General features: G+C 47.9%; 2 protein-coding genes and 1 long non-coding RNA gene across 7 annotated transcripts in view; 1 reads left to right on the top strand and 2 right to left on the bottom strand.

The window, feature by feature from the left end:
* Positions 1–28,148: 28,148 nt before the first annotated feature.
* LOC128853445 (uncharacterized) lies at positions 28,149–34,920 on the top strand. Its single transcript, XR_008451982.1, has 5 exons — positions 28,149–28,239; positions 29,957–30,163; positions 33,734–33,834; positions 34,137–34,229; positions 34,438–34,920. It is a non-coding gene; the product is annotated as an uncharacterized LOC128853445 (long non-coding RNA).
* A 548-nt stretch (positions 34,921–35,468) lies between these two features.
* On the bottom strand, positions 35,469–55,122 carry NDRG4 (NDRG family member 4). Of its 5 annotated transcripts, none has more exons than XM_054078803.1 (17): positions 54,969–55,122; positions 51,163–51,254; positions 50,601–50,645; positions 43,897–44,002; positions 42,495–42,615; positions 42,164–42,226; positions 41,905–41,965; positions 41,505–41,591; positions 41,354–41,410; positions 40,902–41,005; positions 40,435–40,491; positions 40,290–40,341; positions 39,560–39,607; positions 39,290–39,325; positions 39,043–39,094; positions 38,376–38,414; positions 35,469–37,860 (listed from the first exon to the last, which is right to left on the bottom strand). In XM_054078803.1, exons 1-17 carry the CDS (start codon positions 55,003–55,005, stop codon positions 37,706–37,708), a joined length of 1,212 nt encoding a protein of 403 aa, XP_053934778.1. In that variant the 5' UTR covers positions 55,006–55,122; the 3' UTR covers positions 35,469–37,705. The 5 variants fall into 5 exon arrangements, with proteins under 5 accessions (XP_053934778.1, XP_053934780.1, XP_053934779.1 ...); XM_054078805.1 differs by lacking the exon at positions 54,969–55,122 and adding an exon at positions 52,931–52,987; XM_054078804.1 differs by lacking the exon at positions 38,376–38,414.
* Positions 55,123–70,445: 15,323 nt separating this feature from the next.
* The window catches only part of GINS3 (GINS complex subunit 3), a 6,816-nt gene continuing 6,035 nt past the window's right edge, over positions 70,446–71,226 (bottom strand). The window contains exon 3 of the mRNA XM_009561037.2: positions 70,446–71,226. This exon is cut by the window's right edge and continues 2,246 nt beyond it. The gene's annotated coding sequence lies outside the window, so the exon portion shown is untranslated.

Raw genomic sequence — 71,226 nt, forward strand, 5'->3', positions numbered from 1 at the left:
CTTCCCTTGGTGAGATCTCTTCCTCCTCTTGGAAAGACATTGATGGAGGACTCAAAGGGAATGCTGAAAACCAGAATGGCAAAAATGAGACCTTTTTCTTCTTTCCCTGTATGTTGTCCTTGAAACCATGTCTAAACAAACCCTACCCTGAATCTATATCAGGAAAAATACAAGTTAGGTAATGCTTTGGAAAGTGTGTAAGGAACTCTTGTTTTGGAGCTCTCTGTGGGTATCACAGCAGGATCAGATGCTGTGTCTCTGTGTGATAACATAGTGCCAGTGTCCAAAGAGTATTTTTGCCCAGAATCAAGCTGCCAAGAATTCTGAAAGAGAACACCCTTCCAAATGTTGCAGTGTTTTGTCATTAATTCATGCAAATCTGCACAAATAATGAGCTCTGTCCCCTTTCTGAAGGCCTTGGATCAAGAGTTTTTTGACAAAAATAAGTTACCTGATGCACAAACAAGAAATAGACAAATGCTCACTTGCAAAAGGTGTCAGTTAAACACAGTTTAAAATAAACAATTAGTCTTTCAGGAACAGATAGCAGCAACAGGAAGAGTTGTTGCCCCTCCCATATGTTGGATAGTCATATTCAAGGAGTAGTGGTCAATGGCTCAAAGTCCAGAAGGAGACCCGTGACAAGTGGTGTCCTTCAGGGGTCTGTAACCCAGGTTCGACAAGGCCAAGTGTAAGGTCCTGCACCTGGGTTGGGGCAATCCCCATTTTCAGTACACAATGGGGGATGATGCGATTGAGAGCCACCCTGCAGAGAAGGACTTGGGGCTGCTGGTCAATGAGAAGCTCAACATGAGCCGGTAATGTGCGCTCACAGCCCAGAAGGCCAACCGTATCCTGGGCTGCATCAAAAGAAGCGTGGCCAGCAGGGTGAGGGAAGTGATTCTGCCCCTCTGTTCCTCTCTTGTGAGACCTCATCTGGAATACTGTGTCCAGTTCTGGAATTCTCAGTGTAAGAAGGATATGGAGCTTGTTCAGCATGGGAAAGAGAAGGCTTAGAGGAGATCTTATAGTGACCTTCCAGTACCTGAATGGGCTACAGGAAAGCTGGAGAGGGACTATTCATAAAGGCTTGTGGTGATAGGACCAGGGGGAACAGGTATAAACTGGAGAGGGGCAGATTTAGGCTAGACATTAGGAAGAATTTCTTCAGTATGAGAGTGGTGAAGCACTGGCACAGGTTGCCCAGGGAGGTTGTGGCTGCCCCATCCCTGGAGGTGTTCAAGGCCAGGTTGAATGGGGCCTTGGGCAGCCTGAGCCAGTGGGAGGTGTGCCTGCCCATGGCAGGGGGTTGGAACAAGATAATCTTCAAGGTCCCTTCCAACCCTAACTATTCTATGATTCTATACACATGAAAGTGAAATATTCTAAATACTGTAAGTAAATGGGAAACTGTGCTACTCAGCAAATAGAGAATGAGTAACTTGATACGTAGAGGAATGGACAAGGATCTCAGAAGGTGGCTTCTAATCATCCATGAACGCTTTATAACCTGCATAATGCAAGGACTATCAGTATCGACCTTAATAGCTGCACTTCAAAGCATGCACACTCACTGCTGTTCCACAATGCCAAAACCCATCTGTGTGTTCCTCACTGATAGTAAAGATGAATGTCAATTAGTCACCCTCTGCACACAATCTGATCAATGCAGGACTCTAGCCGGCAACTGCCTGTGAAGAGTGATCTGCTCATACTGGGCCAGTCTGTGGGACTGAAACCTTTTTTTTTTTAATATGCAAATAACCACTATAAATTAATATAAGTATTACCATATAAGAAATCACTTTGAACCCAAGTTATGGCATTTTAGAAAGGCCAAATTTGAATATTATGCATAATCAGGTTGGCTAATTAATTAGTTAATACTGATATAAAGGAAAAGTGGGATGAACCTGTTTTCCATTGATACTAAGACCCTTTTGTATCAGTTGTTTGGCTGAGAATTGTTGTTCAAAGTTGTTAAAATGCACTCCAAATGTGTCTCTGTGTTTTCATACAGCTGCTATTCATCAGCAAGTTAAACAAATGTAAAAATATCTGTGAATACTGATTCAGGTTTGCGAATTAATTTCTGAGCTATGTTTATACCTCTTTTGTTTTTCCTTTCCGTGAATACAAAAGAAATGGGCCTAATAAATACAAAAGTCAAGATGCCCTTGGAAAGTGCTTGCATACTCAAGCAGTCGTGGCGATGCAGTTGTAAATTTGCTTGTTCCAATCTGGTGGGAAAAGAGTGCTACATATGTGCTTAAATGTGTGCACAGGTCTCCTTGCATATTTGGCTGCATGAATTTTAAGGATGTGCTTTCAAAACCACATGGAAATTTTTTCTTTAAATCTCTCTTTTGTGAACATAGCATTTGGAAACTGGCTCTAAAGCTGAGCAAAATCTATTTTAGAGCTCTCTTGAGCTGTGTGGTAGAATAACAAATTAGTTAATAGAAATATTCATAGTTAATGAGGAATTTTTTTAAAAGTTTAAGGAATTACTAAATATCACTTAGATTTGTCAGTCTTTGGTTATTTCCAATTGTGAAGTGCACAGAGTGAGATAAATGCTGATTTATTTTTGGAATTATAATATGTAACAATTCAAGATGAGATTAGGGTCAATTTACACTAAGTCTGCTTTGAAACTATTATATAACAGAGCCAGAGTAGGTCACTATGTCCTGCTCTGCATACAAAATGCTCCCAGACTCAGTGTCTATAAATAAAGATCAACCTAAACCAGACAAGCAGCTTGAGTCTAATATTGAGAAGTTCATTTTGTGCTACCTTCTGCAAGTAATTATACTGGAGTCCAAGTGAGAAAGGAACACACTATCATCTGGTGTATGCCACGCACACAGAGCGAAAAAGATGATCTTTTTGCATTAATGTCAGCATTAATATATAACCACTCATAGTGCTTCGTAAACTCCAGGACTAAAATATGAGCCAGAGGAGTGGGCGATGTTTGGTTTTTATTTATCCATCCACTTACCTATCATATTTTGTGTTGCAGGGTAAGAAGACAAAATATCATGGCACGGTTTATTTGTGAGATGCTGTTGCCCTAGTTACCAGCCTCATATCAGGGTTAAGGGTGATAGTGTGGGCTCATTCCTTAATCTCAGCTCAGGTTGCTCACAAGGGAAAAGGCTTTAATGTTATCTGAGCCTGTCGTTGGCTTGGGGAGTTAGGCCTTTAACAATGCACTGGGGAATATTTCTTCTTTGCGGCTGTCATAGCTTGTCTGGGGAATGGGAAGGGGAATCGCATGGTGGGGGAGGGCAAAGCTCGCTACGGTGAAGCTTATTAAATTATGGAGGAGGGGATTATTGGTGGGAGCAGGGCTGTGGGCTCAGGCAGCCGTTAGAGGAACCTTTTGTGTTCCAGCCTGGCAGAAGACAGGTTTTTGTTACAATCCCCATCTACACAGCTCAGATAGGATTGTTTCATGGAGTGCGCCGTATGGCCAAGAAGGGTTTCACTGCAGTTTGAGTAACAGAAGAAGGCACAGAGTGTGGCTGTGGAATGGCAAGTGTACACAAAGATACTCTCCCTCCTCTGACATGCTGAAGGAAAGGATCAGTTCATGGAGCCAGTCCTACTCCTAGTTCCAGCAGTCAGGAATGGTTCAGGCTAAAATTGTCGTCCTGCGTAGGAACCTGCTCTGCTGGAATTAACTCTTGAATTAACTCCTTTTTCCATGTAAAGTCTGTGCAAGACACAGATTTGCTTCTTGCCTGCCACCCAAAATCTTTGATAATCCAGGACATCAAAATGTGTTGATGAGACTGAGCATCTGGTCGTGGCCTGTAATGATGTGTCTCTCCATCTGTGTCACTGGAAGTCTGACCTCGGTGACTTTCTCATGGCACACGTATAGCCCTGATTTGATCATCTTCATCCCAAAATACGCTTGGAAATGTTGCTTTCTTTAAAGCGCTTGGCAAGGGGGAACAGGCGTTGTAGTGATAGCCGTGTGACTGAGCCAGAGTCAGGCTGTTGGAGCTTGTATTTGGGTACCTCCTTTATCTTTGGAAGTTTGGATTTGCATCTCACTTTCCCGAAGTATTATAGTTATTAAACTATACCACGTTGGAGGGAAAGATATTGGAATTTAATTGAGAAAGGAAATGCTAGGCCAAAATTTACGGGCAAAAGGCCTTACCAGGGAAAGTCATTAGAAGAGTTAGAGATCATTATTGCCCTGCTGGGCTTTGCAGGTCTTTCCTGTGGTGTAAGGGAGCTGTTGTATTCTCACAGGTGAAGTCATTTAGTGCTCATGGAGCAATAACCGCCATCTATAGCCAAACATATGGGAGATACAGGCCTTTAGGTGGGGCATGTATTACTGAAATGATCCACTGTCATTTCCTCAGCTCAGGAAAGTGCCTTATTAATTTCTTCTTGAGACATTAATTTTCTTTACCCACTGTTGCTTGTCTTCAGTCATCCATTATAAAGAGGGACAGTCTGGGATATTTGCATGCTATCGTGACAGGTATTTCATACTTTTTACTGTTCTGTAAAGATAGTGCCATGAACAAATCGCTTGAAGATAAGACCCTCTGTGCTTGATAACAGTTAGCCAGAGACCTATAAATCATTGATACAGTTGCTTTTTATAGTGTCTTTTCCATATGCTAGTTAAAACTGTTTGCAGGGAACAGGTTGCAGACTGTGAGCTGCATGTGTAAGGAGGCAAACCCACTGGCTGCAGTCTTTATTCTCTGTGTTTACTTTCCTTCAGCTCTCTTCCTTAACGTATTCTTTGAGTTTACCTATCAAGATAAGTTTTCCTCTAACTGCCAGCCAGGCAAAATTAACCTGGAGTCTGATAATTAACTTGTGTTCTGCTTCATCCATCGGCAACCACAACAGCCAGTAGTGAGGAGAGAAATGGAGTTATTGCCGGCTGCTTTTGCAAATGATGCTTGAGGCAAAAATGGAGCAGAGTGGATGTTGCACAGCTGTATTCGCTCCAGCTGCCCAGGCCTCCCTTTGACAGCCCACTTTTATAGATTAAGGACCTGATTTTCAGGGGGTATAAATCATCATAGCTGTATTGATTTCAATAGAGGATCTTTCTCTGTCTTCCCCATATGTTCGTATGAGAGTTTACACGCTTTTCCTTCTGTTTCTGTTCTTTCCCTGCAAGAGACAAAATGCACGAGGTTCCTTCTGTGCTGGAGTTGTGAGCTGGAGCAGGGTCAGCACACAAAAACTTTGCATGTACATACGAACTACAGTAGCCTTATATGAGATCCAATATGCGGTAAATTAGCTGTGCACATTAACAGCAACTGGGCACGTAATAGCACATACATTTCTTAAGATATACTTTGAAAATCAATACTTAATGCCTGCCTGGCAAAGACAGAGAAGCAGCGGGGTCCAGGTTGGCAGAGCTGAAGGAGCTGAGCAGCCGCAGAGGGTATGGAGATGAGAGTTGGTGTTCAGGAGCAGGCGGGAGCATTTGGCCCAGTCTGATTTACTTTGCATACTCCTAAATACACTTTTCAGATGATTTATAATTGTTGCAGATGGTGTCTAGGCTAATCCCTGATGAGAACTCTCTTAAGCTCTGGGCAGATTTGAATCTGCAGCCCCATATCGTGTGAGGAATGTTGAGGCATCTCTCTAACGTGCTACAGAAATACAAATGATAGTGGTTGCAGATGGACAGAGCTGAATCAATGTAAATGTGTAACATTTTAATAATATCAAAGAATGAATTGTTTCTTATTTTAATTATTAAAAGGAAATAAAATAATACTAATCAATAATTATACCACTAAACACTGTTTTCTTATCTAAGTGGTGCTAAGAAACCATCAGAAAATGGGATAGACAACACAAGGTAGACAACACAATGCTACAGAGCCAGGAGTTGTCAAAACGTAATATATTAAACGAGGCAGGTGGTATCAAAAGCACCACCTCTCTAAGTCCACAGTAAAAGTTGGCCACTGAGTGAGTAACTCTAGTAATGGGAGGATATCTCTGTATTTGGACTCAGTACAGGTTCCTAGCAGGATAACGTACTGTTTACTGCAGAAAAAAAATCTGTGGTTTTCCTCCAAAAGTAGGTAGTCACAACCCACCAACTGTAAATATTCCCCCTGGACACTCTTAAACAGGAGGAATCAGACAGATGAAATTCAGCCCACTTCAAGCTTTAATGAATGTCTGAGCGATAGTAAGCCACTAATTGACTTGTACTCTAGGTCAATGAAGAAGTGAAATCTGCAGTTAATGTCTGCTTCTCTGTGTCTCGCTGGAAGCCTGCATCAGGCCAGGACACTCAGCGGAGGCTGTGATATTGCTGAGCATCCAGCAAAAATAAACAGTTTCATGCATTTTAATGATTGCATTGCTGTGGACACACAAATGACATCTGGCAAATGGTGCACAAGCAGTTACATGGATGGCACATTTAGTTTTCTATACCAAATAACACACGGAGAAAAGATCTGTACAGATCAATATTTTTCCTGATGGGACTAATTGTAAGTTTAACCTAAGGTCTTGTTAATATATGTAAAATGGTGGTTTGGATTTGCTGTTACCAAAGGTGTAAATTGCTAACTCGATGTACAGGGGATATTTCTTCCAACCGTAACAACACTAGAAATAATTATGGCTTCTTTCAAGAAGCTTAGTACTCATTCCGTAAAAGACATCAGCTACACTAGTTATCTGGGTCATACATTGATCCTACTAAGGTCAGTGGTCTATATATCATACAATAGTCTACATTCAGAGCCATGTCAAGATAACTTGACATTCTTTTTTCCATTTGGAATATTTTTCTTTCACTACTGCCTTTCTGCTGTCCTTTAGCTTTTAGGCTCCCGTTATCACCTTTCTTTCCATCTTCTTTCTGTGTAGGAGAAACAGAGGACATAGACACATTATATGTGACGTTTGTTCTGTCCTTTACTTACCTCTGGCTCAGATTGTTCTTCTGAGACCTTGGCTTCAGGGAGTGAGGGTGACAAGAGAATTTCCTAAGGCTGCACTGAGTACAGGCTTTGGACTGAACTAGAATAGAGCAGGTGATTTGGAGTCAAGTACACGTGAAAGATTGATCACAGTTTTAATTGTAGTAATTCTGAGAAAAATGTCTAAAGAATTCTGGTTTCTTAAAGGTCACCAAGGAGCAGAAGTTCTCACTCAAACATTCTCATCTATCTTGTGCTGTGGTAAATCCAGAGTGATTTTAGTGGTGGAAGATAGGTTTATTCTGGAGCATCTGCTGCCAGATTCTGGCTGATCAAATAATGTTTGGGTGTTGTCTGCATAAACAAAGAGTCTTTGAAAGCTGCACATCTGGGACACACCTGCTTTTGCCAAGTTGGCTAAATCTCTTTCCTAGGGATTTCATACTGGCATTTCAGCTGACAGTTTGTCTCTATTTCAGTCACTCAGTTTTCTGCCTTGTGTATGAGAAGATTGGATTCAGTCATTTCAGTTCACCTCCTTTTCTCATCTCTGGAAATCTGTTCCCAAGCTAATTGTTCCTGCATGCAGAGGGTCGTGAGGCTGTTTCCATATTGTCCCTACCACCTTTCTCTGCTGTGTGACACTTCCAGGCAAGATCATCTTTGTTCTTTTTCTGTATCCACGGAGCAGAAGGGTCTTGACTCAAGGAGGGAACACCTGGTTTGTGCCTGACGGACAGGACACGCTTACTGGTCAGTGCTGGAGTTTCGTGGTACTGATTCTTATTCATTCAGATCTATGTTTAAATGAGAGTGTCCAAGTGATTTTGTAAGCATGCCAACTGCATACAGCAGCAAATGACTAGATGCATGGTTTTGACCAAACGTCAAGCTGTGAATGCCCAGCTTATAAATTTTAAATATTTGCAACTCACAGCTCCCAAATAACTACAGATCAAGAACTATATGTAGGAGGAATTTGGCAAATGATTTTAAACAATGAATACAGCCAAGATGATCAGGATCTACTTGCAGACAACACTTGCAGACAAGTGTAACTATTATGAATTATTCAGCCAATTCTATTTAGAATTATACATTTTTTTAACTATAATTAATGATCTTTAAGAGTAAGTATGAGACACAGTAACAAAGGTCTACTCTGTGCTACTTTTGAAAGATTAAAATGAACCGCAGACAGTTTGGGAACCACAGACCTTGTTTTAGAATTGTCGCCTGCTCTGTTTACTGACAGTGACTTTTGCTGCTTGTTTACTGCATTTTACTTGGTTACAGCATAAGGTACACATGATTATTTTCTCCATATCATGCTAAGCTGACATCTGTCAAGTTTAAAAGTCGTAATAGGTGCTATTAGCCATTGAGATGATCCCAAGGCATGATGACTGGTATGACAACTAACCTGCATAGTTGTTTTTTAAGGGCGTAATAATTCCTGAAGAGAATTTTGGGTGGGCTCTACCTGCTTGGAAGGGGGATGATTTACATGCCTTAAAGGCTAGCAGAAGCCAGGGAGAAGTGTACAGTTGGTGGTCATGGAAACAGTTATCAGAATAATATCAATTAACCAAGCAAAATACATTATTTGTGTCCTTGTTTGTTTGTGTTAACACAGTGTTAAGTATAAGCCATCAGCTATTTGTGTCAGCAACATTTCTCTTGGGTTTATATAGCGGCCATCTCAAGCTGTATGAAGCTGAAATTGCCTTGCAAGTCTTTGTTTCTCCAAGTTCCTTTTCATTTTTTAAAAGTAGTTCAAAATAAAAATCCTTGGGTGCATGAGATGCTTTTTAAAATCTAATTTGAGGAAAAAACATGCATTTAAAAGCCTTTTTTTCAAACCATTAAGGCTTGAGGCAGCTCCTAATGAAGTCAGAGACCACATTTTCTTTGAGTTTAATGCGAAGATGATCAGCAAGGCACCGGCTTGCCTGTAGTGGGTTGGCCAACTGCAAGGAAGGAGGAGGTCCCAGCAGTTACATATGAAATACAGTGCCTTTCCACAGTCTTTAGCAGTCTGGTCAGCCAGCCCCATCATGCCTGGCTTTGCGTAATGCACATCCCATATACAAACTCTCTAATCACACAGGTGATTATGCTGCCAGCGGTTCCTTCACTTTGCTGTCATCTGCAGATTAATAAGGCTGCACAGGAAGATAACTTGTTACTTATTGTTAGTGCTTGAAGGGTAAAATATTGGTCCCTTGGAGAGAACCAGACACCCAGAGGTATTTAAACACATTTTCTTCGTGAAAACCAATAGCACAACACCAAAGATGTCACCCAGTTGGCTGTGCCGGCGCAGCCTATGGTACTGGTGCTCTGGTTCTGGTTTGCATTTACAGTGCCAAATGGTTCGAGCTTACTTTACAGAGGCAGCAAGGATAGTGGACAAGCAAGTGCTGGAAAAAGTCCTGTACTCCGAGCTCCATCTTGGTGGAGCAGAAGGTGATGTTTGCGTGTTCACTCCCTAGGCCAGAGGCTGTGGCTTTTCCTGATGGAGTGAGCCATGCACGGAGGTTGCTAGTTAATGGATAATAATGGCTTTATTTTTCAGGTCTGTGTTAAAGGAATTTGTTGAAAAGAATTTATTGGGTGTACTGACAATTATCTGTGCTATTTTTACGTTATTTTCCTGTGTGATTTCTTTTCATTTTCTCACATTCTGCTCTGTGGCCAAACCTGTAAATAGCCAAAGCCAAATGCCCTAAAAGATCCAGAAAGGAAAATCTGAACTAAATGCCCAAATTGATGTAGCATGAAAAAAATATATCTGTTAATGAGAGCTTCCAGTCAAGTTACAAGAATAGAAATGAAGTTGACAACTCAGTCAATGTCTGAGAAAAGCATAAAAGGAAGGGAAATGTATCCACCAGTATGGATGGTGTAGAAAGAGAAGTTGTGAACATTTACCTTAAAACAGTGATAGTTGATTTAATATTTCAGCTGCATGGATGGAAAAATGCCCTGCAATAGGATGTATTTTTCTTGCTAGAACTATAGTGGCTCTCCCACTCCATCATCAAAACATTGTTAAATCACTCATGTAGTCTAGGAGTAAGAATAAGGGTTTAAAAAAGATTTTAACTGCATTTATCCATCATGTGGTCTTTGTGCATTTCTTCATTGTATGTGTAAAGCATCAGCCAACAATAATTCACAGCAATTATTTCCAGTGACAGGCCAGGGTAAATTCTCCCAGGCAGAGGATGACTATGTGAAAATAATTATACACGAATATCCATCTGGGATCTTTTGAGCCACTAGAAAGGGTGGTATGTAAGCAGTTCTGTAACAGAAGTGATAACACACGCACATGCATACGAAGACAGTAGAAAAGTTTTTAGACCTCCAACTGGGGTAAATTGCAGATGCAGAGTTAAACCAGGAATATTCTTGCCCACAAAACTGCAAGTTTGAAATTTGCTTGGGCTTTAAACATCTCGGAGAAAAATACCAAAGCTGGTTCAAATACTTGGGCTTTGAAGTCCTGTAGGCACTCTTCAAAACTGTAATTCTGGTTCATACGATGAGTGTCTTCGGGATCGTACAGCACTGAACTACCATTAGCGTGTAAAATTCAGCAACAAATGGATGTGCTTTTCAGCTCAGTTAAAATTTCCAGTGCTGCTAAATAAAGATGAATTAAAAGATAATCAATGCCTACAGACCAAGGAAACAAGGGAAGAACTAAGGGCCTAATGGGGTAGTGGTGTCATGGTGCAAGGTTTAGTTAGGTCTGGAAATCTGGTCTAAGAGAGTCCCAGGGAGATAAAAGACACAAGCTAAGTGTGATGTCTGCGAATGATCGTATCTGCGGTATGTATTGCTCATGTTTAGCCATTCTGCACTGAACAGTAACTTGCCTTGTTGAGCTTTTCTGTGGTAACATAAAGGGTAGCTAGCTATGTTGGGATCTGGTTTTGAACTCAGTTTATACTATGAGTAAATTAGTTTTATACTGTAGTCAAGGGAACTCTCCATCTTCAAGCACTACGTGTAATGAATAATATATAACGAGACTGTTCACTAAGACTTCTTGTGTGCTATAATATTAACAATTTCCCACGTGGGATTCATATTCGTGTCTCTTTATACTGAAGGGTAGCGTAAGTAGATGACGTCTATTGTGCAGCAAACACACTTACTCTGATGTAGTATTTGTTAAAATTATTTCCAGAGCGTATGGAATACAGGCATAAAATACCTCCTAATCTCCTAAGATTATTAATGAAAGAAAAAAGTGTTATTCATTACCCACAAGGAGAATTTAAAAATAAGCTCCAGATTTATTAATAATTGACAGATTCCATACGGGCAGTCCATAGAATTCTGTATGCAGAGGCTGACAGTGTGAGTAAAGGCTGGCTGTGGTGTATGTGCTCTGTTTGGAGAATATGGTGCAAGAAGCTTTGAGCTGTAGACAGGTCCTGAAATATCATGTAGCACATTACCAGGCACTAGCAGCTGTGATCTCTATTTATTGGGCAAATTTTCAAATCTCAGTATGTCAAAGTATTCATTTCTGATCAAAATAATGTAGCGCTCAGCCGCTGAGTTTAATATGCAGAAGTGAGTGTTTCTACAGCAGACAGCCGAACCCCCAGCTCATTGATTAAGTGGGTGTGCAAGTGGGCAAGGTTGATTTGATGCGTGGTTCATTGTTGAATGAGCAGTGGAGTCTTGGCTGGTTAAGTTCACATCTGGACCCTCCTGGAGTTGAATCAAGTAGATTCTGTTCTCTGGATATCCAGCTCTGCTCGAGGACTGAGCTGTCCTGGGAACCAAGCAGGGTGCCTGGGTGAGCAACCCTCACAAATCAGTTGATGCAGGGGGTGGGGGAAGGTGAAACGAGTTTTCTCAGTTCATAGTGAGGCAATATGGTATCCAATCACCTCTCACTTCTTAACACACTCAGCTCCTTTTCAATTTATTGCCACTTAGTGGGGCCTTAGAAGGAAAGCTTGCACTTGCATAGTGTGACCTATGCATGGTGTACCAACATAGATCTCTACAGGCCGACATGGTTTCAAATAATAGAAATTTGAGAAGTTATAGTGCACAAGCATAACTGGAAAAATGGTTACTTTGCAATGTATTATGTTGGGTTTCTTATTTTATAATTGTAGAGTCAGGTTTTATGCCTTTTCTGTTACTTGAAGCACGTTCCTCCGTCCTTCAGGTCACAGCACATAAGCATTCATTTCTTTATCTGAATTTAGGATGATTGCAAAGTGTCCTGGACTTCTTAAGAAAATCTTTTGGAGATTTATTGTTGGATGGAATACAGCTCGTGAATGACTACCAGATGATGTTGATGTCTTGTTTATGTTGATATCTTGATTGCTGTAGTTCTGGAGATCATTATGACTTTATAAAGCCTCCTACCTCTTGTAAATTTGCTCCTGTAGATACTTTACCCTGACCACATTTGCTAAAAGTGGTGTTGCTTTCAGTGCTGACACGTAGGAATAGACTACATGCAGTGTGTGCAGGTGCGTGTGTATTCGCATTGTCCCCACTCTAAGTGTGTCCCACAGATAAAGATTCCTGTTAACTGACACTTTGCTGTGCTTCACAGAAACATTATTTGAACACATCATGAAGCTCAACTGCTGAAAAAGCACGCACAAACCTGATACGCCTTTGTCTTACAGCAGCTTCCACGTATGCCTGACTTCCATTAGAAACTCTCAGTGAAAGACTTTGCAAGAATGCAATGTGAAGAAAGGGGGTGAGGGTTCCATTGGATTCCATTTCTATGGGACGGAGGCTATAGGTAATCAAGATGTATATGCAACATTATTTCTACAACTTATATTGGCAGAGGTGTTTTGTGCTGTTGATGTGTATGTTCACGAGACTTTCACCCGTGAAAGTGAGAAAGTTGCACTCTTCGTCTCACCTTGTTCAAATGCTGATAGATGGAAATTTCCTGTTGTTGATGTGACAGAGGGGAGCACTTTTCCATTAATCTTTTGGCATTCTTCAAAGATTAACAATGCAATTACATCAAGAAATGGGGTTTCGTATGGGTATATGTGAAGAACAGAAATAGATTGCGTTTATAAGGCATGTTTCCGTGCTCGTATTTGGGTTTGTGTGTGGCAGATGTGCTCCCGCTGTCAGCGCGTGTGTAGGTGTTATCACTGACTTGTGAAAAACAAAGTCTATTTGGCACAAGTGGGTAAATACTCTTGCATATATTGCAGTGCTGCTTCAAAAAGGAGGCTCTGAGTGTGCAGTTCTACTCCCTTGCTTAAGCAGCTCTTTAGCAGAAGAGCAACATCAGGCATTTTCTCAGACTGTTGAGAAATCCTGCCATGGGGAAATCAGTCATAGTTTGGACGAGACCAATTATTTCATTGCAGAGTTTAATCATGAGCGCAGAAATGGTAAGGAATGGAGGTTAGGATGATGCTTTCTGCTTAAAGTGAAGGACTGCCAAGGAAAAAGGAAAGAATGGCTGTTATGTGTTTTTATTACTGGGTTTGGGTTGCTTCAGTATACGGTTTGGGAGCAAAAATGCAGAAGGGGACTTTGAAGGCCTTTGGGATGCTGTGTACTTTATCACTTGTAGATGTGAAGCGAGCTAATTTAGAGAGCAGCAGCGTTTTCCTGCTTATTTCATAAACTCAAGGACACAATGCTCAGCAACGGTCGCTCTGTTGTCTGCCATCTAATGGCCAGACAAGAAAGCAGAGTAACCTGGTCTCAGCCTGCGTGCTATGAATCACTGGGGATTCTTGAGCTAAATATATATAAAAATAAAAAGAAACACAAGCTTTTGCTCAAAGGTTTAAGTGTGTTACACAGGGGCTCACACTGCCATTCAAAAATGGTGTGAGGCCACAGTAGGAAACTTCAAAAATCTAGGCAAGGATTCCCACCTTTGCCTGACAATATATTGTTTTTAAACATTGCATATCTTTAAGCAAATATCAGTCTCTGTATGGATGAAAATACATAATTTGAGACATTTAAAGTTTTTGTTTATTTTGCTATCGAACAAGTGAATAATCCATTCTTCCTTCTTTTCTCCGCTTCCCCCCTTCACTGACACCCCACCCCATTCTTTTATTCTAATGTACAATATAGATCTCCCACTTCTGGGGAGTGTTAACATACACCTTTGCCTTTGCCTCTCGGGCAAACGGTGGTGGCATCTGCAATAACTGACACCAGTTCCACCCGTACAGAGAAAGCGCTCAAGGTAACTCTTTGCTAGAATAACAAAGAATAGATGGGGAGATATTCTGCTTTAATATCCGCTCCATCCTTCTTATCTATATTAGAAACGTCTGTCACTAAGGGTGTCTGAGTAGAGTTGAAAATATGAAGCACCTTCTAGATTCCGTTATCTCCAGGAGAAACATTAATACGTACAAGTAGTAAAGGATACTGGGTGAAGGAAAGACCATTTTGCTTGCCTTGTGCTAGTGCGTTTGTTTAGGAAACTTGCCTTTTAATTTCGTAATGTTATTTGAAATGCCTTCCTCTGCTCTAAGAAAATATCCACTTTTGTTATCCTTTGTGAAACAGAAGCTGATGATAGCAAGCTTGTTCACAATAGCCCTGATTTGAATATGCTAATGTTAAGTTAAGCATTCAGGTGCCAAATATTCATGTGAGGATTTTTTTTGTACTGTGCACATTTAGTATTTGTATATCCATTATTCCCCATGGTTATCTGATCCATAGGCACTGTGGATGTTGAAGATTGAGCATGATCTACAGCAGAAGTCAAAAAAGACTCTTCCTAAACGTGGATCTCCTTTTTCCTCTACCTTTCCCTGGAAATTGTGGGAACCTACTTCCACATATTTATGCTCATCCATACTTTCAATCTGAATACTACAACTTAGAGCAATTTCTAATGTGGCATCCAGCTCAAGTAATGGCATGTGTGTGAGAATAAATTCCTCTCTCTTTGTAGATCTGCTTGTTTTGAATGCAAATGGTGCAAACAGACATCACCTCCTTCAACAGGAAGTGGTGACCAATCGAACACCTAAAAATAAATTTCTGAGTAATAAAACTGTGACAATAGGAAAAATTCACACTTTATCTTAGAGAACATCAGCAGGGGAGGGAAAATGGGTGAAAAGCTTAACTAGAAGTTGCTGAAAACAACATCTGATGTCTTTAAAATGTGTTTTCTGATGTTCTAACCTAAAGCAGCTGGTGAAATGTGTCATTTTAAGTTAGATACTGTGGGTGCAAAATACATTAAAACCCAGAGAAACCTATCGGTTAGCTACCTACCATCGTGCTGACTTCACTGAGGTTGCAGTGTACAGAATTCTGCAAATAATAGGTATGTTGGTAGTGCCCAGTCTTTTAAATAGGCTGATGGCTTCACAGCTGCTCTTTCTAAAAACCACAACCTACTTAATTTCCTACCTTTACAATGAACTCACAGCTAAGGAATAACATATTATAGCAGTGCATTAGCACAGGCACCTCTGCAAGGAATCAAGCAAACATACTGCTGGTAGCCAAGGGAGAGTTACGGTGGCCTTCTTAATGGATTGCAGTAGGATATGTAAGTAAAAATTGTCTGTGGTTCCTCTGTTTCCCTAAATGAAAGGAATAAAACCAGTTGAAAAAAATGCAGTGATATTGTGCAGGTACTAAATTTTCTTGACTGTAACTTCTCCTGTTGTGCAGTTTACTGAACCATGAGTCTGTCTTTTGTTTCTGAAATTCTTCTGAAGTCGAACACAGAAGGGGAAAGTAAAGCTTGTATGGATGCAGAATAATTTAATCTAAGTCAGTGAAGTTATTCTGCTCAAACACTGGTAGGAAAAGGAAAACTGGTCCTGCAGACTGTTAGCTCTATAGACCGAGAATGGTTTTGTCATGTGAGATAACCAAGGCCAGAATATTGTGAATGCTCCTGCATGACACACTGAGGAAGTCTCTGTGGAATATTTTACAATTGACAGTAATCTGGAATCATAAAGATTGCCGATCAGTTAGTCTTAGTGGCTTACTCTGGATTATAGTTTAGCTATAAACTACCTTTAACAAAACATCACAGCAAATGAAACCTCTACTTAACCAGGAACACTTCTCACTTTTCCAGGAAGCTCCACTCTCTTGCTTCGAGCTAAGAGCATTTCCAGTTTCTTCTCTGCAATCCTCACACACATGCTGGCAGTCACACAGTTGGCCAGTATTGAGCTGTAGACTTACAGCCATGATTTTCTTGCAGACAAAAGGGTGATCTTAGCAATGGATGCTCTCTTTTATAAATCACTGCGGCTAATTAGTAAATTAGAAGGAGACTGGCAGCTTTTCACAACTAGCTGTAACAATTCCTTGCAGAAATGATAAAGATTCATTTGAAATTTAAGTATCTTATTGTTATTTATCTCTATTTGACTATACTGTTCCAGGTTTTAGCCTGAACCAGACATAGTGAGATACTGCAAGCCACCTGTAGCTCAGAAATCTTGTAAAGTGTGGTCATGAGATTTCCAGCTGATTTTAGCAGAAGAACATGTTTATGTACTTAGTTCAGCAGCCAGAATTGTATGGTAGGCACTATGGCTTAGTGTGTCAGAAGCAGACACTGCTCCTGGCACCAGATTCTGAGGTAGGCTTTGGCAAAATTAGCAATGGGTTTGACAAACAGATGAATTTATCTGACAAATGCAGGCTCTCTGCAGGGGCAGGGGGCAAGAGGGGAAAGGAATAATTTACTGGATCCTGCGGTTTTCCTTCCATATTTTAAAAGTTTAAATTGTTTCAGTAGGGCTAATGAACACATCCCTTGTTGTCATAATTTGCTGATTTAACTGGGATTTATGTATATAAATACCAAATCAAAATTCTTATTTGCTTTTCCTTTTAGCTTCTGTGAAAGATTAAGTACTTCAGTTTAACTTTCTTTTCTGCATTCTTATGGTGTTTTGAAAATGCACTAAGCGAGAGTGCCATTGAGTGCTTTTTTTTTTTAAAGATGAGCAAACTTTCTTAGCCTGAACCTATTTAGCTACTTTGCTCCTTGTCATCATGGTCTTTGAGCAATACTTTGTAAACCTATTGCCAGCTGGTAAGTAATGCAGACTTCTGTCTGTCTTCACTGAAGAATGGTCTGGTGCAGTTGTCTTCTCACTCCGTACCTTTAAAAACAAAGCAGTGAAAGCGCATCAAGATTTCTTTTTGACCCAGTTGGCCTAGACTCAAGGTGATGATCTCTTCTGTGTATCATTTTAACTGCTTTAGATAGAAGCAATTACACTGAAATCAATGATGCATGGCTAGGACAACTAGAAAGGGGACTCATGTCAAAGGTAGACATATGTATTTTGAGAAAGAGGAAGATTACTCCTTACTGCAGTGCGACCCGAAACAATGTGCGAGGCTGAGAGCCGCAGCTGTCCAAAGTAGGATGTGGGCAGTTACAAGTCATGCCTTCTTGTTATGCATCCGCTTTGGAGAATTCTGACTTAAATTGGTATTTCTTTTAAAAATAGCATACCCTGTTCGATGTAACTATTGAAAATTCTTCATAAATAAATTCTGAGTGCTTTCATTATTATTTCAGAACAATTTGCAGAGATGACTGAAAATTACGTGTATTTGGACTAGCTGATTTTCTGCTTGGCTGCATCCTGAAGGAGAATTAACCTTTTCTCTCTCAAATTGTTTGTAAAGTTCAAAGAATCCGTTCAGATCTCCCTGTGTCCTTTACTTTCCTTCTAGACACTGCATTTTTTACAGGGGGTTGTTTCTAGTCCCACTGTGTCCCCAAATGTCAATGTCCTGAAATTCAGAGGGATTCAAATCCATGCTATGATCTGAACAGATATAGGATGTACCTCTGCTGTTATGGTTAATTAGCTTAGGACATTCAAGGCTTTCTCTCCAAGCATCAGTCTTCCTTTCCCCCATGGATACTGTGAAGTCCCACAGTGAGCCTTGTTGTTATGACCTAATTTTTCTACAAACTGAGAGATTTAATTTGTTCAGGTGCCAGGCAAAAAGAACACAAACTTGGAATTCTCCTGGCTACTCTAATTTAGCTGACTGGATTTGAAAAATCAATAGAGGAATTATCTTGCTGTCTCTAGATAGTAACTTGATAATTAAACCATAATTAAAAGGATGACATCAGTTTACTTAGGAAAGCTGTGGCTTTTTCTGTGGGTCCACTCCAGAACTTGTGTCCTGCTAAATTAAGGCAGTGGAGCTGGGATTGGTCTTGGTCCCTCTCATTAAGGGAACCCTCTGTTATTGAATGTGCTGCTGTCACTGTTTAGTTCCAAAATTAACTGAAACAACTCTTCAAAATAACATTAATGCCTAACTGCATTTTCAGATTATTTGTGATATTTTACTAATCTGCCCTTTTGCAGTTCACTATTATTTGCACTTACGATCAGGTAGTTTCTTCAGAGAATCCAGTGTGCTCCAACCAATGTCTCTCAGGAACTTAGCCGTAATTATATATACACGCTTTATAGACATATATATACATGTATAATATGCCCATCACATACATAATGCTGGACACAATATGCTGTCTAATTTATAGCCTTGTGTCATCAGTAAATCTGTGTTGGCAAGTACAAGTAATAGATGATAAAGCACACAGTCTGATAATTCATTCATTTGTGGTAGGGGAATTTAATGTTTAATTTCTTAGTGCTTCCTAGATGAACTGTGAACATCCTTAATGAATACCATCCACTTCGGAGTCAATATTTAATAGCCCCTTTCTCACCATTACACTCTCTTCAAAGAATCCCATCACAACAATGCCCATACTACGCTTGACAAAATACAAATACATAAATCCCTCCGGGTCTGCACGAATGACAAATAGTTCACAGTTCATTATCTAACAAATGCTTTATCATGTGCACAGTTGGTGAATCACTCTCATTGTACCCCATAGTTATGTTCAATCAAATAAGGTACAAACAGAAGACCACCGACCTCCATACATCTTGAATTAAGCTGAAAGTATAGCTGAAAGCTACACTGTTTGATACTTCTATCTGCATTATGTAATGTTGACTAAACGATAATTGTATGTCTCAAAAACCAAGCTTCATAGAAAGCCAGACTACCAAATGCACTGAATGTGCATTAAATAAAACATTTACAAGTATTTAAGTGGCAGGAGAATGAACAAATGCCTTGATTGGATCTGCTGCCCAAAGCTCCCATGGGGGACCATGCATTTTGAAAAACTCTATACTGAGAAAAATCCAAGGTTCTTTATTTTTAAGTAGAAGGCTTCTGAGAACTTTCTATTTTATTTTATTCTGAGGTCCCCAAACACGTGGTGCTGACATAACTCACTCCTTGGCTGATTCCCTAACTCACAGGGTATAGCTCATACCAAACGCTACCTTCCTATGAACAAGAGCCATTCTTAACATCCTCAACATTTCCTTGACAAAATGATCATGTATGAAATCCATCTCTTTCACGCTCCTTTCTTCCTCAGCTTCTCCCGAGTTAATTGTTAACTGGTAAAGTCTCCGCTGGTTCACAGAAACGACAGCTTAAATGACTGGTGTAACACTTTTGTGGTGCTCAAGTAACTTAAAAATGTATTTCCCTGTGTTTTGTCTGGACAACTCTGTTCTTTTTCAGTAGCCCAGCTTTGTTCTGATCAATGTGCTGATGAGGGGTTTCCATTAGACCTGTTGGAGAAGTAACTATTGTTACTTCCATTTCCTACTGACAGACCTAAATGAAAAGTTTACACATGTTCAGCTTGCTTTTGCTAGTGGAAAATAGGAACAAATTACCAAGGAATGAAAGAGAGTATTTCAATTAATGCTCCCTAGTGAAGATGTTGCCCAAACTGTGTAGTACTACTGTGCTTTCAAGGAAACTCGGTTAGAGACCAGCCTGGTAAGAGCTGCAGTGGCACAGCTCAGCCCGTGTGTTTGCGTAGCATTTGTTACTATGCTTATCATTATAAATGGAGCAAACTTCATCCTCTTATCTGCATCTGTGCCTCTCACAGGGACAGGGAAGGAAACTAATTTGTGAGCAGTGTTTGACCCTTGGAGAACTACATGCATCTGCTTAAGGTCGTTTTTCCACATAAAAACACTTTTCAGCAAAATTATTTAGCATGTGTTTAATTTTAATGGTTTGTCTTAAGTGTCTTTTTTGAGTGCTTTATTAAGCTACAGCAATCATCTGCTGCTTAATAAATATTGGACTAAAGTCTGTGAAGGGAACTGACACAGGCATCAGAAAGACAAAAATGGAAGAACATTGCCAGATGCTAAGCTTTTCTCTTTGCAGTGCACTACTGTGTTCTTTGGGCTGAAGGACATTTTCCAATAATGCTGGAAATTGCAATTCTAGTATTATTTTTGGCAATAGAAAAGTGTAACAGAGACTATAATTCTGGCAGTTTCTGGATGTATGCAGTGAAACCTCCACAGAATTAAATGTTCTTTGAGAAAACTACAGAACCAAACTATTTGACCCAAATACACATTACTAGTAGTTGGAATTCAGGAATACTTTTGGTATTTGCTGAAGTGAAAATTCTGGGCTTTGAATTGGTAGGTATTTGGTGTGCCAGGATATTAGAATACATGTTCTTTAATACATAGCAATAAAAAGTTGGGGTTTTAAAATCGTCACAACAGAAGCAGAGAAGATAACAAATAAAAACCTAGGCTTTTAAGTGTTGCCACATGTCCATGTATTGGTTCACTACAAACAACCAGAACTGGTTGTTTTCCAGTGCACAATCAAAAACCCTCCAGCAGTAAGGAAATTCTTCTAGCACAGCACTGACTACAGTAAGTGCCACCAATAGTGTCTCGTGGATTTACGCAGCCTTAACATTTGGAATAGCCCTGCCCAGCCTGATCACTGTGCTTAATTTCCAGCACGATGGGCCTCTGTGCCTTTGGGCTTGCTTCCTCTCAATACACAACAGCACTCAGTCTTCTGCTTGGGAGTGGAATCGGTCTTTTTGCCTTCAAGATCTCAGCACTCAGATACCTTCAACTCCCAGAAGCAGGACCAAACCTCCCAGAGTTTTCAGTGAAATAAAGCCTTTCCAAGCTATTCAACAAAGTCGAAGCAAACACTCAGATTTGAAAAAAAATAACACTAGGCTTTGATACTCTCCTTGTGTCAGTTTTGAGTGATGCGTAACACAGCCCTAACGGCAAACTGCTGACTCCATATCCACTGAGACATGTGGTGATCTATTGGTTTCATCACCTCAACCAGAATTCATGTGATGTACTACAAAGATCCCTGAGCAGCAGTCAGGATTCATTTTCCCTTTCATCCTCATAGTCACTCTATACATTTGTTGTTCTTCCTTCCTCTCCCTAGAAAGAAAGCCTTCTTGTGACCAACTGAAGACAATCTGAAGTTTTAAAGTTTAAATAATTAATTGATAAGAGGTATGTATAATCTACACAGCCTGAGATGATTTGTAGGACAACTGGCTGTTTCTCAAGCACAGGGTCAGCCGAAACACGCTGCGCTTTCACAGGGGGTCTGAGTGCATATGCGAGTGCAAAGCTTAGCATGACTTTGGGATCATGAGGGAGGAAAGCTTGCTCCAGAGGCATACAGCATGCGCGGAATAGGAATGCTGCACCCAGTTCTGTATTGCCCTTGCACAGCCAGGAGGGCGCATCACCCCCAAGACTCATCCTTAGCCACTAACGTTGCACATCTTCCAAAAAGAATGGATTTGAAGGCAGCTTTATACATTTATACATGTACAGATACACACGATCTACAGCTTCCCACAAGGTAGGAGTTCTTCTCCAATATGTCATTGGAAATGTAAAGAGGATGATTTAATTGCAAGAATAGCTTGTATATGTATTAAAGAATATTTTAAGCATTTTTCTTTATTATTGCTTTTCTGAGCATGAAGATAAACATACAGTATTTTGTTACATGCAAACCAATTTTCTCAAACACAAACTTATACAGCTACAATGGAGAACTATCATTAACTATCAATAAGTAATTAGTTTAGCAAGTGGAACTCAAACTATTGCCATGTTGACTGCGTGGTTCTTGAATAGTGATCAAGGCATACTCATTCTCTGCAAAAAGATATAAAAATGTTTAGTTAAAATATTTTACCTTATTTCCCAATAAATATTCTTTATTCATCTATCTCTCACCAACTTTTTATTTATTTATAAAATAAAAGCAAAAGCAATGGTGTTTATTAAAAAAAAAAATTTAGAAAATGTTACTGCTTGGTACAAAAATCTGAGATTAAAAAAAACTGTTGCAAAGCTTAACTATACCATATTGAAACTGTTTCAGTAAGCAGTAGATTTGCTTTCAAGAAGCTGTAAAGATGTTTAAACAAGATGAAAAAAGTCACAAGATAAGCACCTGGAAGCTACTAGCACTTGTAATAAAGAACTGTTGCCATCTGCAGTCTCTTCTGCAGGTGCAGAGGACTTTCAGTTCACTAACTGGTTTATTCAAAATTGAGAACTGCATTTAGACGTGAAAAAAACAGAAAAATTTGAACAGACTTCTGCTATAAATAAATTCTAAGCATGCTGGACTGAGCTTACTAATTCTAGAAGCCCAGGGAGGTTTTGGAAACAATTCAGTTGGATTGCTATTTCACATTATCTGTTTTAAATGGTACATTTCTTGAAAGGATCCAGTGAATTTAGTAAGGTCATATTTGCTTTGGAAAGTTAAGAAGCTGCACTCCTGCGCTGTCACTTTCATCCAAAAGCAACTTGATATAAATCATGAGTGGTTCATTTGCCACCTTTTATTATAGTAAAATACAATCAAGCCTTTCACCATCTGACCTCCCTGTTGGCAAAAAAAGCTTCACATTTTATACCACTTATTTTCAGGTCAACATGCTTTCATGGTCAAAAGGTCAGCTTTAAAACCTAAGTGAAGGGCAAGTTCAAAGTAAGAATCAAGTGCATCAGTTTGGATCCATGAGCAAAAAATGTGATTTAAAAAATGTATTAGGTTTATACACCAAAATAGAAACTAAAGTAAAATTTTAACCGATTAGCTGATGACTAATGTAAACATTTGACAACATTGCCAGATTTCTGTCACACCTCCTGGTTTCACTACAGCATTATAAATAATTCCGGCAAGGCAAGGTCATGCACACCTGGTGATGTACCTCTGCTCTGCCTTTCCCGTGGAAGCAGCTAGAGGACCACCACCCTAGTGAAGGCTGTCCCTCACTGCAAGCTCCCAGCCAACACCCTCCCCAGCGGCTATGCCGAGGAGATTCCCGACCCTTCCCTTCTGCCCTGCATATCTTCAGTGGATGCTTCTGTTGAAATCCTGCATATCAGTCATCCCTCAATTAGCTGGGACGCTCTTTAGGATGTCAGCCCCAACCAATCACTTCCACTTTGCCGATTCACCTTGTGCTGGTAACTGACCACAGCTTCACCACAGCTCATCTGGCCTTGTTACCTATTTCACAGACCCAACTTAAAAATTAACATGTATTTGTATTTAACATGAGTGAGAAACAGGTTGCTGTATTCCCCTGGCTGTTTGAAGGGAAATAATTATATCCCAGTTACTGTGTTGGTGATATTACTGCACCTCTGTGACACAAACCCCACCTATGGATAGGGAGTCATGAGAACTGACTATTCAGAAAGAATTCTTAGGGAAAAAAGATTTTTTGCATCAGTTTTGAGCAAAACCAGAGCTGCCTTTAATACTATATATATGAACACACTACTTTATATAAATTTGTCCCGTTTTCTTTTGTGAAAACCCACAGAAACCAGAACTCTAACCAGGTCTATACTTGTTACGTTGTCTCCAAGCTTGAATACTGCAAAATCTGTACCTTAAAATTCTAACACATCTGGTTACGTGGTGAAAGTATGGTTACATTTTCATACTTGTATTTTCAAAATGCGTTTTCCACAGTAGCCTTATTTGTGAAAGACTGAAACTTAAAAGGACATACAATTCTATTGTTATTTTAAGTCTGATCTGCGCCTGAGAAAGCTTAGATCATTTTGAGGATCGAGATCTCTCACTGCATTCCTAGCCATCATGGTGAGTGGAGAAACAAGATCTTCATACCAGGATGTTGTAGCATAATCAAGAGTTGTTCTTACTGGAACTCCTGCAAATGAATAATTTTCTAATAATTATGCAGTTAATTGCATATTCTTCATGTACAGCTCATCATGAGGGACAAAAAAAAAAAAAAGGATTTCATAGTTTCTTCTGTTCTATAGCAGAAAGGATTTATGCAGATTTCAGGTATCTATACATAAAGTTTTTTAAACTCTGACTTATATTCATCAGTGGCAATTAAATATTGAATTGCCTTATGAGACTTCTGAAAGAGCCTAATTGCTGTTTAAGTCTCTTAAATACCTATGAAATTCTATTCTGTAATACTTAACCAGTTACAGTGCTTCATCAGTTTAAACACTGTCACCGAGTCCTGGCTGCCAGAATCTAACCCCCGCTCTAGCTGTAGCGTTTGACACGTGCAGTGACAGAAATTACACATTCGCAGTGAAGCACCAAGAATAATCAAAGGGCAGAAGTGCTATGTTTGCATTTGGCAAGCAAAACCACCCTTGGAACAATCCCTTCCAATTAGCGGCAAAATATTGACAATTGGTAGTGCACAGTTAGTGATCGCAACTATTGAAACTATGCCCACAGAAGTCAAGATTAGTTTTTGAAGATGTAAGAATCATTGTTTACCAATCATTTGTCAAATCATGCATTTAGTATTAATAAGCAGTGAGGTGAGACTAAAAACAGAATCCTACATGTGTAAAACTGTTTGGCTTTAATAAGCTTGCTTTGCAAACAAAAAATTGATTTGACCTACTTCAAAGACAAGAGATTACAAGCTGGCAAGGCAATTTTCTCTTTGCGTACATTTTTGTGTTGACCACATGGACAGAATAGGAATATAAAAATAGAGTAATATGATTTAAATTGAAGAGTTTGGTTGAGCTGGCAATGTGTGCTTGCAGCCCAGAAAGCCAAACCTATCCTGGGCTGCATCAAAGTATGACCAGTAGGTTGAGGGAGGCGATTCTGGCCCTTTATTCCACTCTTGTGAGACCCCCACCTGGAGTCCTGTGTCCAGTTCTGGAATCCTCAACACAGGAAGGGTGTAGATCAGTTACAGTGAGTCCAGAGGAGGCCATGGAGATGATCCGAGGGTTGGAGTACCTCCGCTATAATGATCAGCTGAGAGAGTTAGGCTTGCTCAGCCTGGAGAAGAGAAGGCTCTGGGGAGACCTTCGAGCAGCCTCCCAGTACTTAAAGGGCGCCTACAGGAAACCTGGGGAGGGGCTCTTCATCAGGAAGTGCAGGATAGGTTGAGGAGGAATGGTTTTAAGATGAAAGAGGGGAGATTTAGATTAGACATTAGGAATAATTTTTTCCTATGAGGGTGGGGAGGCACTGGCACAGATTGCCCAGAGAAGTCATGGATTCCTGGAAATGTTCAAGGCCAGGTTGGATAAGGCGTTGGGCAGCCTGATCCAGTGGGAGGTGTCCCTGCTCATGGCAGGGTGGTTGGAGCTGGATGATCTTTGAGATCTCTTCCAACCCAAAGTATTCTATTATTCTAAGATTATGAAAGAAGAACTAACATTAAAATAGTTAATTAGTTAATATAAATTAATAGTTAATATAAAAATTGTGATTTCCAGGTAAAGAACTAGAGGGAAAGGATAGAACCAACTGTTCTGTTAGACTGTTCCATAATTTTCCTAGGAAAGCATTATTTGAATCTCTTCAAATCAGTGTAGTCACTTGTGAAATAATTCTGCATTGGCAGGATGCATAGTGTAGGGAGTGTATGGAATGACCCAGTCCACCCTTTGTGTCTACTGTTTATTACACAGAGATTGAAACTGATGTTTTAATGGAACAAGCAGGTGTTCCCAAGCACTGCATTAGCATGAGAGTAGCTAAATAATTACAGCATTAAATAGTAAGTCACTTAAAAACAGCAATGAATTAGTGTCAAGTTTATATGACCTTGTATCTAAATGATTGCTTCAACAAATATGGCACTTTTAATGAAAACTGTAAATGTTAAATGATCCTCCAAGATCTGATAATAACACAGAAATGAGTTGGCACTAGTGACATCCATAGATTAAAGCTGAGTTGTGCTTACTTCAGGGCAAATTCTCTTTGCCTTTGCCACCCAAATTAGAGAAAGGTAAATAAATCCTTCATTAGAAATGCTGTAGCATGATCCTTCTCTACTGCAAAGAATAGCAACAGTTGATGAGATTTTCCAAATAAACAATGTAGACTTAGCAGAGATTTCAACGTTGCAAATCAACTTTAAGCGTTAAAATAAATGACAGGCAGTGTTTGTATCAGGAATCTTTGATTTTCTAGTTTACATGCATTCCATTACACTTAAGTGTACCTACACTACTACAATTAAAGTTAATTTAAAGTTAAAGACCATGGTTTATGTCGGTGAAGAGCAGTGCATTTCGTCTTTCCAGGGAACCTGAGCAGCCTAACAAACTTCACTACTTCACCACTGGTTTGAGTATTTTTACTGTAATTAATTAATTAAAGTTGCAAACGTGTCTTAAATATTTTGGGCTACAGAGAAATAAAATTTAGTTTTCTACAGAATAATTTGAAGTAATTAGACTGACCAGTGCTAATTATGATATTTGGAGATGTCACAAAAACTTTCAATTACACTCCTACTCTGAGGTCCAGTTTGTGGAATTTAACTTGGTGCCTTGAATACGTACAAGTGTTACAAGGAGCGGCTGAGGGAACTGGAGTTGATTAGCCTGGGCAAGAGGAGGCTGAGGGGAGACCTTATCGCTCTCTGCAACTACCTGAAAGGAGGTTGTGGAGAGGTGCGTGTTGGTCTCTTCTGCCAAGTGGTAGGTGATAGGACAAGAGGGAATGGCCTCAAGCTGCACCAGCGGAAGTTTAAATTGGACATTAGGAGAAAAATCTTCACAGAAGATACCAATATATTTCTTTCCAAAGCTACTGTGTTAGGAGTTACTCCAACATCCGCTGAGGTGCTGTGGAAGGCAATCAAGAGCACAGTGCCTGCAGCTGATAGTGGCCCATCTGAGTGCTGCATCAGCTCTGTGAATGTGTTTCACCTGTGAAGAGTTCACCCAGCAGTGAAATCTGCATGGATTCACCTCTGCAGTTCTGTTAAAGAAGTACGGTGCGCTGAACTTCTGGAAATGAGGTATCTTTACAGATATTTGTTTCATTTCTTTGAACAATTGGAAGCACTGGTGCATGATTATTGAATCTGACTGGAACATCTGCTGGGCAATTTTGTTTTAATACAGCCAGAAGATGCTTTTAAATGAAAACTTATGGATTATATGATATAAACCAGGTCTTAGTGCTGGTGTTGGTCACAGGAGTGATCCTTACTATTACACTCTGATTAAAGTCAGCACACTGTAGGTCACAGGAGTGATCCTTACTATTACACTCTGATTAAAGTCAGCACACTGTAGGATACTGTACTGTAATGGAGAGGGTGATCCTACCCCCAGTAACTGGACTAGCAGTTCCAGGGATTTAGAAGACTGGAAAGGAGGAGGTTTTCCACTTACTCCGCTGTTCCAGTGCTATTTTTAGTTTTAAAGCTTCTTTGAAGGCCATTGTTTTTCTTCATAGATGCAAGATGCCTATGTGTCTTTTCAAAACCAATAAAAATATCAGCTCAGCTTTGCAAAATAATTCTGAACTGGAGCCAGAATGACAGCTAGCATGATGCAGGATTATTCTTGGAAGCATTATTTATGCTCAGCATGAAAGACTGAAACATGCAGATTTTACAGACACTCAGATAGGCTTTGTCTCATTCACATAACAACAAATGAAAATATTTTCTTGGTTACTTGGAATTTAACTAAGAATTCAGATTCCAAGCAACATAATTGTTCTTTTGATATACAATAGTGAATGCTGTATTAGGAACAGAGTGATACTGCTTGAGTACCAAAAACTCTGCATAATCTAGGACTGGGATCTTGCAAATGCTTATCTGTGTGAATAAATTTAAATATTTGCTGGTAAAAGTAGCAAATGAGAAGCTTAAACTTCAAGCACTTGCACTTGTAGTCTGGTGTTTGAATAAATTTCTGCATTTATAGTTAAGATTGAGGATAAAAAAAAACAACCGAAAGATGGAAAGTACTTAAGATTATTCTCATTTTTTTTCCAAGCTATGGCAGAAAATATAATCCTCCATGTGGAAGCTAGGAAGAGGATTTTGCTGGTAAGTGCATGAGAATTTCCTTCTTTCCTTACTGCTTTAACCTGGAGGCCCAGGAGGAGGAAGGGAGAGAGTGAAGCACATGGAGGGACACACTGAAGGATTTAAGCTTCACTGAAGTGCTGTCAACAGTCTTGATTTGCTGCCTGCCGTTATGAAATAGTATAAATCAATTGACTTCAGGAAGAATTTTGCCTTTCATAACCAGTAATCTTCATTACAAGTAACAGTAAAGGTCTGCCAGCTGTTAACGATAGCTCCTCTGCCTGTCTTGTAGGATATCTCCAGAAGTTTTAAGTTTTGTTGGCCTATAAATTGGCGTGAATTCATGCATGACCAGTAATGATGCTGGTGATGACTATGCAGTTGATTCTTTCAGTTTTGCCTCTATGCTTTTATTTCTAGCCAGAGTCTCCAAGGCAATTTGGTAGAAGTAGATAATGTGGCATAGTAGTTGGAAGTTTAGAGTCCATTCCTAGATATTTGTAAGGGTTGCATGCTAAAATAAATGACTGGTTATCTGGTATTACATAAATGTTTTGACACAATACTGAAAGAGAAATACAAATCATATTTAGGTGTACAAAAGTTTGAATTTTCCATGCAGATATATTACTATGAATCATGCTGCTGCTGTGTCACCTATCGACCACAGAATGGGAGCTATGGTTTGGATTTATTGCCCACAAACTCTGCGGAGCACTCACATTGTGAATATTCTCAATTAATTCTTGGTCTTTCTCTCTCTGATGAGCTGCCCAGAGTTTCACAGAAGTAACAAAAGGATTGAATTTGCTCCTATCCCCAGAGGCTTCAGGAGCAAAAGTGTGATTTTGCAGCAGTAGCAGAGTTAAGTTATGGGGAAGAGTTTCCCAACCTGAAATTAGTCGAAGTGAGGGCTGGAGTGTCTGTGGATGGGAAAAATAATCAGTAGGGCTCTAGGGTGGTACCCGTCCATCTCCTCCTCTTTTAATAGCTCTGAAATGAGCCATCAGTTGTTGTCAGCACCTCCTTCTATGTGTGAAACGTAATAATATAGATAATCTCTGTTATTCAATTAAAACCCTCTTACCTTTCTCTGAATGAAATTTGGCTTTGGTTTTATTAAGAGTACTCCTTTTAAAAATTGAGTAAAATGCGTCATCCTTGCAAGGTTATGAACAAAACTATAGGGGAAGTCCTGCCTTTCTCCACCTAAAAAAGGTCTTGTAGCAAGCCTGTGCCCTAGAGTGGTTGAGATCAAGATCTTTCCCAGTCTGACTGTTGATGAAGTTATATATGTTCTTGTCTTCTGTTACCTCTCATGAATCCAAACATCATAAACCACAAACTTACTTAAGAAAAACTGCATGTCATGTAGGCGTGTGTGAAACAGTTTTAAAGTTACTCTGTAGATGAATGTTAGTATGAAAACTCTCTCAAAATTTTTTGTGTGTGTAGAAGTTTTCTTTTTTCACCAGTTTTGAGAGCAGTTTCCCAGGTTTTTGCCCATTGTGTGAGGAATTTCTAGCTCAAATCCTCTAGATGGTGCTACAGTACAAGGGAGTGAACTCCTGCTTAGGTTTTGTGTCTCGCCTGTTAAAATGCCACCTCACTTAAGTCACACATGGCAAGGATTAATTATTTCAGCTACGATACTATTTGCAGGTTTATGCAAGGACAGTTCAGCTTAGGTGGATTACCTCTCCAGCTAAACAAGAGTAGATCATTATTTTTATAGGTACAGAAGCTTTGCAGGAGCTGTTGTGTGGTCAAATTATCCACTCATCTCCAGAAACCGTACCTGAAGCGCCGGTGAGGGCAGAGGTGGTCAGCTGTACCCTGTGGTGCTGAGTAAGTGACAACAAGAAGCCTCTTAAAACTCCCAGCAGATGTTGCTGCTTTTGTATGCTAATGGAAACATCACAAACCGTTTTCGAGAGCAGATGTAAGTACATCTTATATCAAGGGCAAATCGATACTAACCTTCGTTCAGCTGTTAAGGTAGAAGCTGTAGAAGCATTTTATTTGGTAATTGCAGAACATTTATGCAGAGCATCAAGATTAATTTTGTATGTTCTAACTCTTCTTGTAGTGAAGTAGTTAAGCGAAATCTGAATTTTGAGCATACTGCTACCTGGGCTTTTAAACAATCTGCTCAGGGTTTTTCAGGCTGGTGTGCGAATCTGCTGTACTGCATTTGCGTTGTCACCTCTGTTCTTAAGGGAGCCGTTCCCCTGCTCCCCTGGTCATTGCAGCAGGTGAAGTTTAGTTAGATCAGGCACGTCAGCTTATCAGTAATACTCCTGAGTTCTTGGTGAACTAAAGTGATGCATTGTGTGGTCTGCTGTGAATATATAGTAAAAAGAATTTGGGATCACAGAAGAGGATGCTGTGCTGTATTTGCCAATGATCCATAGTCCTGCCTGATAGGAAATACCCACTGAAGCAGTAAGAGTTTAGAGAAAGACTCTACTGATGGCTGAATCGTTCTGAGGTTAGTACTGTTGCTGATAGCAGGGGCTGTGTTTGTGATTAATTTGTACGGAAACACTGGGCTCCAGAAGTGTAAAAACAGAGGAGCATAACCCGGGAAGGGGACCAACTATCCAGTCTCTGTTATAACAGAGCTTTACATTTAGCCAAAGGGTGTAGACTGTGTCCTTTGTATGAATAAGAAAGAACTCGCCCATCTTTGTAAGACATTTGTCTGTCAAAGGTGTTTTCAGATGATCATAAAAGCGTAGCCTTAGCCACAGAACTGCATTTTAAAACTTCATTTCCCTTGGAGTTGACACTTTGCATTTTAGATTTTCACCACACTGAACAAAATTTGATTAGCCTTTTCCAGATAAATAATTTAAGGTGCTTCTTTATTTCTGTTTTGTGAGATGCAGTACTTCTCTTAAACTATTAAAAAGCCTATAGTATTCTTCATAGACTAGAGAGCTGCTCATTGGCCATATTTCATTTTGCGTAACAGCAGTCTGTCCACAGTTCAGCTATAATTTTCTATTAGGTGTTGCAATAGTGATGCTGAGGTGACTGGTGACAACAGCTAAAATTCAGTATTTTTATTTCCTGTCTTAGAGGTCTGTTTAGTGTGTGGGAGTATCAGCGCTTCCATAATAGTGGGCCAGAGCTGTGAGTGTTCTAGACTAGTATCTTGTGCCTGAAAATATTCAGTATGTTGTATTTTTACAGTCAGGTGAGGAGTCCGGGCCTCTAGCAGGGCTGTCGAGAGTCCAGGGAGTGAGGGATGCTCATCCTCGGGGGCGCAGTGGGATGGTGCTTCCCCCACCTGTCTGCCTTTGCCTGTGGGGCTCTGATGGTGTCTGTGTCTCTGCCTGTATTTGTTTTGGTGTCTGTAGGGGTATCTATATGTACCTGTATCTCCATCTGGACTCCTTCCTATATGTGTATCTTCAATTGCATTGGTTCAATGGCACCTCTGCTGGCAGTCTTATCACAGGCTGTAGCTGTAGTTGTAACAGAATGTGTGCTTCCATCTGTGACTCCACGTGTCTCTGCAGTTGTATGTGTGACTGTTCTTATATCTGTAATTGTGGATGTTATGGTATCTGTGACTCCAATTATATATAATTTTATGCATTTATCTGCAACTGAATGTGTGTATGTCTTTAATTACAGCAGTGCCTCTGCTGGTTTTGGCTGCGATAAGAGTTAATTTTCTGCATGGTAGTTTGTATGGATTTGTAATGACATTTTGGATCTGTAATGGCGACAGTATTGATAACACATTCATGTTTTAGTTATTGCTGAAAAGTGTTCACTGTCACAAAAATTCACCACTGACCTGTGCCAGCCGAGAAGAGGCCAGAACACAAAGTATAGGATAACAAGGGCAAATTTTTATTCATGTGCGTGCTGTTTCCCAGCCACATCGGGCCACCCCAAGCGTGGTTTTAGACAGGGTTCTTGTACCCTTTGATCGTTCAGGTACAACATGACTTGACTAATCACTAACACAATTACTGACTACTAATCCTAGTCAAACTTTGCAAAGCAACTCTAGTTTTGCAGGATTCTTGCTGCTTGTCTATTGATCCGGTTATCCCTGAAGTCAGTCTGGCGAGAGTTAATGACCTGTGATGCCAGATGATACCGGGAAGGTTTCAGATATGCGTCAGAGGGGCAAGGATGCCAGCATTATTTTGGTAGTCCAGGGGTACTCTTTATCCTTCATGGGCAGCTCCAAGCTTCCACAAAGCAAAGCCTTTTTCCCCATGGCCAGCCTGTCCTGTAATTTGTTTTACTTAAGTATGAAGAATACCACAGTGTCCAGTAAAATTCCACTACCTCATTACATTACTGTGTATAATGTGACCTAATACATATTAAGAACATTAATACACTTTGATACTAAAAGGACTTATTGATATAATAGGTAAGGAAGGGGATTTTCTTAACAGTCCCTGGTTTTATTTTGACTGTCAGGGTCACATTATACTATCTGTTATTTTGTATTAAGTTGAGTGCATAAAGCCATACCACACTGCAAAGACAAACAGAAAATTACAAAGAAAAATAGACAGGAAATATAACTACTACATCATGTACCTCTTAAATTTTCTGCTGATAAGAGAATCAGCGCATAGAGATGTATTATTCGCTGTGCCTGGGAATGGATGGCTTTGTGGCAGGAATGTTTGGGTTCCGTGTGGTACCTGTACCACTAGAGGGTTCCGAGCACCACGCTGTCACCGTTCAACCAGAAGTGTTGCAAAAAAAGATCCTTCAGCTACCAAACCGGACTGGTTTGGGCAGGGATAGTTTAAATTTCTTCATGTGCAAACAAGGTAAATGGCTCACCACAGTCTGGCAATCCTGGAGCTTCAGAAGCTCAGATGGCTTTACCTTTTTTCTTGTCCAGTGAATGGGTTCTCCAGCATCTTGAGTTGTTGCCTGCATCTGGTTTTGCCATTTCCCCAGAAGCAGCTGTCCAGGGGTGGCTCCTGAAAGAGTTCACTTTTGGTTTAGTAACTACTTGAGGAAGATTTTGAAGGCTTTAGTACGATCCTCAGATAAAGACACTCTGTTGGACAATGCAACCCAGATATTTTACACTCCTCTTACAAAAATTGTAACTTATTTGGAGAAGCCTTCTCAGTGAAGCCAAACAGTAAGGCATGGGTGTCAGCTATACAAGATTCCTTGGCTGCCAACAGATTGTCAATATACTGTACCAACATGTATCGATTTTTAAACATGGCATCCTTCAAGCATTTTCCTAGATTTTTTAGAAAAAATAGTGGAGGACCCAGGGAAGCCCTGAGGGAGCCTCGGGTTCCTGAGGTTGCTGTGTCATTGTGGCTGCAGACAAGGCTGCTTTTGACTTCACATCATCAAATGACCCCCTCCTGGTCAGTGAGGATGAGGTTCAGCTGAGCACTTTTCTTCCTCGTCTCCTCTGTCACTTGGATCCTCCTCCAAGTTATCATCCCTGCATTGCAGGAACCTCACCAATTGCTTATGTGCAGCTCTGTTGTCCCTTCAGCAGATAACGGGGTGGTTGAAGTTCTCCGTGAAGATCAGGACGTGCAAACATGAGGCTGCTCCTGTCTGCCTGTGGAAGGCCTGATCCACTTGTTCTTCCGGGTAAGGTGGCCTTTAGCAGATAACCACTATACCTGTCTCTTTTACCTGTCCTCTCTTTAATCGTATCCCATAAGTTCTCTGTCCATTCCCAGGCAGAGCTCCACACCCTCCTGCTGCTTTCTTATATAATGGGCAGCACCTCCTCCTCATCTGCCCATCATGTCCTTCCCTAAGAGCTGTGTCCCTCCATTGCAAGACTCCACTCATGGGAGTCATCCCACCATATCTCTGTGATCTCTCAACGGTATCGTAGCCCTGCAACTGCATGCAGATATCTCATTCCTCATGTTTTTCACCCCCAGGTTGCCTGCATTGGCCTACAGGCACCGCAGAGAGGCATCTCAGCACATGGAGTTCCTGGAGAGGGTTTGGGGGTTTCTCCACCGTGGTACCATGTAGGTATTTCCTAGCTTACAGTCACAGCCAAGTTATTTCAGGGGCAACTAGAAGCAGATCGCAGAGTCGCATGACGCTGAATGAGTTGCCCCACATTGCAGCTGCCATCACTTGAGGTGTCCAGCCTCAGCTTGTCACCTGTGCTCCCCCCTTGCCAATGGCAAAGACCAAGAGCTCCGTGTACCAATGCAGCCTCCTGTGTTCCAGAGCCCCAGCGTCCTGTTCAGAAAACCCACGCAGTCAAGTCCAGAGCCTCGAGGATCTTCTGCAGGAGGAAGGGGAGAGTCTGCAAGAAGGAGCAATGAGAATGGAGGAAAAGGTAAGAGACAGAACAATTAACGCTTGATGTGGAAGTGTGGATCCTTGCAGAACTCCTGATGAGACCAGCACTTTATAAATAGATGATGACAAAGGTGTCTGTAGATGATATATTCTGCATCATACTTGTCCCTGAAAAAAATAATGTAGAACATCTCAAACCTACCATGAGCAGTCAATTAAGAGACCATCCCAAGGGAGTATAAGATGAGGTACAGCCTGTGTGGTTGACATAACCTCCATCGGCAGTCCCCACAGCGTGTCTCTGGGGACCCTGGCAGAGCTGCTGCTCCTGCTGATGGCTGGACCCTGTTTCTATTGCGCTGACCCCAGCGGCAGGACTGCCCGAGCAGCAGGACAGGGAGGGCAAGGAAAGGCAGGCAATGGGAATCTGGGGCAGCCCTGGCCCACGTAGAAAGGCTCTGAGGTGGTATCAGGGGAATAGGACCCTCGAGGGGGCTTCCCAGGAAGACTTTGCACACTTGGAAAGGGCTGTGACCTGGAACTTCCAGATCTTGGAGGAGAAACAATCAGGGAGCCTGCAGGGCTGGAATAGGGTAGGGAGACTGGATCTTTGAGGACCCTGGTCATCCCTAAAATGTGCAGCCGTGCATCTTCCCCAGTGGGCACACTTTGGATCCTCATTGGGTCCCAACTGGCAGCTTTCCACTCTCCATCCACTCCCAGCATACAGGGTACCCTGCCTAAGGCTGCCCTGAAGCCAAAAGAACCCCACAGCTCCCCTCCACCTGCACCCAGGGGTCGTGGGCACCCTAGTGCCCCTCTCCCAGGGGTGCAGCCCCTGGCTGGCTTGGTGGCCAAGGTGTCCCCCTTGTCCTCCCTGCCCACCAGATCTCTGTATGCAGGCCCAGGATGGGCTCGGGCCCATTTCCCTGCAGCATGTTGAAAAGAGCACAGGAGGTTCTTAATGTCTTTATTAGTTTGTTGGGTTTTTTTTTCCAACATAGTAAATCCTCTTCTACAGCAACAGGTTATTTAAATCCGGTTTACACATTGCCATCTCGTGAGTGCTGCAGCCTTGATGCCACTGTGACAAAACCAGGTTGCGCTCAGACAGGAAAATGCATTGAATTCCGCTGTGACTGGGAAAGAAAGAAAACCAACGCAAATAGAAAAAAAAAAAACAGCAGGGAAAACCAAACTGACCAACAAAACCAAGGTGAGGAACCGAAGGCAAGCATGACCAAACCACCTCCCGGGGAACCACGGAGCACTGCTTGGACAAGAATGCAAGGGAAAATAAACCCAAAAAGGTCAGGGACCGGATTTATATATATTATGTATTGTATTTTCATATATATTATCTGGAAGGACACACCAAGAAAACGAGAGATCACAGCAGTATCTACAATAAAAAGGAGCTACATAGCTTTCAGAGTCACACTGAGAAGGAAGCACACAGCAGAACAAAGTAGGGGACAAATGGGGACATTGGTGTTTCAGGGGGGCTATTCCATATGGGAGGGGCTGGGTGGGGCGCGGGTCTCGGGGCCAAAATCCCTCATACACCCACTGGGAGCCCCAGGACCCCTGCGTCTCTTGCTAGGGAGTAGGGATGGGGTCTGGGGGCGAGTGCTTTTGGGGGGCTGAGTTGGACCTGCTCCCAGAGGGCTGGTTCTTTTGGTCCAGATGGTGGCACCTGATGGGTCTCCTACAGGTCACTGTTTTGAGTCCCTCAGAGACCACCCACAAAGACCTGAGCACCCACTGCCAGAGCTGGGGGTCCCCTTACCCCAGGTGCAGGAGGAGCTGGGCTCTGCTGCCTGCAGGGTGGGCCAGGAATGGCAGCAGAGGCTGGGTGGCCAGCGGCGGGGTTACGCGATGATGCGGCTCTCCATGCCAAGCATGAGAGGCTGGATCCACCTGGAGCCAGTGGCTGGATGGGGCCCTGCAGCTCAGGGGGAGCCAAGCCCTTGAGAGACGCCTTGCTCAGTGCGCAGGCGAGATGCTGGGGGTTGTGGATCTGGGGGGGCCATGGTGGGTCTGGCCAGCTCTGTGGGCAAAGCCAGGCACAGGTGCTCCACGTGTCCCATGGGTCGCCCCACACTGCCAGCACCTTGTGGTGATGCACTCTGTGGGGCAGAGGCTGCTGAGGGCTCCACAGCATTGTGAGTGAGGGGAGTGTCTCATCTTATTGCTAATGGTTCCACTGCAGTGACATCCACAGGCTGTGGTGAAACTGGAAGGAGGATTTGCCGTGTGACATCCCCAAATCCTGTGGCCTCTGAGCCTTGGCAGCCTCAGCCCAAGAGCTGCCCGTGTGGCAGGGACCAAGCAAGCCACAGCACACAGACCTCCCTTCTACCCTCAGTGTATTTCCGGTGACAGGTGGTGATTGTTGCTTCTTACAACAAGAGACCAAGGAAGCCCCACCACAGGCGAGGGTGTGGTCAGAGGCAGGGGGACCCCCATGCCACCCTCCTGTCCTGATGGCTGCTGGAGCAGGGCTGAGCCCTCTGCCCCTCCCTGGGGCAGCCCTTGGGGTACATGACCAGGGGGAGAGGACAACTTGGGGTGCAATTTCTCATAATGCTCAGCAAGCTCTGGGGCAGCAGGTCCTGGATCTGGTGGGGGCTCCCATGCAAGCTGTCCCCAGGGAGGACCGGTGGGGACAAATGGGAGCTGCGTCCCCAGGAAGGGCCAAGTGACCTCCCAGTGAGTGCCATTCTATGCTCCGTCTTTCTTCTAGCTTGGCCAGTCATTGGTTGACCTTGAAGGACCAACCTACCTCCTGTGTCCTCTCCACATCCTGCTGTCCTGCCCACAGCTTGCTGTCCTGCCCTATCCCACCATCCTGTTCCCATGTCATCATCCTGCCCCTGCTCCCTCATCCTGGCCCTGTCCTCCTGCCATCCAGCCTGCCAAGCCAGGGCCAAGCCACTGCTCAGGAGGGTGAAGACCAATGCAGAATCACGTGTGACTTGGGTGAAGCCAGGAGCCGGAGCCAGAAGGCAGTGAAGAGAAGCCCCTCTCCTCCGGTACCAGACAAGGGGATGAAGCCAATGGCAAAGAAGATAAACTGATCCCAAAGGAGCAAGGGTCCTGGTGGAGGACGTCCAAGGGGCGAGTGGGTGCTGGAGGGATGCTGACAGATGGGAGATGGCTCTGGAGGAGATGTCGGCGGCAGGCGTGGACCTCAGCATGATACCTCCATCGTGTGGTTGATCTGCCCCATGGCCTCAGTGCTCTCCGAGTGGGTGCAGGCGCGTGGTCGAGTGCCATCCACCGAGCTGGCGCTGGTGAGGGAGGCCGTGCGAGAGCGTGCCAGACGGGTCATGCTGGCAGACGGCACTGCACAGGCACAGAGAGATGGTCATGGCGCTCAGCTCCTCCCAAAAGCCAACATAACCTGAGCAAACACTGCCTCACGCAAGCAAAGCCACCACTCCCGCTCCCCAATGTAAATTACTCCGGGCACAAGCTTGCAGCATGCGTTGCTGTGACCACATGAGCGGCTCCAGGCTGGCAAGGCACAGCGGGGCAGGGACGGAGCGCCCTCCGGCAGGCTGCACACCGGGCACATCTCCCGGGCATGCAACCGCTGCACATGAGGCAGTGGGGACCTTGGCCACCACGCTCCGGGGAAAGGGTGAGCTCTGCAAATGCTGTTTCTCAGCCACTTCTCAGCCCCCAGCCCTTGCTCAGGGTGCCATCTTGGGCAAAGCGGAGTGAGGCAGAGGGCACCCGGCCGGGAAGGGCCAGCCCCGCACCCAGGCTGCTACCGAAGGTGCCCAGGCAGCTCGAGGGCACAGGCCAGGCGGGCACCATGCAGCGGTGGGCACGGGCCAAGTAGCACTGAGGGGTACCTGAGCCTCCACTCAGCCTCCGGTCCTTCAGGTGGGCAACTGGCAGGTGGGGGAGTGGGAAAAGGGTAGGAAGGGCAGAGAGAGAGTGTCAGCAGCGTTGGCTGCTCCACGGGGCCAGGAGTGCCTGCCCAGCCCCACATGTGCTTGCACATGTACTCATGGACTTGCACGTTTGCACACAGACCTAGGCACGCATACACACGCATGTGCACATGGACCTGCAAACACATACAGGTGCATACATGGACCTTTTCACACGTGCACACAGACCTGCACACACACACACACGTGTTCATGGATCCATACAGACACATATGCACATGGACCTCCACATGGGCTCTGCACATCTGTGTGTACACACGCAGCTCCTATTTGTTTGCACACATAAGTGTGCATGCATGCACAGAGACCCTGTCCACACAGAGCCCTCGCACACACACATTGGTGTGCATTCAGAGTGTGTTCGCCCCACACCCCTACAAATACATAGATATCTTATACACCTGCACACACATCACCACAGACGCATGCAGCTCTCCATCAGGACAGACACACAGGGGTGCCATGCTCCTCTTCTGCAGGAGGGCGGGCACACGTGCACACAGACACACACACACATGTGCACACGCAGGCACGCACCCGCCCCATGCCCAGCCCTGGCACTCACTGTAGCCCATGCCTTGCAGGAAGTACTTGAAGGCTTCGGTCAGCTTGCCGGGCTGCAGGGAGAGAACAGACTGAGTTGAGGCAGCACTGGGGCCGAGATCTCCACCCAGCCCCAAGCCACCTCTGGCAGCCCCTGTCCAAGACCCTCCGTGCCTGCCTCAGCCCATGCCCTGCTAGCCAGGGACAGCACCAGTGCATGTCTCAGGGCGCAGCATGCCCAGTGACCTGGGGCAATCGTGAGGACTCACCTGTGTGACCTGGGGCAGTCCACCAGAGTCAGCCATCTGCAGAGAGAAGGTCCTGCTTAGTTTATGAGGGTGCCTTTGCCGCCCATCTTTCCCCTGGCACCCACTGGCAGGATGCCACTGCTGGGGACCCCTCTCCCCACCCAGCCCCAGCCCCATGGCCAAGACAGACCTGGAATGGGGAGAGGGACAATCTGCAGCCGTGGGGCAAAGGGCAACAGGGCACTACACAGGCAGCAGGGACTGCCCAGCTGCCCTCTGCCACCTGCCTACCTTCAGGAAGGTGGTGTTGGTGGGATCCAGCTTGGAGTTACACTCGACCTGTGGGCAAGAGGGATGATATTAGCACCCTGGGATGCTCTGAACCTTACAGAAGTTGCCCATGGGTGCTGCCACTGGCCCATGGCGCCCCAGTCGGCACATCCCACCCTAGCCAGGTAGAGACAGGTGAGCCCTGATCCTGCTGAACCTCCGTGGGACAGGGGGGACCTTCCTCTTGCCAGGCAATGTCTGGGCAAGAGTGGGGACTGGACAGGGAGAGGAGGAGGACTGGTAAGGCATCCTGTGTGTCCTGCGTATATGCATAGAGGTGAACGTGCTGGGGCTTATGTATGTGCATGTGCAGTGCAGTAACAATTGTGGAGAAATGTGGCCACTCGTGGCACCTGTGGCTGGTTGTGCAAGTGGGGACAACCATGTGGATGTGTGCAAGCACAAGCATGTGCAGCAACTGTTTGAGTGCATGTAGTCAAGCAGGCAGCGTGCCTGTGTGCTGACACAGCCAAGTGAGCACATCTGGGCAGATGAGGAACGGGAGGTCTTCCAGGAGTGGTAACCATGCACAGATACACATGCACATCTGCCCACAGAAAAGGAAGGTTTGCACATGAGCACACTCCTGCACAGGGGAGCTCACACGTGTCTGAGCAGGCAGTGAACACAAACATGCTCATGTGTGGGCACCATCACCATGTCACCCTATAGGCACTACCCCATCACTCACCACCCCCTCTTCAGCAGGTGCATTGTCTCCAACCACCAGCATCACAGGGCAGCTGAAACGAGGGGAGGAAGAAGCACATCAGGGCTTGGCCTGAGTGGACTCCCCTGCCCTGGGACCTCCCACGCCATGCCGGTGTGACTCTTACCGCAGTGTCTTGGCATTGGGCACAGTTCCAGGCCGGTTGATGTCCAAATCTCTGCGGCTGATGGAGGAGAAAAAGGGCCATTATGAGCCTATGGGCAGGTGCTGCCACCACTGCCACAGTGCAAAGGCTGGGGTACTGCCAGCTCCAGGAAGCAGCACCCAGCACCACTGTCCCAGCACCCTGTGGATGGAGGACCCCACGGGCATCTCTGCCATGACCTGAGCAGAGCCTGCTCCATGGGATGCAGCACCCAGCAGAGCAGCAAGGCTCCCAGTCCCTTGCACGCATGGGACACCATCTCTGCCGCCTTCCCGAGGCCTCTGCCAGCACCCAGCACAGGAGAAGGCAGTACCCAACAGGAATCAGGGTTCACATGGTGCCCTCGTGGCCACCCACCACCACTGCAGCCCCTCGCCCTGGCACAGACGGGAATGCAGCCCATTGGCAGCGCCACCCGGGGCGCTCACCTGTTGTACATGTTGAGGAAGAGCTGGAGGTTGAACTGGTTCACCACGCTGCTGATCTGCTGCCGGTAACTCTGCACCAGCTCTGTGTTGTTCATCAGCTCTTCCTGTGCCAGCAAGGGACAGAGATCAGGGTGGGTGCTGTGGGTGCTGCTGAGACACCCGGCTTCCCCAGGTCTGCCCACGTCATGTCGGCCAGCGGGGCAGAGGGGGGGATGCTGGGCAATGGGACTGGGCATGGCAGTGCTGCAGGCAGCACACTCGGGCAGGATGTGGCACTCAGACAGGCCCCGGATCAGGCAGGGATACAGGACTTGACCAACCCCATCCCTGGGCACAGGGCAGGTCCAGCAGCACCACGGCACCCAGCAGGCAGGACACGGCACAGCGCAGGTGACCTGGCTGCAGCACTGAGGGGGCTGGTGGCATGGGCCTGCAGGATGCACAACCCTTACCTGGCTGAACAGGTGGGACAGGACATTGTCCGGCAGTGTGCTGGTGAGGCCAGAGAGCTGTGGAGGGAGCACAGGGAGTTATGTGCTGCTGTGGCTGGCTCCAGCCCCAGGGAGCCACCAAGACCAGGGCAGGGGGTTACAGCTTGCCCACCTTGGCAGCTGCCCAGTCAATCCAGCCTTTGCCATTGGGGTCGATGTTCATGAGGACGAGTCCTTCGACCAGGTCAGGGAAGATGAGCTGCAGTGAGCAAGAGGGACGTTGCTTAACAGAAAGGGAAGATGCAACCTGGGCAGCTGCCTAAGAGCACTATTGCCCACTGCCCAAGCATTGCACTGGGCTGGTGTAGCCCTGTCCTGGAAGTTATGACAGACTGGTGGCAATCCAGCCACCGTGGCCATGGTACTGCCATCTCATCAGCCCTCTCGTCCCTCCAGGAGCCTTCACTGCAGCACAGTCTGCCTGGAGGTGTCAGCTCCTGCTCCTCTCCATGGCCTGGGCTGACAGCAGGAACAGGCAAATAGGGGCCAGCCCAGCTCAGCCTCAAACTCACCGCAAATTTGGCCAGCACGTAGGCTCCTGCCCCAACACCAATCCCGATCACGTACTTGAACCTGTAAAATGGAGAGGTGCATATGAGGGACACTTGATTCCAGCACAAGTTCCCTGGGGCATCCCTCCACAAGCAGCACAGGGCACAAGAAGACAGCAGGGTGCCGACTTACCAGGACAATTCCCCCAGCCCCAAGCCTCCTGCCCATCTCCCTGCCCAGCACCCTCAGCTGGCAACTGTGGAGCAGAGGCTGACTCACCCAAAATGCTGCACCACACTGGGTAACATGGCAGCCAGCTGGTCCATGGATGGGTACTGGTACCTGCAGCACAGGGAGGCACAGGACAGCAGTTATGGGACCCGTGTAGGGCAGGGAAGCTGAGACAGGGCATCTGGGCTGCCCAAAGAGGGCAAAGAAATGCCACCCACATGCAAACCACCCCATCACCCACCCTGGGCCAGCCGACTGCCACAGGCTTTGATATGGTTTGGAGAGATCCACAGGCAGGGCACAACCACCCAGGCAGCAGCAACCCAGTGGGCAGGGAGGTGACATCCTGGCACAGCGAGCCCGCGATGCTGGCACCTACCCCTGGGGGAACTGCGATGCTCCTGCTTGCTGGCCTGGTGCATCCACATGGCACACCACAAAGTGCTTCGTGATCTCCTGCATGTCCTCATAGTTGAAGAAGGTGTTGAAGCAAAGCTTGTCTGTCGAAAGGCAAGGAGGGATCAGAAACCAAACACCCCCGCATGTGGGCCTGGTGGGCCAGGGGAGCATGACTGCTCTCCCGCTGCCCTTCAATCCAGAGGTGACATGCCACCAAAGCCCTTTCCTCCAGGGTCCTCATCCCCACAGCCCAGACTGCAGCCACTGTTAGCAAGGGCTGCATCGGTACTGGAGTTGGGAGGCATGGGAATCATAGAATCACTAGGTTGGAAGGGACCCACTGGGTCATCGAGTCCAACCATTCCAATGAATGAACAAACACAGCCAGGAGGATGAGGAGTTAGGGCTCAGCCTCATCTGCTTGGAGGGATGGGACTGGGGGATGCAAAGTCTGGAGCTGCAGGACCACCTGGCAGGCAGCAGGATTAGCAGCCCAAGGTATTATCGGCCCTATCCAAAATCCCCAGAAAGGGCTCAAGAAAACAGGGGATTTGAGAAATGGCTGCAAATCTCCCTGCTTGGCAACAGCCGAAGAAACAGCCCTAGTGCTGTTGTGGTCAGGCCACCGCCGTTGCAGTGGGATACAGCCATCGCTGGGGTTTTGAGAGGTCCTGCGCCAGGGCATCAGTGCCAGGACGTCCCTCCCAAAACACGTGGGCAAGGCAGGTTATAAGGCCCATCACAACCAACATGACGCATCCCTGGACACAAGAGTGCTGCTGTGATGTCGAGGCAGCTCATGTAGCTTGCCAGTGACTCAGCCTCAGGCTCCAATGGAGACGGAGATGCTCCTCCCCACTCACAGGGCATTGGGCATCGCGGCTCAGCTGGCAAGCGATCTGGGGTGCAAGTCCAAGGCTTCAGGCTAACAGAGAACACAGCATCCCCGCATCCAGAGTCCTGACTTGGAGTCTGTCCTTCCCCACCCATTGGGGTCCCTCCTTTCCTGATATTGCCCATCTCTTTCAGCCCTCGCTATGCCCTGCCACCAGCTGGGTCCGTGCTCTGAATACTAATGGGCCGGGGACTGACCTGGCATCCCCCACATCCTGTCCCTGCCTGGCATGGGCAGGCAGACAGCCAGCGCCAGGATGGCCAAGCACTTCTGATTGTGCCTGGCCAGGGCTTTGTGTTCAGCTGAGCACCCAAACCCTCCTGGTGCTTTCAGATGCCTGAGGAGACTCAATGCAGCCTGGGGGCCCTTCAGGGGAGGAGGCAAAGGAGCTGAGCCATGGGCTTTGGCTGACATCCTTGCATCTCACGCAGTCCCAGGCTCACTTCCACTTTCCCCTGCACCCCACAGTCCCAGGACCAGCACTCACGGTTGAGGCCCACATCGTGATACGTCAGGATGGCCGGGCGATTCCCCTTGGGTGAGCCCCGGATGACCACGTGCAGCAGCCCGTAGGGGGTCTCAATGTCATGTTCCTGAGGGAAGAGGAGGGGTGACACTTGCCTGCCCCGAAACATCCTCTCTTTGCTCTGCCATCCCACCCTTCACCACTGCATCCCCAGGTGGCTGAGTCCCATGGGAGCACAAGGGAAAGATGGAAAAGTCATCCCAGGGCAAAAAAAACCAAACAAACAGCCCTGGGTATCCTGGCAGTGACAGAAGGCAGGATAAATTACATACAAATGATCCCAGCCTCCAGCAATTCCCCAGGGAAGGGAAGGAAAAGGAAGGGAAGAGAGGACTTGGGATAGGATAATAGGATTTAGGATTGGACAGGTGTATGATGGGATGGGTTTACAGGATGGGATCAAGGGATGAAGGTTTGGGATGGGATGGGATGATCCAAGTGAGCTTGGGTGAGTAGGATCATGGGACAGGACAGGTGGACCACAGGATGGAACATGGAGATCTTCAAGGGCATGGCAACAGGGTGGGATGTCAAAGCATGGTGCAGTTGACCTGGATTCACTGTGCCTGGGACAAACAGGCAGAGGTCAAACATCAGACACCAACCTGGGAAATGCTTCAGCCCAATCCCAAAATGACAGCTAAAGTAATCTTAAAAGGCCTTGGTCTGAAATGGCTGAGCCCCCACACAGGGACCAGGATTGCCCCGTGCCTCAGTTCACCTGGCTGGGAGGGCTCCAGCCTCACCTTCATGGCCGACATTCTCTAGTCAGCAAGGGAAACTGAGGCTGGGAGCCCAGGTGCTGGCAAAGGCATCACCTAGGGAGAAGGGACCAAGGGTCCCTTCCAGATGCCCATCCCTGCCAGCCAGCCCAGTGACCTCGAAGCTGGGATGTGGCAGGTGCAGGAGCATCATGCACCAAGCAGATTCGGGGAGGGGACACTAACGAGGTGCCCAAGCGGCACGGTCCTCACTGCGGGTACTGGCAGGATGGGCTGGTGGGAGGCAGGCAGGTACATGGATGCTCGAGTGGGTCGCATGCCACCAAGGACTCTGAAGGACACGGGCCTCAGGTGGGAGGAACCGCCTGAGGACAGGTTCTCCTCACTGCAGTGCCTCCCCTCACCGAGATCTGCTGTCCCTGAGGGGACACAGCACACAGAGACAGCTTAAGGGCTCTGTGGAGACAACACTTGGCTCCCCAAGGACACCCTGACCCCAGCCCTCATCCACAGCTATCTCTCCACACCCCGAAGCTGTATCAGGCAGCAGGCGATGAGTGGGGACATCCCCCTGCAATAACAGATGGGGAAACTGAGGCAGAATAAGGGCCTGGTCCAAGGTCACAGAGCAGGAAACATCCATGTGGTCTGATCCTGGGCACAGAGCTGCCTCCTTGCCATCCCCGTGCCCACAGGCTCCATCACAGCCCTAACCACTCAGCCTGCAATCCCACTCCAAAATCACATGCCCAGGGTGGCAGCTCCATCTCCAGCACTGCTACCCCCACCCTCCCCGCCCCCGCCAACCAGGCACATCCCTGCCTGTGGTGCAGCCTCTGCAGCATCGCTGGCTACCACAGCCCTGCCCTTTGCCGCAGGGATGCTCACTGGCGGGAAGAGGCTGGGGATGCAGGGGATGCAGGCAGCAAGGAGGGGGTGGGCAGTCACAACCCCTGACCTCAGCAAGGAGGGGAGCAGGGGTCGCAGCACCCATAGGTGCCCGAGAGAGCCCAGCCCTGTCCAGTTTACCTGCTCGCTGCTGCAGTGTTCCCACCTCATTCGCGCCCCCCCACACCAGCCTGTTGCCATCAGATGTTGTCGTTTCTACAGAGACCAGAAAGCATCCAAAGGATTGCTTCAAAAGAGCACAAGACCCTCTCCCTCTGCAACTCTGGTGGTGAGAAAGAGGCAGCTTCCCCCCACCATCATCAGCAGTCAGCCCCAGTGCAGCCTGCAGCTGCTGCTGCTGCACTCGCTCCCCCTCAGCCTCGGCGCAGCATCTCCACTGGGCTTGTGGAGGACATACTCAAGGACAATGCGTCCCCAAAACCTGCAGCATGTCAGGGATGCAGCAGGGGGGCCGCAGGAAGGACAGGCTCCCCAGCAGCAGAGCTCCCCTGCACCAGTGCCCGCCTGGCCCATGCCAAGCCCTGCTGGGTGCAAAGGTCCAGTCAGGGCAAGCAGAGGAGGTACTGGAGTAAAACTCCCTGAAAAAGGAAGGCAGCAAGCACGGGAAGGGCGGTACCTACCCCATCCCAGCACTCAGGCATGGTGAGGAACCAGGTGGACGAGGATGCGAGGGCAAGGTGGGCTGAGCACGAGGGTCCTGATGTGGGGCACAGCGGTGCAGCAGCGAAGCAGAGCTCTGCTCTGGCTCAGCCCCTCGTCTGGATTTATAGCGGAGCCCCAGCCCTGCGCTAAGCCCTCCCTCTCCCTTCCCCCTCGACGCGACGCGCAGCCCCAGCAGGTCTGGCTGCCATTGCAGGCAAGCGCTGATGGAGCCAGCACTCAGCCATTGGCTGCTGTGGGAATTATTCATGCTCCAATTGGCCTCAAATACCCTTGTTTATGAAGGAAAAAAGCCTGGCACAGTGCGGTACCTGCTCCATCTTCCCAGATGTCAGACTGAGACAGGCAGGGGTGCCTTGACAGGGTTGCACTTGCACCCCTTGCAAGACACATAATCGTCATGGCAAAGCCCATCAATGCTCACCCACATCCATCGCATTCACACACGCTCTGGCCCCACGCAAATATGCAGAATCATGCTCAAGCCTGCAGCCACCCAGACCAACGCAAATGTCCCAGGAAGCACGCACACACCCATGAATGGACATGGGTACACAGGAAACACACAGGAGAAGGATGCAGCAGGCCTGCTCCACATGTGACCATGCACATACACACAGAGGAACACGTACCAACACAGACACACAGGGGCCAAGCAAAACCATGTGCCCTCACATGTCTGTGCATGCAAAAATTGAAAAAGTAAATACAATAACCCACACTGAAGCTCTTGCATCCCACATTATGCTCACGCATAATTCCACGGGGCTGTGCCCTGTATGTCTATGTTGGTACACGGTCCTGTACCTGTACGTGCATGGTCATGTGCATAAAAGGATCAAGCCTGCTGCATCCTTCTCCTGTGTCCTTAGGGTGTGCGCCACGGCATCACTCATGCCCATGGCTGCACAACAACCAGCACACACAGAACCTTGTGCACATGTGTGTCCGCATGTGAATACTGCCTGGAAGCCTGTGTCACTTTACCAAGTAGCAGAATCATCCCACCTGCTGCAGGATGCCAGCAAGCAGGGGATGTGCAGGATTTAGCCCCAGCCTGGACGTCACTAGTTGTAGGTAAATAAGACAGGAGGAAAGACAGCCCAGCAGTCCCAAGGGTCAGATCCTATCCCTGGGCTGACGTGTGCTGTGTACACACACACGTATGTATATTCCTGGGTGCATGTGCGCACAGGCAGATGGTTTCTGTACTGATTCCAATGGGGCTTTGTGAGAAAGCGAGTCCATCTGCCTGCTGCTTGCACCCATGGATGGCCTCATGCCACCACGGCCCCAAAACCCTCTGCAGGCTCAACCCCCTCTGCACCCTGCCTGCCCCAGCTCAGCACCACTGCTTGGCTTGGCACAACTGGCACCTGAGCAACTACAGCACGAAGCTCATGGATAGACAAAGAGTTCTACAGTCCCTCCAGCATTGGCCCAAAGAGGCAACATGCAATGGGGACCCGTCAGTCTCCCTGTTCACTACAGAAAGCTCCATATCAGCTGGAGACCGCCATCACCTCCGCATCATCCCTACCCTGGCGTCTCACCACAGTTTTCTTCTACCGTGCCCTGGCACGCACCGCAGCCATAGGCAGCAGGGACCCAGCCCCCACCACCAGCACACGTACAGGCTTCCCCACATGGCAAAGCTCAAAGTCCCCAGCAAAGCCCCCAGCTTCACCCAACAGACTTGTTCCTGTGGAGTCTCTGATGGCTAATAACAGGGCTGAATCACTTTTCCCTGGGGAGAGCCCTTTCTCTGACAGGGACCAATGATCACCCAGAGCTGCTGGAGAGCCAGTGAAAGCAGTGTCCTGCAAACAAGTCAAGGCTGAGCAGCCAGGGGGGCTGGATGTGGGAGAAACAACAGACAGGCAGGCAGCGGGATGACATCCACCTTGCCTCCACTGGAGAGGCTTTCCTCTGCTCTGCTTTGTCCTGCAGGGAGCTCAGACCCAAGCCCAGAGAGACTCATCTCTGCTGTCAAAGAACTGTTGGGAATCCCAGCTCCCAGGTGGTTCCTGGCACAGGTACAGAGCCATTCGTGGGTCTGGGTGCCATTTTTGCTTTCCTCAGCCCTGCTGCCTGTGAAGCCAAGGAGCACGAGCAGCCACAGCCTCCAGGAAAAAGCAGGAGACGCAGAGGCGCATGAGCAGGCAAAAACAGACAGAAGCTGGCAAAATAGAGGAGAGAGGGGGTGGAAAAGCCAAACTAAAGTAAGCCATGAATGCAAAAGGGAAGCAGGGAGATGTGAGGGCTGAGCAAGGCTGACTCTGCTTGAATGGCATCGAATGGCATCACCACCCCATTGGCTACAAGCCCATCTGCATGGCAGGTGGCCCAGACCTCCTGCCAGGCTCCCATGGCAGAGGCACCTGCCCCTCTGCACTCCTGCATGTTGGCTTATGCCACAGCCCCAAGGGCTTCACTTCACCGGTGGTGGCAGTGGGGGATCCCTGCTCCCACCCAGAGCATCTCAGCATCTCGGCAAGTGAGCAGTGACTGGCTCAGGGAGGACAGAAGGACAGGGAAGAGCTAAACTGGGCACTGGATTAAATTACCCCCAGGTGGTGAGCCCAGAAAATGGGGTAAGATCTCACCAAGGAAGGGCAAGCCACCCCCAGCCTTTGCTGGGAGCCAACCTGTGAAGTGCCGGGGTAGGGGAAAGGATGGAGTTGCCCCAGCACAGGCTGGGAAGACCATCCCATCCCATCCCCATTCAGAGGCTCTGGGAGGGGAACCTAGGGGCACAAAGCCTGGCTGGCTTGGGAAAAGCCACTTTGATCCTTGTCCAGTTTATTTTTTAGGTACTAAGGGCATGCAGGCGCATCACTGTGGCATTTGCCATCGGGACCCACTCCATCTGGGCACCACCTGGGACACAGCTCAGCGCTACTGTGGGCCAGTCCCTGAAGTACTGGCAAATATTGTCCTGGGAGAGTCATTGCTTTTTAACATCTCCTGCATGCCAACCAAGCCCTACCTCAGCATATCTGAGTGAGAGCCATACTGGTGTCCATGGCGCTACCAGGCACTCCAGGCAGCCTGGAACTGCTACCTGTCTTTCTCTCCTTGCCTCCTTCTCCCTCCTTGCCCTCCCCTGGCTGACACCAGGAGGTTTGGTTTCCCCTCCAGTGGTCAACAAGGACCCTGAGCAAACAGCGCAAGGAGCAGCCAAGACCCACACACCTTGCCGCTCCCGGCCCCAGCATCCCACCGGCTCTGAAGCTGCTGGGAAGAGCAACATTTCTTTCCCACCACTGCCATTTTTTAATAATTCTGTGGCCTCCAAAAAGCCCACCAGAAATCTCATGCTCTGTGAACCACTGCAGCCACTGCCCAGCATCCTGACAAAAGTCTTTGATCCCTGCCTGGCTACACGCTGCCACCGCCAAGAGGAATGGAGACCAACCAGACCAGCCCCAAAAGCTTGGGCACCACTCTGGGTCTGCCAAAATGGGGACCCGGGCTCCCCTGGCTCTCTCCCAGGAGGAACAAAATCCAGATTTGTTCTATCCTTGCAGATGCTGCTGTTTCTGTGCTAGACCTGACAGGGCTCAGTCAGTACCACCTGAGCCCACCCTTCAAGTGGCCCCAACTAGCAAAGTAGCAACACAGAACCTGAAGTCAGTCACTAATGTCCCATGGGAGGGGGGATGTTTTAGGAGAGGGACAGGCAGCAAGCTGGGTTCCAGCAGTCCCACTATTCTCCCTTGCCATGTACCAGCACACTGAGCTCTGCAGGGGCATCCTGGTGTGGAATGAGCTTGGGCAGAGGTGTGAGAGTGATGAAGACCAACATGGGAACCAGACAAGAGCTTAGGCTCTGCAAGCCCCAGTGCCACATTGTGGGGCTCCTCTGAAGAGGCAGCATGGAGGTAGGTGCCAGCCAGGAACATGGAGGGGTCCTGTTCTCCAAGAGAGCTGGGTGGTACAGGGGGCAATGCCCCAGCCCTCAAAAAAAAAAGGAAGAGGCTTTCAAACATCCTTATGTAAGTGGGTAGCTGGCATCACCCAGGAAACAATTGCCATGGCAATGGTAGAGGGGCTGGAAAAGCAGCTCAGCCCTCCTGAGAAGAAATTGCCTGTTTTAAAGAGGTTTTGTCCCCGGCCAGTTGCCAAGTGTCTGCTAGCCACATCCAAGCACCAGCACAGAGCATGCCTGGCAGCGTCCCCTCGCCCCCTCCTGCCGGGGACCGCAACGCACGTGCAGCCCCATGCCCAGACACTGACCAGGCAGTGTCCCCATGGAATGTGGGGACAGCAACACTCCTGGGTCCACTCAGCGCCCTGCAGCCTTCCGCAGCCACAGGCTGCTGTCCTATATGGGACCCAGGGGCAGGGGGCACCCTCCATGGCCAGTCCTACCTTCCAGTCCATGTCCACAGTGGAGAGGAAGACATCCGAGTTCTCCTGGGGAGAGAAGGAGCCATTAGGGACAGAGGCATCCCCTGACATCCATAACTCCCAAGATGCTTTCCTCCTTCCCAACTCACGAATCCCCCTGACACCATGAGTACCCACACCCTCACGCAGCTCTGGCTGCAGGAGGACGACGCCCACACATGAGCACACATGCACGCGCATCTACAATCCCCACACACATGTGCACACACCACCTGCACATGTGCACACGCACAAGTGTGTATTCACATGCATGTGCAACACCTTCACACACAGACGTCATCACAACAAACCAGAACCTGTGCTCACCCATGCGTGTGCACCCAATACCGGCACACGTTTGCACACACCTGCACCAAAAAACACATGTGCACGCATGTGTACCCAACACTAGCACACACACCTGCATCAAGCACCACATGTGTGGACCCCTTACCAGTACACACCCTCCTACCCTCCCACTCAGGCACCCACACCCTGGCAGCCCCCAGGCAGGAGCTGGAGCCAGTGTGGACACCGGACTCACCAGTTCGGCCTCCTGCCCACGCAGCAACGGCTTCTCCTCAGTGAAGCGCAGCTCATGTAGCCCAGCCATGGTCATCTCCTGCAGCAGCAGCCCTGCCCAGGACAAAGGAGATGTCAGCCCCTGAGGGACCTGCCTCAATCCTCTTCATCCCATTCCCCCAGAGCCTCCCTGCCCATGGGAACAGGGTCAAAACCAGCCTCACTCCACCCGTCTATGACACGGACTTGGTGCTTTAGCTTCTCTGAGGGCCACAGTGAGCCCCTCCACAGGGAGCTGGAAGCAGGCATAAGGCAGGCAGTGGCTGGAGGAGTTTTAATCCCAGTTCCCACTCAGGTCCAGTTCTCCCAGTTAAGGACAAACTTGTCTCCAGGCCTGATCTTAGGTAAATTAGGAGGCCAACCTGGTCTGCCCATGCTGGTCACCCCTGTAAACACTCAGTCCAGAGCAAGAACATCCCAATTCCCTTACCAGCTTCCACGAGAGAATGAAAATCCAACATTTTGGCTGGTTTAAGCAGACAGATACAGGTGGGGCAAAGGGAGCCAGAATGAGGGCTAATGTTTATCAGCTGTGCAGGAAAGCAGAGGGACAGCCTGAAGTTTGTGTTGCAATCATGAAGCAAGTACCAGCCAGCCAGCAGCCCAGCCCCAGGGCTTACAGAGTTAGACTTCACCACAGAGCTGCCACTCAGCAGGATGTGAGACCGGATGGTGCTGACCAGGGCACCAGGACCTCATACCCTGCAGTGTAGCATCTCCAAAAACATCCTCAGGCAGAAGCACAGCTCAGAAAGTGGAAGGGAGCAAGAGGATGCCTGTGCTCCCAGCAGCTGGCTGCATACGGGAGGTGACAGATGTGGGGGATAAGGGGAACCCTCCAGGCTCCTCTGTGTATAGATGGGGTGGGTAACTGGCAGGTCCCAGTGCAAGGGGATTATCTGCACTGAGGCAAGGATCTCAACCTCAGGTATTTGTTTTCGCAGCCTCCACTTTCACCCCTTTGCCAAGGCCAAGCCTTCAGATGCGTCGTTGCTGCTTCGAACCGGCCAGCAGCAGTCCCACACTCCCTTCATTTGCTACTCATCCTTTGCAGTTTCCCCAAGGATACCACGGGGCCACGCTAGCACTGCAGCGGCCACAAACCCCACTTCAACCACAGCCTCGGGCAAGCCTGCTCCATGCTGAGTCCACCTCCAAACCTGGGTCAGCCCGGGCTGGCGATGTGGAAAGGCCAAGCAATGCTGTGGGCATTGCAAGACCACCAGGAATACAGGAGCTAGTCACAAACTCCCCTCCAAAGCCAGCTCTTGCTCATCTGACTGGGTTTTCCATTCGAAAATCAAGCAAGCTGTGCCACCTGGCTGCTTTCTGCAGACACCACACTTTACTTTGCTTCTTGGGAGCCATCCAACAAATCAGAACTGTTAGGAGGGAGAAAAACCACCACAAAGCCTCTCAGGAGTCCCAGGGTGCCCAGAGCCAGGGGTCTCCATGTCACCCCCTGCACAGAAGGTCCTGCCAGGCCAGGGCTGATGTAAAAATCTCAGCAGGGAAAGGTGCCGACAGCCCCATGAAGAGGTGCATGCCTAGGGCACGCTGCTCCAGGCTGGGCTGCCACTGGGGAACTGGCTTTGCACAAGGCATGCCCTTGCCTGCAGCCCACCAGCACAGCCGAGGCGAAGCAGCCTGCAGAGCCACTGACAAAGCAATGCCCCAACCCCCTGGGGCACAACCCCAGGGTTAAAAAATGGGGGAAAAATCAGCCTCACCGGTAGCTGGGTCTGGGAAGAGAGCAGGAGCGTCCCACGCTGACCGTGCCAATCCACCGTGTGGCCGCAGCCCCAGGGTGGCGGGGAACAGCACTTAGTGTATGGTGAATGCCTTTATTAATTAAAGCCTCCAGCTAATATGGGAGGGAGGGTGGCTGAGCAATGAGGAAAGGCCCTGTGACCTTGCTGGGGTGGTGGGGGGGAGAGCTGGCTCACGAGGGACGTGGCAGAGCCCTGTGCCAACCAGCATCTTCAGTGTGGATGGACAGTCACCTAAAATGGTGCTGAGCACAGGAGTGGAGGGGGACCAGTATGCCAGGGAGCCACATGGGTGCAACAGCCTGCGAGCAGGATCACAGCTGTGCTGCCAGCGTCCCGTGGGTGCTCTGCTCCCCGTGCCACCACACAGGTACCCTCAGCCCTGCTCCTGACAGTGCAGCAGTGGGGCTGTAAGCGGCATCACCCAGCCTGGCTGGGCCACTGTCACTGCAGATGGCTGGTGAGGAAGCCACGGCTCTGGGTCTCAAAGCCAAAACAGCTTGGCTCCCATCGCACGCTGTGGCTGGCAATTAGCTCTTTTCCTTCCAGCTCATCCCAATGCTTCCCAATAGCACTCATGCCCAAGGTGCTGCCTAAAATACACCCATCTTTGCCTTCTCAGTGCAGTGCCATCGTTACATGGGACATGCCTCCCCTCTAGTCCTAAATACAACACCCAGCTCTGTTTGGGACCAGTGTTCTTCCCCACCAGCGCCCTGGCACTGCCTGTATAGTTGGGATGGAAACAACCGCGTTGGCTTGCTTTCCCCAGGGATCCACAGCGTGGAGCTGGCTTATTGGAGGAGAATCAGCTTGTGTCAAGGAAATACACTATTATAATATCATCATCATCAAGAGGCTGTGGGAAGGGTTTGACACTGGGCAGTATGTCCGGTCAGAAGGCAAGGGTCCCTCAGACGATGCACCAGCCTCATGGGAATCTTCCCACTGACCATCTGCGTCCTGCCCTGGCATGGACATGGTGCCCATGGGATGTCAGCATGGATTTTCAATGCTAACTGAGCAGTGCTTGAAAGACAGAGAGGCAAATCCAGAGGAGCGAGGGCTGGCCCCTGCCAGGCAATGAAGCCAAGGCAACCTCCAGCGAGGTGATCAGAGGGAGGAAGGGAACCCGCAACCAAGTCTGAGACATAGAAGTGTGCTCATAGGATCGCCCCCTGAGCAGGACAGCTGAGGAGCTGTGATGAGGTGGAGGAAAACTGCAGTGTGACACAGCCTGGCCCACCTCCTGCCCCACCAGTGCAATGTAAACACCCACAGCTTGCTCTGCCTCCCTGGGGAGGGCACATGTCTGCACCTCAGCAGCCCCTACAAGCCAGCCTAGCCATGAGGTCCAACTGGGGAGCACAGAAGCAGGCAGGCCACAGCGTGAGACTCACCAGGCTGGGGCATCGGGTGCCACTTAGGCAGGAGGTGAGGACCCTGGGCTCAGGACACAGTGGTGGCAGCGGGGGGCTCTCTCACAGTGGTTGTTGCTAAGAGCAGCTCCCCCCTAGCCTCATCTTTAGGGCACCCAGGCAGTGGGGAGACTCCCAGGAGAGGCTGGCAGCAGAGCTGGCACTGAAGGGATGCTCCAGCAGTCCCACAGGCACCCCTACACACCGTATTGTCTGCTTGCCGGACCCCTGTGCCTGAAGGCTGCCGGCTCAGTCCCTCCCTTCTCTTCCAGCAGGCTGGGTTTCCCCCCTGCAGCCCTGCCACCACCTCCCATATCCCAAAAAGCATCGTTCTCTCCAGCTACCAAGACTTGCCCCCCCCTTCCGTACCCCCAAAAGCATCATTCCCACCAGCAGCCGAGTTTTGCCACCCCCTCCCGTACCCCAAAAAGCATCGTTCCCACCACCAGCCGAGACTTGCGGGAGAAAAGGCAGGCGGCGAGGGAGAAAGGAGGAGGGGGGGGCATCTCCCAGTCAGGGGCTGAAGGCTCTTTCCCCCTCGCCCCCCGACCCCGACCCCCCTCGGCACACCCAGGCGGTACCTGTGAGCAGCTCGATCTTGTGCCGGAGCACCTTCATGCCCGGGCGGCGGGACCCCGCCGAGCGGAGCCGGAGCCGGTGCCGGTGCGAGGCGCGCAGGGCGGCGCAGGGGCGAGGCTGGGCACGGGCACGGTTCCTCCCCTCGCCGGGGCCCGAGGGGAGGGGACAGGACTGGGAACAGGAGCACAATGGGGAGGAGGGGAAGGGACGGGAGATGGAGCGATGCTGGGGACACACGGGAGATAGAGCGATGCTGGCGGTCACACTGGAGATGGAGCAATGCCGGGGTCACACAAGAGATGGAGCGATGCTGGGGTTCACACGGGAGATGGAACGGTGTTGGGGTTCACACAGAAGATAGAGCAATGCTGGGGTTCATGCAGGAGATGGAGCAATGCCCAGGGGTTACACAGGAGATGGAGTGTGATGTCAGGGGGTGATTCTCATTTGTGTCCAAGCTGGGCAAGCCTGTCCTGCTACTGTTCCTTCCTCTGTACTTCTTCAACTCAATTTTTTCACAGTTACAGATGTAGCACACTCCACTCCTAAGCTGTCTGAGGCACCTGCGCAGGACATGCCATTCAACACTGGCCCTTACCAAAACACCCCCATGGGAAAACTGCTGAGGACCCCATCCCTGCTGAACCTAGCCCCCTGTGATGCTCACCTGGCAGGACTCAGGCTGCTATACAGGGGCAGGGCTGTGGTTGGGTCTGGTATCCAGGCATTCACTCGTTCCTCTTCCCTTCTGGGTATTTCTGCCAGGAGACTCCAGGCAAAACATTTCATATCTCCATTGCAAAGATGGCATGCATGAGCCAGAGCCTGATGCTGCTTCATTCTATGTTTCAGTGCTATTTACCTGTCAGCATGGAAAAGACAAGGTTTCTTGTAGGACACGCAAGGTTCAGGTTCTTCTAAACCAAGAGGATCAGGATTTGGGTTCTGGTATCTCAGAGACAACATCTGCCCTGGGAGGTCTTAGAGACCAGCTGGCAGCAGACCTAGTCTGGCCCTGGAAAGGGATTTCTCAGCAGTCCCTGCAGTCACCAGCCATGGGCCCTGGGAGCAGTGCTGGCATGTCAAGGAGCTTAAACTAGGGTCTTGCTAGGACCACCTTCATACAGAGATCCAAGTCTACCCCCAACCTTAAATTCCCAGCACGGCAGTGAGTGCCCACAAGCCGCTTTCAGCTGCTGAGTTGAACCAGGCATCCCAGACCTCAGCCACATCATGCCTTGGCCAGCCACGGTAGCCAACGTACCTCTGTGCCTCCCAGCACCTTCCACTGCTGGACTATGGAGTGCCTTGAGTGTGATGAGGCAGCTCATCCTACAAATGTCTGCTGAGGGGCTGGAGGAATGGCCGCTGATACAGACATTCATCTCTATCCCAGGTATGTCTGTTCTAACAGCTTGTCCCAGGCTTTTTGGATGGCAACCAGCTTTCAGCTGATTTCAGCCTCTCCCGCTGAGTCACCAGGAGCTCTGCATTCAGGCTGTTTTCCTTCTCACCTTGAAGTGAGAAAACACCTGGGATGTCAGTGAACACAGGGACCTTTTAAGCCCACAACTAGGAGCCCGTGCCCAGCACTTCAGTGGGGTCAGATGTTCCCTGCCTTTAGGGCTGCCTTTCACCCTTCTGCAGGTCCAGCAGCCAAGGATTTCCTCTGAACAGGTCAGAGATGAGACAAGGTTGGAGTCAGACCTTCCTGACATTGTGCAAATTTAAATCTCCCCCTCCTCCAGTTGGAGGAGAGATTTCTACAGGAATAAATGATTTTTCACACTAGGGATTTATCTTCTCCACATGAAGTCCAACTTTATCAAATAACAGCTTTTGGATGGCTGCCTTGCCAAAGGAGCACGGCCATGTGGCTGCTGAAATAACTGCACAATTAATAAGGCTTGGGAAGAGCACAAGCTCTCCATGCTTTAAGTTGGAGGGACTGGGGTGTCACTATGTGAGGGTTCAGAAATCGCCTGCACGTGGAGCCATCCACACCCTGATTGCATGATTAAAGGGAAGCAAGGGAGTTTTACAGCACAGACTTTTCCACATTATATTTCATTGCACTTTCAATGCAGGTCAATGTGGCATTTTCCACTTGGCTTTCCCTATGCTTTTAGCTCAGCCATGCGACACTAAGCCAGCTGAACAGAGGTCTGGCTCCAGAGCTGGCACCAGGGAGATCACAGCCCCAGACAGGGACTCCCCAGGACCTTGCTGGGAGTCTGAGCATGCTGCTCACAGACTTAGTTCATCTCTCAATGTTTAGTTACATACCTCTGATGCTCATATCCAGAAGCTGCTGTAGCACCAGCACTTCCCAAGGACCTGAGAAGCCCTCTTGCTCAGAGATGTCAGTGGTGATGTTGAAGTTGCACTGCAGCTGTCTGAGCGGTGTCCCATCCCTTGCACAAAATAGAAGGGATCATGTTGGAGGCATGCCAAGCACAGGGGATCTTCCCTGGTGCTCAGGGCCTGCACAGAGAGGGGTATCCACCAAATACTGCCACAGCTGAACCGCTTAGTTTCTTCTACCTGGGCTTTCCTATGGTCTCTTGGGGCTGGGGCCAGATTCCCACCTTCTTTTGCTGCCACACATATCAGAGCAGTTGAGTGGTGATGGACACAGGCTCAGGCTGGCCATCAGCCCAACACCCTGAACCTTCATCCACCAAAACAAGTGGGTTCAAGGGGCCAAACCAAATTCCAAACACACTCCACAGTGAGCTATGTCCTCATGCTGCTCAGGGCTGAGGTCTCCACCTGTGCTGGCAGCCAGCCACTGGCCTCCCAGCAGCACAGGGACTCCTGACAGGGCTCGTGCAAAGCCTAAGCAGCCTGGAAGCCACCTCATCCATGCCATGGTGTGCCTGGCATCTGCCCCAGGACAGGAGCTGGAAGGGGAAGGAAGAAGTTGGGTGCTGCAGGCTCATAAGTGGCATAGGAAAGGCTGCAAGAAGCATGGTGCCACTTGCCAGACCCAAGCCTCTGCCCTGACACTGCAGGATAGCAGGTCTGAGAACAGTACACCATCCCAAGGCCATTCACCCCCTCAGCCCTAGTCAGCCTCTATTGTCCCCCCATAGCTGGAGATGCCATTTTTAAGCCCCCCGTCTGGGAGCTGGACCTCTCCACCCCTTTGGCCACTCTTCCCACAGTGGCACTCAGTGTTGGCAATGCCACAAGGACCCATTCTGTGGAGAACAGCTGGTGATGGACAGAGCACATGGCCACTGCCAGCAGAGAGCGACCATAGAGATGACCAGCAAGGGAAGCAAAGGTCTGAATCCAAGCTCTGAGGCAGGGCAGAGTTTGATGCACGGCTGACAGCTCCAGGCTGCATCTTGTGCCACACACGGGGCTAATCTCAGGGCAGGAAGAACAGCCGCCTGTGGCAGATGTGCTGGCTGCCCGTGTTGGCGGGGCAGTGGATTGGTGCAGTTGATGGGCCTGTATTGAAGGGTTTCACGGGGATTAGGTACCACCCTGAGGCACACGCAGTCCAGTGACAATGCACAGAAGAGTCAGAGCTAAATTTAGCCTTGGTTGTGCGCAAGTGTGATGTTTTTATTGCTGCCCTAAAATAAATACATTGTTTGGATCATGTGGCTGCTGTCCCTGCCTTGCTCAGCCTTGGACCTTTGATGGGTTGTTTTGGTCAACCTATTAAAAATGGGGAGAAACAAGGAGAATTAGCAGTTGGTGAGACAAAGCCCGAGGGCCTGTTTCCCAAAATTGCCCAGGAGCCATGGCTCAGAAACCACCAATACACACAAAGCAGTGAGAGGGTGACCTCAGTGGCCATGGGGACATGCTGAGGCCGAGGTATGTGCCAGGCAGAGCTGCTCCACAGGCTCAGGACCGTGTGCTGCAGAGCTACAGCTGGAGCGAGGAGCCTACCATGCTGGCTTGGGCTCGAGGCAGCAGGGCTGGAGCACGGGCTGTTGATGATGGGCCTCATCCCATATCTCATTGCCTGCCCACCCTAAGGCAGGTATGATCTGCCCCATCCATGCATCCGCAGGGCAGCAAAAGGCCCACAGCTTCCCAGCTCCAAAATAATCAGGGCCAGAATGACAACAAGGTAATCAGACCTTGACCACCTCAAAACAGACCCCTCAAATCCTGCCCAGAGTCTCCAGATGTGTCTCAGAACAGGTCAGGCCCCCCGGAACTGTCAGGCTTCGTGCAGACCAAGCAGAGGATGCGACATGGCTGAGCTCACAGCTCGGGCTGCAGGCAGCAACAGGCAGAAGCCAGCCACGCTGTGCTCCAGCCTAACACAACACATTCCACTGCAGCCGCCTAGGAAGATGCAATCCTGCAGGGAGCTCAGCATCCTCTCCCTGCAATGCAGCCCGTTAGCCCAGGATGGGGAGCATTGCCTCTATGACCTGGTGCAGGGCAGAGAGGAGCTGTGCCCTGTCTGCTCCATCGCCGCAGCACAAAGCATGTGCTGGGGCTGGCGAGCGGCCAGTCTTCCCTGGGTGCCTCCTGCCCTTGCAACGCAGGGCTACCAGTAGTTTTCCATCCCGGCTGCAGGCTCTGCCCTAACGAGATGTTCTCCTGGATGTCCCTCTAATAGGCCTGGGACCCGTTCAAGTTTTCTGTTCATTCAGACCCTAGTTCCCTCCTTTTGCTGCCTGAACCGCCCACCGTTTCAGCCGGGTGGCTGCTCTTCCAAGCTCTGCTCCTCCTTGCATTCACAGCCCCTCTGCCTCAGGGAAATGGGAGGATTTTGTCCAAAAGCCATAAAAAGCCTAGCAACCTGCCAAGAAAAATTCCCATGGCTCAGCTGCACTTTTGGGCCAGGAACAAGGCAGACCTGGGGACTTTGCTGTCAGCTGTTTCCAAAGCTGCCTCTGCATGGGCACTGCTGCCTGGAACTGAAGGTCTGGGTCCATCAGCTGCATTGATCGGCCAAGCACAGCAGAGCAAAGTTGATTGACAGGGAGGTATCTGGCCTTGGAGCTCAGTGTGCACACAGACTGCATGCAGCACCATCTCCCTTGAACTCCTTTCCCCTTGCAACGAAGCTGCTCAAGTCCGATCTCAGCTTAGGTGTTGCACTTTGTGGGTCTGAAGAACCAGAAAGAGATTTCCTAAGTGAGCAGAAGGTGGAGAGGCAGACCCCAGTGGGGCCAACTGGACCAGGCATTGCTCCAACACCTGAGCCACAGAGAGGATGTTGGTGTCCCCTCGGGAGCCAATATTCACTTGCATTCCTGTCTCCACACACAGGGGACAACGCATGGCTTTCTAGAGCAGGGGGAACCAGATTGCATCAGTAGGGAGCACGGATACAAACATACATCCTCTTGACTGCTCCAGGAACAGCTCACCCCAATAAGGTCAGAGAGGAAGATGAAGGTATGGGTGCCGAGGCGATCCTTCTGCTGCTCTGTGCTACAGGAAGCCCATTGTGGCCAGGGAGGAGCTGAGCATCCAAGAGTCTTCATCACAAAAGTCTCAAATCACCTCCAGGAGCACCAGAACCTTGATCAAAATACGTGGAAACCACAGAAGGGTCCATCCATCTCCCTTGGGTTTTGCAAGCACCAAAGCGTGTGCAACCTCCACCCTCACTGAATTGTCCCAACACCCCTCAGAGCTGCATCACAAAATCACAGAGAAAGGCACTCACAGCAAAACTGCAAAATGAAGGATACTTTATGTGGTGTGACGGTGTCTTAGCACCACCAGCGTAGAGAGGCATCAGGAGAGACATACAATGTGGGAACAGGCTTGGTGCATGAGTTCTCCCACCAGCAGTAGACACTCCTTCAGGAGGTACCATTTCCCAAGTCCTCACCTGCAGAGGCCACCTGCAATCCTTCTGTAACCCGCTGGACTGCCAAAGCCTTTGGGCTTACAGGCCAGACTCCTGCCCATCTCTCCTGAGCAGTCCCCTCCATCCCTCCCTGCCTCCTTGCAGCCATGTGAGCAGGCGGCAGCAGTGCCTGGCCCTGCTGTGCTGCTGCTGAGACAGCCCCTTTGCCGAGTCAGGCCAGGCTTTAAATAAACACCTGTCAGCAGAGCAGAGCTGAGCAGTTCAGCGAGCAACTGCGTGTGTGCAGATGCATTTAGCAAGTTGATAGGCATGAGACGGAGCAGTGACAGCAGGGTCTCTCTCCTCGGAGGCCAGAGACTGGCACGGTCTCAAAGGCAGCATTAATCAACATTTTCAATTATGTAGCACCTGTCACGATGGAGCAAAGTTGCCCACTCGCATCTTCCCCTAAAGAGCAGGATAATGCTATTTCCAAGGGCTGGCTTCTCTGGCTCCGAGCTGCCACAACAGTTTAACGGGAAGGTGATGGAGTGGGAAGAAGTTTTCAGAGTCTCCACAGTTCCCCATTTGTCACCCACTGCATTTGGGGACACAGAGACCAGGCTAGCATGGGCTGTACCTTCCTGCAGGCTGGTTATGTGCAGCTTGGCCAGGGGACGGGGAGGGGGTCCCACTCCTGCCTGGATCCCAGGGAACCTCACAAGTACATACCAAGGTCACATCGTGGTAAGACCAGGACGTGCCAGCAGCTGAGGGAGCTTGGGTCTGGAAGCACAGACCACTTTCCTAGGGGCATAGAGGTCCTCAGGGTGGCAGAGCAGATTTTTTAAAGCAGATTATATTTGGCTTCTAACACTGAAAAGATAAGAACCAAGCTCAAGTGAGCTGAGACAGCAAGATGCTGCTAATCCCTACATAAGGCTAGATCTGGGTTCTCCCCTCTGTGCTGAAGCTGCAGGGAGCCCTGGTGGGATGGCTGGGCTGGAAGTGGGGATACCCACTTCCTCTCCCTGGAAGGCGGCAGATGCCCATTGCCTGCAGTGGACACATCAGCACACTGCTCATAAAAATAAGCTGCTCTAGCTCAAACCTAAGCCTGGTCTGATACATATGTCCTCAGTGGGGCTCTCTGGAAGTTTCACAGATGGCTGTAGCAGCCCTAGGTAGTTTTGGTGCTCCTCTGCTTGTGCAGGCAGAGATTGATCCAGGTAAGTCAAGCCTCCTGCATTTGCGCTGCCCAAACTCCCAGGATCTGACTTTAGCACATCTGAGACAGTGCCAGACTGGGTGGGCCCTTGGCCCAGGCTCCTGGGTGGGTGGCAGAGCCAAGGAGGGGCAGTCACACAGGAAGGAGCACAGCAAAGCCTTGGGCAAAACCAGCAGGGAGTGAATCCACTGTACTTGGGTGCGGGAGGCTGGCAGGAGTGCAGCCAGCTCTGCCCCAAGGGCAGGGGGCTCCCTAGGGTCACAGTCATGAAAAGAGAGGAGCCTGGAGCACCAGGAACTTATCTGGGGTATTCCAGGCACCAGCTTCCCTGCCAGGGTGCCTTGCTCAGGAAGCAGATGCAGTGGGGCAAAGAAGCAGACGTAGGAAGGGCTGCAGCACTCATACTTGCCCAGGTATGAGTCGTCTGGTGGGGCCTGAAGCAGCCACCCACAGCCCTTCCTCCTTTTTCATCTAAAAAGCCTCCACAGCAGCAGCCAAATACACAGCTCCCCTTGACTGTACCCCACCAGCTCTGTCCCTGACCTTCTCCTTGGCCCACAGCTGATCAATACCTCTAGCTCTGGGGGGATCCATCGATCCTAACGATTTCATCCCACTTCTCACTAATGCACTCTCTTGTTGCCACGCATTTGAGCCATGGGCCTGGCAGATGCTGGGTAGAGAGGCAAAGGGCTGGCCAAAGGCACCATCATGTGCTGTCCCAGGACAGCAGGTTAACTCTTAGCACTACCCCTTGGCAACACAACCCTCTTCACCACTAAGGCAGCTCTTCAGCCCTTCCTCCCACGGCTCGCGGCTCTCTGGAGGACCATAAACCTTCCTTGCTCAGCTTTTCAGCTCCATGGAAAGGCACATTCAGTATGTTTGAGTTCCTCAGCCAGGATTTTGGAGCTTTGAACCAACACCCACCAATGTGTCCTCATTGCCTCTTCACTCGGCAACTGCTCCTCTCTAGAAAGTCTCTGTCAAACTCCCTGTGCTTGTCTGGAGATGGGAGGGACTAAAGTACTCCCTGAAGGGTGACGGGAAGCAGAAGACAATATTTCTCATATCCTTTTCTCAGGCACCCAGCTTTTAGTCAGGATGAAAGTCAGGCACTTGGGTAGTGATGGGGAATTGCTCATACCCACCTGCCCTGCACACAGCCACCAGCCAGCTCGCCTGCAGGTCCAGCCCCTCCTGGTGGCCAGCCCCTCCTGGTGGCCAGCCTGCTGCCCCTCCAGCCCCTGCTGTGACTGCCCAAGCTGGAGGCAGCAAATTTCAGCAGCTTCCTTTCAGGAGCAGCCTGGAACCCTCCTGGCACTAGGAGCAGTGCTGGGGAGGACCAACCCAGCCATGCAGCACACACCTCTTTGCCCACTCATCCTCTCCTTCCCTTTCAGCCCTGTTCCTTAAAGGAGAAGCCCAAGAAAAAACTGAGATGAACACATCAATCTGGTTTGGGGAGGACTGGGTACCCAGGCACTGTCCTGTGCATCCTCCGAGTCTTTAAATCCAATCCTTGTGTTGAACAGCCCTGGAAAGAGTGGTTTTCACCAGTGGGTGCCAAATACCCATTCAAACTCCCCTTGTCTGCCGGTGTCCACATTCTCCTGAGGCAGGGTGTTGCACATCCCTGGGGGAAAATCATCCTTGATGTTGTTGGTGCTGGCTGGGTGGGCGCACCACTGTTTTACAGCTGGTCCTGGCAGAGCTTCTAGAATCCCATCCTACGTCCTGGGATGGGCCAAACAACGGGCTCTGACCCAGTCCGGCACTGACGTCCACTGTGAATCCAGTCATATGCACTCCATCAATAGCTAAATGCAAGATGACAAAATGAGCTGTCACAGCCAATTAACATGCTGGACTTAATAGGATTGTGGGCTTTTCAGGGTGGAGGTGAGGGCTTGGGTCTAGGCCAGAGGGACTGGGGAGAGGCAGGGCAAGGGGTCTGGTGAGTCATAGCTACCCTTGTCTCAGTAGAGACTGCCCCCTCAGTAGAAAGGAAGGAGCAGGAGGCCGATGCAAACGCTTCCCTGGCAGGGCAGAGGTGCAGCATCATCTCGACCACTCAGCCACAGGAGATGCAGAATAGCAGGTGCTGAGACACCCCACACAGGGGTTTAGCCCCAGGGCAGACCCACTCACTGGGAGAACAGCCAGCTACAACTGCCAAACCCAAAAGGGTTCTGCTTAAAGCCAGGAGGGATAATATCTGTCGTTGAGAGCCTTTCAATTAATTAGCATCCTGCTGATTCTACGATTAAGGCAATTGCTAAGGAGATTAAATCGGTTTCTGTCATGAAGCAGATGCTGTTCCCAAGGCCTGATTCAGTGATTTTCCTTTCCCTGTGCCATCCTGCCCTGTTGACTCAGCTCAAGATCCAGGGTTCTGGGTGCAGCCTGGCCAGCCAGGGCGCCGGATGGGGGGAGTCGCTTTGCAGAGATGCTCAGGGCTGCACAGGGAAGACCTCACTTGGAGGATGACCATGTAAATCCAGAGCAGTGCTCATCAGGGAAGCAGTGTGGCCACCACAATGCCTGGCAATCCAGGGAGACAATCATCTGTTCACCTCATTCTGCCTGCATCAGCATGGGACAGACTCACAGCCAGAGCTGCATCTGTGCACCTGAGAGTTCAAACTGAGAGGAAAACTCACAGCTCAGCCTCCAGGCAGGGCTTGATAAATCCACTATGACTATAATAAACCCTGCCAAATTGGTGCAAACTTGGAGTAACTGTGCTGGTTTCACTGGAGCCAGCCCAGATTCACAGAGGCAATACAAGAGAGTACAGCCCTGCACAGGAAAACACAGGCTGCACCTGGCTCAGCTCTGCTCTGCTCTACTCCACCAGCGCTCCACTGGTCTCCACCAGGACAAGTGAGGAGGGTGTCTTCTCTAAAAGCCTTTGCAAAGGGTGTGACTCCAACAGTTGTTCTGTTAATGATGACCAGGGCCTATGAATGTCTTCCTCACCAAGCCCAGGAGCCCTCTGCTCCTTGACCTTATCCACAGAGCTGACCCCCAGCAGAAGTGTCCATTCAGCCACCCAGCAACATGAAAAGCACTTAGAAAAAGGGCGAGATGATCCATCAGCTCCCACTCACCCAGGTGTCAAACATCTAAACAAACTAACTCGCGCATTTGTAAGAGAAGGCAAGAAACCCATCTTATACCATTGCTGTGATGGGAGCTTGCCTGCCAAGATACACCTGCCCCACAGAGGGGGCATACAGCAAGATAAACAGGCACACTTGAGGATTGTTTCAATAGTGCCTTGATTTCTGTATCTGCTTTACTGCTTCCTCCCAAGTGCATTGCTGCCAAATCCCCCAGCCACAGGACAGTGTTGTCATATGCTCATCTCCTCGCTGCCCTTTTGCTCTTACACACAAGAAAAAAAAAAAAAAAAAAAAAAAAAAAAAAGCCAGATTGCATCCTAAGCATTTGGCAGTTTCTTGGTCTGAAGTCAGGGAAAAAAATGCCTTTTATCTCCAGCAAAAGCCTCCCATTTGTGAGTTTCTCATAATCCTCCTCGTGCTTTTGCTTTTTCTAGGGACAACCCAGAGCCCTTGAAGGACCAACAGGACAGCTAGAGAGAGGCCCAGCCTTATGAGCCACACAAGCTCAGAGCACAGGTTGGGCTTCTGCAACCTTCACTTGTTTTTTGTTGTTCTTGGGCTTTTTTTGTATCACAGCACGATAACAGAGATGGAATTATACCATCACGACCCTCCGGAGGCATGTCCTTATCACTTTCTCTTTCTAAGCACAGAGAAGTCTGGAGGCGGAGGAAAGGCTGGGACTGTTCAGGGCTGCAGTTTCTCAAGTTCAGCTGCAGGCAAACTGGAATTTCTTACAGTGAAGCTATTTTTCTCTGATCTTAGAGTATCCCAGCATAAACAGAAGATGGCTTCCAAGCCTTAAAGCAGTCCTCACCTTCGGGGTCTCCCCTCCATTTCACAGGCTAATGGAAAGTAGAATGCTTCGAATATGTAGTTGTCAACAAGAACCAGAGCCTGAAACAGGAGCAAGAACAGTTTGCAATGCCTTTGAGTGCCATGACTCAAGCACAGCTCGGATAGCACAACATCACACAGTAAAGGAGAGAATACCACTATAATATGGGTCTGGTCCTAGGGTGCTGCTGTGCTCCTATGCCTTCCAGTTGGAGCTCGGGAGAAACAGGCGCCGTGGTTTGTGTTTTCAGGGGTGCTGAGCTGATAAGCAGAGGAACCCCACCCGCCCACGGGGAATGCCCACTGCTGTCTCCGTGGCTCTAGTGATGCCACATCCTGACCTAGAGAGCAACCCGAGGCAGTACACACTGCCCTCTGCAAACTGCACCTAAGCCCCTATGTGGTCCTCGCACCCCAAACGCTGGAAAACCATTTCCCCCAGGGTGTGGGGAAGCATTGAGTAGAGCTGCAGCTATACGGCTTCACAAAGGCTAACGAAAGGCAAAACACCACAGTGTGTCCTGCCAATGCAGATAGAAAGGACACTAAGGCCACTGGCACTGCTTGGCAGCCTGCCATGAGAAATAACTCTTCAAAAATAGAAGCGTGCTAATCTGAGGAACCTGCTAGTATTGTCAATGACATTAATGAAGTGTTTTGAAAACCAGAACAAATGCCTTGGCTTTTTGGGGCTGTGCCGTCCCTTGTAATTTTCCACAACAGCCACTGAGGAGTGGTCCTGCCAGCCCGCTGCTCTTCATGCATGCTCTGCTCTCCTGCACATGGCTCCCCCAAGAGCAGAGGCATAGGGTCAGCTCTGCCAGGCTCTCAGCAAGCTTGGCACTGGCACAGGAAAGCCTGGCCAGTTCTCGATGGCCAGGGAAGAAGAAGCTCCCAGGAGCAACTTCTTCTGTGAAGCGAAGCTCATTAAGCATATTCAATGGGAAAAGTTCCCAGGGAAGGTGGAAGCTCACTGTCTTCTTCTTCCCTCTCATCTTCAAGCTTTGCCTCAAGCCCCCTCTGGGTTCTCTTTAACTCCATGAGGTCCCTTCTCCAGCTCCTGCATCCTCCTTCTCCCCCTCCTTCTCCTGACGTTTACCTCACCACACATGTCCAGGTCTCTTCACATGGGTCTTTGGTCTCAGACAAACATGCAATGACGTGCAGCCTGGGGGTGGTCCTGAGATGTTACACTGTATACAACGGTAAGTGGAAGCACTTCAGGACCCCTTCAAACGAGAAAGTGTGACCTGCTTCCCAAAAGCCTCCGGATACTACCCCTCTCCCTGCTTGCTCTGCTTCCTGTGCTCTTCACACCTCTTGTTTCCTGCCCATGCAGACCCAAAGGTACCACTGCAGCTGCCACCCCCTGCCTTGCTCTGTGTGGCTGGCTGCCTTCCCAGGCATGCTGCTCACATAGCCAGATGCTCCCAGGGCCACCATGGGTGGCAGCTTCTTCAAGGCTGCCTTTCTTGCTCCTTGGCACCTAGTTCTCCAACAACTGGTGAGGAGAAGGCAGGTGGAACTTTACTTCTTCATGTCTTTTATTGTCCCAACAAATTCTAGTCTCTTCCCTTCCCGATCTCTGCGAATCAAAGATTTAAACACACACACACACACACACACACAGAGGACCCCTTGGAGCACTGACCACTCCAGCAGAAGGCAAGTCCCTCACCACTCAGGTGATATACAGCATGCTGCATGCTCAGCACATCTCACGTTGACTGAAGTGGCACGGCCAACTGTTTATCCATCTCCTCCTCTTCTACTCGTTCTCAGCACATTTCCCACTACTTCCCTCCTTCACACAGCAATCAGTAGTACCTCATTTTCATTGCCTCTGCCAGCATGACATCTACTCATATCCTTAAATCTAGGACAAGGTAGCTCATCCTAAACCCTACTTCGAATCTCACTTGACTTGTGCTTTCACCTGTCAGACAAAACAGAAAGCTTTTTAAGACACAGAGTTTGATCCCATAGGCCAAATGGGGATCTCACTACCTATAACTTAAAGCAATTACTGTAGGACCTGCACAAAAACAACGTCTTAAGCCCAGTGCCCCCTCTCCTGGCTACTGGCAACCAGTGCATGCACAGGCCCTCCTGCACTCATAGTCTCGAATTCCCCTAGTAGCTACTGGGAAACCCAACATGCACTTCTGTCAGCGAAAAGGCTACTGCAGACCTTGCCAGAAAAGGAGTAAGATGGTGTCTCTAAATTGTGTAACACCAGAAGGGTATAAAGCGCCAGCCCAACTGTGTACCTAACATAAAATGAGATCATGATACTGTCTGAGCAGAAAACACAATGTAACGTGCATGTTCAGCTCCAGCCCAGCTGCAGTAAGTTGGCATCCTCTCCATAGCAATGTGTGTGTGACATTAACAGGTTCACACCATCCTCAAGGTCCTACTGACAGCACTCAGATTTAGCTTCAGAGAAAAGGCCCATCAGGCGGTTCCCGCACCCAAAAGCCTCCAGGCCTAGATGTAAGAAACAGCTTTCAGTCAACAACACCATGGCAGAAGATAGAACTCAAGGCAAGTATTCAGATGGTCTTCACCCAGGAGACATGTTCAAGGGACCCCATATTGGCACAGCTTCTTTCAAAAGCAGCATCTGACCAGACTCAACTCACATTGCCTTGTCAGCACCAAACACAGAAACCCAGGTTACACTCACCAGAGTTCAGCTCCCAAAAAGCTTGCAAAGCAAAGCCACAAGACAGAAGCTGGAAGTGTACATGGCCTCCTCCCAGTACTCACTCACATGACGGAATAAAACCAGGACAATCTCTTATTCTTCCACCAGTTTTTGCACAAATGCCCACTGACAATTCTGCTCAGCATTTGGCACTCAGGCTGCCATCAGCTCTAGTGAAAGTGCTTCTGAGCTGGTAAGATCAGGAAAACGGAGGAGCAGCATGAGCTTGGAACTGCACACTTGGACACTTTGCAGGGCCAAGTGGCTATTCAGGTAGGAGAGAAGGGTAGAGAGTGGGAAAAGAGTTTATCTTGCTCTTATAAGCAATCAGATATGTGGTAGTCTTGAAGAAACTCAGTAGTAAGGGTTTAATGGGACTGATCAAGGAAACCAGAGTGATTTCTGAAAAGTGGAATCTTTCAGCTCTGACAAGCACTTACCAAGTAAGCTCATGAGCTCTGGCAGCAGAGCTGAGAAAATCTGGCTGGCATCTTTGCTGTGACAAAGAAGCTGCCTACGATCCCAAGAACAAAACACACTCTTAACAAGGGATTGTTACAATCATTTGTCAGAAAAGGAAACTGAGGCAAGGAACAGCTTTGAGTCACCTCCTACCAGGCAGAGGCAGTGCTAGACAAATGGCTAGGTTTTTTAAATAACACAATGAACTCCTGAACCATGTGCTGTGCTCTCAGACAATGTGTTTTATAAAAAAGCACTTCTGGGGACAGAAGCAGCTCTGTGGAGCAAGCATTCCCCCTGTGTGCCTCTACTGAATTACATCACAGCTCTGTTAAGCAACTGGTTCAACCTAAATTTTGAATGAAGCTCTTGTAATAGCTGCTCACCAAAAAAATATCACAGAAAATCACTGATCAAGATCAGAAAGGCTTGTGCTCCTAACTCAGTTCGGTGCCACTGTTTCTCTCATAAAAATAATACATGGTGTTACAGTTACGTCAGTTCTCAAAGCATTTCTTGCTGCTGCTCCTCCTGGTTGCAGTTGGTCCAAAGGACACCAACTACTGCTTCCACGCCAGCCAGAAGCAATTAATCGCTTCATTTTGCTGACCAAAAATAAATCAGTGCCAAAAGACAAACTAAGACATTGTTTAGGGCAAAGGAGACCAGGGAAGAAACATGAGCATTTTGTGAAAGAGTAATTTAGATAGATGAGAAAACCTGCGTGCTGCTCGCAAAGCTATTTGTATTCAGTTGGGGGTCAACCCTTCACACCTGCTTGAAAAGATACACAGAAGACATAAACAAGAAAAGCTAAGAGTTCTACAAGAAATGATGTAAAACTTAGGTGAGGAACATTTTTCAGTTTTACCGACCACTCCAACAGGAATTCACTGCCAGGAAGCGTGACTGATGGCATCTTCTGCTGTGTCGGTGAATGCACTGCTCCAACTGTGTTCACCATACGCTGCAGCCAGGCACAGGAACAGACTACCTAGGGAAGCTGTGGGTCCTCTTGCAGAGACAGCTTCTTAACTGGCTGGAGAAACATCATCCTGAGGCAGATTGGAAGGGGCTAATCATAAAATAGCTCAAGGTGGAAGAGACCCATAAGGATCATCAAGTCCAACTCCTTGCTTTAGGAGAAGGACTAGGCCAGGTAACCTCATACCTGCTTTAAAAAAACAGGCCACTAAAACCCAAACTTATATTCTTATATGAATGCATAACTAATCAGCATCTCAAATTTTACCTATTTTGCAATTAAAACCCTTGTAGTAATATTATAAAACGTGTCTAAGCACTGTTTTTCCAAACATCAGTAGTTCTTCAGTTTAAATGCTGAGGGACATGGGGAGGAGTTGCACTTAGAAGTCCTTTTCCATCCTCTCTTGTATAGTTCTGGAATGAGCATTTATTGTGCCATTCTGAAAATACACAGGTTCAAACAACTCTTGCTGCTGTGCAATCATAAAGGACAGTTTGTGTTCATAAGAAGTACAGAACACTCTTGTTTCTATCTGGACAGAAAAAAAGCATTCCAGCCAGCAAGGAAAAGAACAATGCAAGCAAGCAAACAAATCAACAGAAGATCAAATCTACTAACCAAATATTATAATTTAAAATTGCAAGATCCAATTTTTTAAGGGTCTTACTGGTGTTTACGGGGTCACTCAGAGTGACATTGCCTACTTACAGAAAACCAGTGACATTGAGGACTACTTCAGGGACCTTTTTCTCCCCACTCCGAAAGCAGCTGCACAAAATGCTGGCAAATACGCAACCACCTGCTTGGATTTTGCACCCAGCAGCAAGGAAGAGAAATGCTCTTATATGTAGGAGAATCAATTTGGATAGTCACCAAAACCAGTCCAGAAATAGATGAACAAGCGATTCTGGTTATAAACCAACTAGATTGCAGAGCCACCATCTCATTAAAATAATCCTTCCAGTTCAAAAATGCTTCGTATCACCAATGAACTTAAACTTGCTTCCTTTGCAGCAGAACACAGCCTTGACATGCTACATGAAGTCTATGCTACAGCACTTGGAGCAGCAGGGTACAAGCACAGAGACAGCAGATTTCTACCAGCTACCCACGACTCTACAACAAAGT

The sequence above is a fragment of the Cuculus canorus genome, chromosome 13, assembly GCF_017976375.1.
Source record: "Cuculus canorus isolate bCucCan1 chromosome 13, bCucCan1.pri, whole genome shotgun sequence".
NCBI classification, from domain to species: Eukaryota; Metazoa; Chordata; class Aves; order Cuculiformes; family Cuculidae; genus Cuculus; species Cuculus canorus.

What these genes read in the sequence shown, in the direction of transcription:
- NDRG4 (XM_054078803.1), bottom strand. Translation starts at nt 55,005, where the DNA reads ATGAAGGTGCTCCGGCACAAGATCGAGCTGCTCACAG. An exon ending in AGTGTGGTGCAGCATTTTGG is followed by an intron (nt 41,966 to 42,163) that starts GTGAGTCAGCCT and finishes TCCATTTTACAG; the next exon opens with GTTCAAGTACGTGATCGGGA. An exon ending in TTCCTCAACATGTACAACAG is followed by an intron (nt 40,492 to 40,901) that starts GTGAGCGCCCCG and finishes CTCCTCCATCAG; the next exon opens with CCGCAGAGATTTGGACATCA.